The 71,914-nt window shown below is 50.6% G+C and overlaps 1 protein-coding gene across 1 annotated transcript; it reads left to right on the top strand.

The window, feature by feature from the left end:
* Positions 1-41,337: 41,337 nt before the first annotated feature.
* On the top strand, positions 41,338-71,014 carry CASTOR2 (cytosolic arginine sensor for mTORC1 subunit 2). Its single transcript, XM_038759806.1, has 9 exons — positions 41,338-41,516; positions 56,519-56,589; positions 56,683-56,879; positions 60,675-60,810; positions 61,343-61,466; positions 63,188-63,298; positions 67,068-67,150; positions 67,399-67,493; positions 69,137-71,014. Exons 1-9 carry the CDS (start codon positions 41,404-41,406, stop codon positions 69,203-69,205), a joined length of 999 nt encoding a protein of 332 aa, XP_038615734.1. The 5' UTR covers positions 41,338-41,403; the 3' UTR covers positions 69,206-71,014.
* Positions 71,015-71,914: the final 900 nt, after the last annotated feature.

Here is a 71,914-nt window from a genome sequence, read left to right as displayed (position 1 = left end):
CTAATATGTGCATAGGACACAGAGCACTTGCTAGCAGAAATCCAGATATCAGGTTGAACTTGTCCTCCTCAAATTCTTCCTTACCTGCTTTAATTCTACCCTCTCCTCTGCCTGGCAATGTTATTTTTCCATCCTTACTGATTCCCATGGTCACTGCCCTTGCCCGTTGTTTCAGGCATTTAACTCCCTCTTCAAACTCCCTGCACACCTCCACCCCCATCTCTTGACCCTAGTGACCTGGCCATATACTTTACTGAGAAAATGGAAACGAGCAGGCATGATCTCCCCAGAATCTCCCCTGCCCCTCCTCAGTCATCTCTCCCTCCTCCTGCCCCTTCTTCAACTCTCCCATCTTTCCCAGCAGTATCTCAGGAAGAGATCCCCTGCCTCCTCTCAAAAAACACCTCCCCTACCTGCACCTCTGACCCCATTCCTCTGCACCTTATCAAAACCCTTGCCCCCTCCTTTATTCCCTCCCCTGACTACCATCTTCAACTGTTCACTCTCCAATGGCTTCTTACCCACAGTTTTCAAACATATCAATGTCTTTCCTATCCTAAAAAGACCTTCCCTTGACCCCACAGTTCCCTCCAGTTATTACCCCATCTTCCTCCCACCATTCCTCCCCAAACTCCTTGAGCAAGTGGTCTACACTCAATGCCTTCACTTCCTCTCCTCCAATTCTCTCCTTGACCCCCTCCAATCTGGCTTCTGGCCCCTTTGTTCCACTGAAACTGCCCTCCCAAAAGCCACCAGTGACCACCTTCTTGCCAAATCCAAAGGCCTCTACTCCATCCTAATCCTCCCCAACCTCTCAGCTGTCTCTGATACTGTCAACCACTCCCTTCTCCTGGAAATGTTATTCCAACTTGGCTTCACCAACACTGTCCTCTCCTGGTTCTCTTCCTATCTCTCTGGCCACTCCTTCTCTGTCTCTTTTGCAGGTTCCTCCTCTGCCTCGCACCTTCTGACAGTGGGGGAGGGGGAGTTGCCATCAAAGCTCAATTATGGGTCCCCTTCTATTCTCCATCTACACTCACTCCCTTGAAGAACTCATTCGATTTTGTGGCTTCAACTACCATCTCTATGCAGTTGATTCCCAAATCTACATCTCCAGCCCTGACCTCTCTCCTTCTCTGCAGTCTCATATTTCATTTATTCATTCGCTCAATCATATTTATTGAGCACTTACTGTGTGTAGAGCATTGTACAAAGGACTTGGGAGAGTACAATACAATAATAAGCAGACACATTCCCTGCCCACAACGAGCTCACAGTTTAAGCGGAGGGGGAGACAGACATCAATACAAATAAATAAAAGTACAGATATGCACGTAAAGGGTATAGGGCTGGGAGGGTGGAAGAGCAAAGGAATCAAGTCAGGGTGACACAGAAAGGAGTGGGAGATGAGGAAGGTGGGGCTTAGTCTGGGAAGGCCTCTTGGAGGAGATGTGCTTTCAATAAGGCTTTGTGTCGGGGGGGAGAGTAATTGTCTGTTGGATTAGAGGGAGGGTGGGCATACTGGGCCAGAGGCAGGACATGAGCCAGGTGTTGGCAGTGAGACAGGCAAGATTGAGGCCCAGTGAGAAGGTTAGCACTAGAGGAGTGTAGTGTACAGGCTGGGCTGTAGAAGGAGAGTAGTGAGGTGAGTTAGGTGAGGGCAAGGTGGTGAAGTGCTTTAAAGTCAATGATGAGGAGTTATTGTTTGATGCAAAGGTGGATGGGCAGCCACTGGAGTTTTTTGAGGAGCAGGGTGACATGTCCTGAAAGTTTTTGTACAAACATGATCCGGGCAGTAGAGTGTCATATGGACTGGAATGGGGAGAGACAGGAGGCTGGGAGGTCAGCAAGGAGGCTGATGCAGAAATCCAGGTGGGATAGGATGAGAGATTGTATTAATGTGGTAGCAGTTTGGATGGAGAGGAAAGGGCAGATTTTAGCGATGTTGTGAAGGTGGAACCATCAGGATTTAGTAATGGACTGAAAATGTGGGTTAAATGAGAGAGAGGAGTCAAGGGTAATGCCAAGGTTATGGGCTGGTGAGACAGGAAGGATAGTGGTGCCATCTACAGTGATGGGAAAGTCATGGGGAGGACAGGGTTTGGGAAAGAAGATAAAGAGCTCTGTTTCAGACATGTAAAGTTTGAGGTTACAGGAGGACATCCAAGTAGAGAAGTCTTGAAGGCAGAAGGAGATGCGAAACTGGAGAGAGGGAGAGGGATCAGGGCTTGGAGATGTGGATTTGGATATCATCTGCATAGAGGTGGTAGTTGAAGCCATGGGAGCGAGAGCAACCCGTGAAGGAGACTGAGAATGAGTGGCCAGAGAGATAAGAGGAGAACCAGGAGAGGACAGAGTCAGTGAGGCCAAGGTCGGATAACATTTCCAAGAGAAGGGAGTGGTCCACGGTGCTGAAGGCAGCTGAGAGGCTGAGGAGGATTAGGATGGAGTAGAGGCTGTTGGATTTGGCAAGAAGGAGATCACTGGTGACCTTTGAGAGGGCTGTTTCTGTGGAGGGAAGGGGACAGAAGCCAGATCGGAGAGGGTCAAGGAGAAAATTGGAGGAGAGGAATTTGAGACTGCGGCGTGTAGGCAACTCGCTCAAGGAGTCTGGAGAGGAATGGTAGCAGGGAGATGGGACGATAACTGGAGAGAGCTGTGGGGTCAAGGGAGGGTTTCTTAGGATAAGGGAGACATAGGCATGTTTGAAAGCAGGGGAAAGAAGACACTGGAGAGTGAACAGTTGAAGATGGCTGTTAGAGAAAGAAGAGGGTGAGAATTTTGATACCTCTACCCCCTGGATGCCCGGTTCTGAAGAGGTGATTGGGCTTGGTCCTGGGCTGGCGGAGCCCGAGCTGCCATTTATCTTAATTTGGAAGCTAATTGTCTTGTGCCGCTGGCTAATTGAACGTTCGGAGAAGTGATAGATGAGGCAGGTGAATCATTACCGTCATCAGTCAGCCGAGCTGGAAGGCGCGACCCTGAGCTCCCGGCCCACCCACCTGGGGTCAACACCACCCCCAGGCTGAAGAGGGGGTGTCTGAGGGTGGGGGTGGCCTCCCTCCCCCAAGTCCGTCTGAGGGGCCGGCCTGGCGGGTGCGGGGTGGGGGGAGACCCGTGACTGTGGGAGAGAGGAGGGCTAGCCGGGGCCCAGCTATGAGAAGCAGTGTGGCTCAGTGGAAAGAACCCAGGCTTGGGAGTCAGAGGTCATGGGTTCTAATTCCAGCTCTGCCACTTACCGGCTGTGTGACTCTGGGCAAGTCACTTAACTTCTCTGGGCCTCAGTTACCTCATCTGTAAAATGGGGATTAAGACTGTGAGCCCCATGTGGGACAACCTGATCACCTTGTATCCCCCCAGCACTTAGAACAGTGCTTTGCACATAGTAAGCGCTTAACAAATACCATCATTCTTCTTATTATAGTAGGCGCTGAATAAATACCACTGATTCACTGATTAGATCGCCCCTCTAGACCGTGAACTCATTGCGGGCTGGACTTGTGTCTACCAATTCCGTTCTCCTGGACTCTTCCGAGTGCTTAACAGACTGCTCTGCACCCAATAAGCACTCCAAAAATATGATAGATTGCCCACTGTTGGGTAGGGACTGTCTCTATATGTTGCCAACTTGTACTTCCCAAGTGCTTAGTACAGTGCTCTGCACACAGTAAGCGCTCAATAAATACGATTGATTGATTGATTGATTTGACAGGTGGGAACAGCTCCTTCACGCAGCCTTCTGTTGGCTATCGATTTGGCTTGGGCTGGCACAAATCTTTTCCCAGCAGCTGCTTGAAGGACCCCGGGGTCAGGGGCCCGAGTTCGCGGGTGACGCCGTTGGAAGGGTATTTCATTTTCAAGCGTGATTCCGTTTCCCCCGTCACCTTCACGTTACTTATGCAAATAATGGCCCTTTGGCTCCATTAGCAGTGATTCATTCTCCCATCCTGCTGCCAGAGTGAAGGGATGTGTGACTTTCGAGACTATCCAGTGCTTTTAATTGGATATGCAATGAAAAGGCCAAGTTTGGGGGAAATCGTTTGAACACGCAAATTAATTGATTAGCATAATTGTCTAATGCATCTGCCAGATTGAAGGAAAAGGACCCCTCCTAAATGCCCAACCCCTGCCCCCTTAGCAACCAATGACTTTAGAAACGGCTGTAAAACATTTTCCAACGATTCACATTCAACATGTGTTTGGATTGCTAGGGATGGGGAGGGGAGAGTCAGGCGTGTTGGACGGTTGGTGCTGGCTTGCTGGGGGAGAGTAGGGGATGGAGAGGGGAGAGTCAGGGGAGTGGGGTGGCCAGTGTTGGGTCACTGGGGGAGAGTCGGGGATGGAGAGGGAAGAGTCGGGGATGGAGAGGGGAGAGTCAGGGATGGAGAGGGGAGAGTCAGGGACAGAGAAGGAAGAAATGGGGCATTGGATGATCTGTGGTGGGTGAGTAGGGAAGAGTCAGGGACAGAGGTTACTCTCTACAGTGAAGGTCACCCGAGAGTGTTCAGTAGAGTGCTCTGGACAAAGTAGATATCAATATAGGACAAAGTAGATATCAATATAGTGCTCTGCCCAGAGTAGGTACCCAGTACAGAGATGTCCAGTACAGCACTCTGCATACAGCAGTCATACAATACAAGGCTCTCTACAGAGAGGGTGCCAGTAAAGTGCTCTGCATAGTAGAGAAGCAGTATGGCTCAGTGGGAAAGAGCACGGGCTTTGGAGTCAGAGGTCATGGGTTCAAATTCCAGCTCTGCCACTTGTCAGCTGTTGGGCAAGTCACTTAACTTCTCTGTGCCTCAGTTCCCTCATCTGAAAAATGGGGATGAAGATTGTGAGCCCCACGTGGGACAACCTGATCACCTTGTATCCCCCCAGCGCTTAGAACAGTGCTTTGCACATAGTAAGCGCTTAATAAATGCCACCATTATTATTATTATTATCTGTCAGAGTAGGGACCAGCACAGTGTTCTGCACAAGGTATTCCCTATTCAATCGTATTTATTGAGCGCTTACTGTGTGCAAAGCACCCTGAACAGTGCTCCGTATGCACCATGTGCCCAACACAGCTCTATGCATGTACTGCATAGTACAGTGATCTGTGCCCAATAGTCGCCCAGTGCAAAGCAAAGCCCAGAGGACTCTGGGTACCGACTGGTGATAATGGATAATAATAATAATAATAATGGCATTTGTTAAGCGCTTACTATGTGCAAGGCACTGTTCTAAGCGCTGGGGGGATACAAGGTGATCAAGTTGTCCCACGTGGGGCTCACAGTCTTAATCCCCATTTTCCAGATGAGGTAACTGAGGCCCAGAGAAGTTAAGTGACTTGCCCAAAGTCACACAGCTGACAGTTGGCGGAGCCGGGATTTGAACCCATGACCTCTGACTCCAAAGCCCGGGCTCTTTCCACTGAGCCACGCTGCTTCTCTAACGGATGACCAACGGAGGACATGTAAGTCAGCCCCTTTCATCCCAGACTCTCCACGGCTCCCCTCCCCCCAGAGCCAAGACTACCGGTCCATTCCCACTCGGAAACATTGATTCTCCGGCACGATCGATATTGCTATTTATATTGCGACTAATTTGTTCCCAGAAAAAAAAATAATTAGCACAACATGTCTGGATATTATTACCAGCCTCGCTAATTACGCAGAGTTTCTTTAACTGCCAGCGGGGTATCGCGTCAGTAACGAGGGCTAATTAATAAAGAAAGTCGGCTGACCTCAAAATGGGTTCTGTTTGTAGGGAGGCGCTCGCGGCTGTGTCTGGGCCCGGGGGAGGACGGGGGCCCAGTTCCAGGAGGAATTCTTTGGGAGAATTGGTCACGGGGCCCGCAGCAAGCCCGTGTACAAGAGTTCAGGGGCTGCTGGTTGAGAAGCTCTGAATTGGGAAACTTTTCACTGTACCAAGAGAGATCACCCTCCAGGCTCACCGCAGGATCAATCAATCAATCGTATTTATTGAGCGCTTACTGTGTGCAGAGCACTGGACTAAGCGCTTGGGAAGTCCAAGTTGGCAACATATAGGGACGGTCCCTAGCCAACAGTGGGCTCACAGTCTAAAAGGGGGAGACAGAGAACAAAACCAAACATACTAACAAAATAAAATAAATAGAATAGATATGTACAAGTAGAATAAATGTATAACAATAATAATAATTGTGGTATTTGTTATGCGCTTACTAAGTGCCAGGCACGGTACTAAGTGCTAGGGTGGATAAAATCACTCATCCTATCCCGCCTGGATTACTGCTTCAGCCTCCTTGCTGACCTTCCAGCCTCCTGCCTCTCCCCACTCCGGTCCATACTTCACTCTGTTGTCCAGATCATTTTTCTACAAAAACGCTCAGGATACGTTTCCCCCTTCCTCAAGAAACTCCAGTGGTTGCCCATCCACCTCTGCCTCAAACAAAAAATCCTCACCATTGGTTTTAAAACACTCAATCATCTTGCCCCCCCCCGAAACCCTCACCTCACCTTCATCGTCATCAATAGTATTTATTGAGCGCTTACTATGTGCAGAGCACTGTACTAAGCGCTTGGGAAGTACAAATTGGCAACATATAGAGACAGTCCCTACCCAACGGTGGGCTCACAGTCTAAAAGGGGGAGACAGAGAACAAAACCAAACATACTAACAAAATAAAATAAATAGAATAGATATGTACAAGTAAAATAAATAGAGTAATAAATATGTACAAACATATATACATATATACAGGTGCTGTGGGGAAGGGAAGGAGGTAAGATGGGGGGGATGGAGAGGGGGACGAGGGGGAGAGGAAGGAAGGGGCTCAGTCTGGGAAGGCCTCCTGGAGGAGGTGAGTTCTCAGCAGGGCCTTGCTACTTGCTACTCTCTTACTACAACTCAGCCCGCACCCTTCAGTCTTCTAATGCCAACCTTCTCGCTGTGCATCCATCTTGTCTCTCTCGCCACCGACCCTTCACTTACACCCTTCCTCTGGCCTGGAACGCCCTCCCTCCTCAAATCTGACAGACGATTATTCTCCTCTCCTCCAAAGCCTTATTAAGGGCACATCTCCTCCAAGAAACCTTCCCTAAGACTCCTCTTCCTCTTCTCCCACTCCCTCCTGCATAGTCCTACCCTGCTCCCACTGTTCATTCCCCCCGCCCAGCCCCACAGCACTTATAATAATAATAATAATGGCATTTGTTAAGCACTTACAATGTGCAGAGCACTGTTCTAAGCGCTGCAGGGGGGGAATACAAGGTGATCAAGTTGTCCCACATGGGGCTCACAGTCTTAATCCCCATTTTACAGATGAGGTAACTGAGGCTCAGAGAAGTGAAGTGACTTGCCCAAGATCACACAGCAGACATGTGGCGGAGGTGGGATTCGAACCCATGACCTCTGACTCCAAAGCCCGGGCTCTTTCCACTGAGCCACGCTGCTTCTCACTTATCTACATAAGTATACTGTAATTCATTTATTTACATTAATGTCTGTCTCTCCCTCTCTAGACTGTAAGCTCGTTGTCAGGGAATGTGTTCATTTATTGTTGTTCTTTACTGTCCCAAGTGCTTAGTCCAGTGGTCTGCACACAGTAAGCACACAAAAAATACAACTGAATGAATGAATGAACAAGCCAATTGGGTTGGACACCACATGGGGCTCACAGTCTCAACCCCCACTTTACAGATGAGGTCACTGAGGCCCTGATAATTATAATAATGGCATTTATTAAGCACTTACTATGTGCAAAGCACTGTTCTAAGTGCTGGGGAGGTTGCAAAGTGATCAGGTTGTCCAACAGGGGGCTCACAGTCTTAATCCCCATTTTACAGATGAGGTAACTGAGGCCCAGAGAAGTGAAGTGACTTGCCCAAGGTCACACAGCTGACAATTGGCAGAGCCGGGACTTGAACCCATGATCTCTGACTCCAAAGTCCATGCTCTTTCCACTGAGCCACGCTGCTTCTCAAGTCACTTCTCTGATAAGTGAAGTGACTTGTCCAAAGTCACACAGCAAACGAGTGGCAGAGCCAGGATTAGAATTCATTCATTCATTCATTCAGTCGTGTTTATTGAGCGCTTTCTGTGTGCAGAGCACTGTCTAAGCGCTTGGAAAGTACAACTGGGCAACAGACAGAGACATTCCCTACCCAACAATGGGCTCACAGTCTAGAAAGGGGGGAGAAATAATTATGCCATCTGTTAAGCGCTGTGTGCCAAGCACTGTTCTAAGCACTGGTGTAGATAGAAAGTAACCGGGTGGTCCCACGTGGGGATCACAGTCTTCATCCCCATTTGACAGATGAGGGAACTGAGGCACAGAGAAGTGAAGTGATTAGAACCCTTAGGTCCTTCGGACCTCCAGGTCTGTGCTCTACCCACCATGCCATGGTTGCAAGGGGAGCACCAGGGAGCACGGCCACGAGGACCAATGTGGCCCGACAGAAAGAGGCCGGGCCTTGGGAGTCAGATGACCTGGGTTCTAACCCCGGCTTCGCCACTTGTCTGCTGTGTGACCTGGGGAAGTCACTTCATTCTCTGAGCCTCAGTATCCTCATTTTTTAAAAAAATCGTATTTGTTAAGTGCTTACAATAAGCCACGCCCTGTTCTACGCCCTGAGGTAGATAGAACAGTGCTTGCCACATAGTAAGTGTTTAACAAATACCATAATAATAATAATAATACACAGTAATCTGGTTGGGCACAGTCCCTGCCCTACATGGGAATCACAGTCTTAATCCCCATTTAGCAGATGAGGGAACTGAGGCCCAGAAAAGTGTGCTTAACAAATACCATAATAATAATAATAATACACAGTAATCTGGTTGGGCACAGTCCCTGCCCTACAAGGAATCACAGTCTTAATCCCCATTTAGTAGATGAGGGAACTGAGGCCCAGAAAAGTGTGCTTAACAAATACCATAATAATAATAATAATAATAATAATAATAATACACAGTAATCTGGTTGGGCACAGTCCCTGCCCTACATGGGAATCACAGTCTTAATCCCCATTTAGCAGATGAGGGAACTGAGGCCCAGAAAAGTGTGCTTAACAAATACCATAATAATAATAATAATAATAATAATAATAATAATAATAATAATAATACACAGTAATCTGGTTGGGCACAGTCCCTGCCCTACATGGGAATCACAGTCTTAATCCCCATTTAGCAGATGAGGGAACTGAGGCCCAGAAAAGTGTGCTTAACAAATACCATAATAATAATAATACACAGTAATCTGGTTGGGCACAGTCCCTGCCCTACATGGGAATCACAGTCTTAATCCCCATTTAGTAGATGAGGGAACTGAGGCCCAGAAAAGTGTGCTTAACAAATACCATAATAATAATAATAATAGTACACAGTAATCTGGTTGGGCACAGTCCCTGCCCTACATGGGAATCACAGTCTTAATCCCCATTTAGCAGATGAGGGAACTGAGGCCCAGAAAAGTGAAGTGACTTGCTCAAGGTCACTCAGCAGATACATCAAACAAGTGGCATCTGCAGTACGGGGATTCAATACCTGTTCTCCCTCCTACTTAAACTGTGAGCCCCACTTGGGCCCGGGACTCTATTCGACCTGATTATCTTGTATCTTCCCCAGTGCTCAGTACAATGATTGGCACAAATCAAGTACTTAACAAACACCGCAGTGATTATTATCACATCCTATCCAGCAGGCCTAGAAGGCCCGGGGCCCCTAATGATCATCATAATAATTGTGGTATTTTTTAAGTGCTTGCTATGTGCCAGGCACTGTATTTAGCACTGCAGTAGCTACAAAATAAATGGGTTAGACACATTCCTTGTACTTAGCACTGCAGTAGCAAAAAAATAAATGGGTTAGACACATTCCTTGTCCCACATAAAGCACATAGTCTTAATCCCTGTTTTACAGACGAGGTAAGTGAGCCCCAGAGAAGTTAAGTGACTTGCCCAAAGTCATACAGCTGACAAGAGGCAGAGCTGGGATTAGAACCCACGACCTCTGACTCCCAAGTCTGTGCTCTTTCCACTGAGCCAAACAGCTTCTCATCGCTTCTCTTCGCTGCTTCCTAATAATAATAATATCATGGTGAGCATTGACTACACACCCCCTATACTCTTAGTCCTGCACAGAGACAGAGAGCCCCCACCCCTTTGAGCCCAGACACTCTTTCTGGGGTCATCTCAGTTATCCCCCAGCCTCTAGACCAGACTGTGCCTAAAGCATCCCTGGATGTTCAGGTCCTTAGGAGCCAGGGGTGGGTGAATAAGTGTGCATATGGGGATAGGTCTTATGGGGTCCATAAGTGCTGGGGGGCAGGGGCTGCACGCCTGTGAGTATGGGGTGGGCCATATAGGGCTATAGGGTCAGTGGATAGGGTTAAGGGTGTGCACGCTGAGGATGGTTGTTGGCCTCCTCCGTCTCTTTATCTCTGGAGACGGCCTGGATCTCTCCAAGCAGAAACAGATCCCAGCGCCGACAGGCCCAGCCCCATTACCTTGGGCTCCCTCCGACTGATGAATATAAATGATCTAAAAATGAAAAAGCTCTTAGGCTATTACAAATAGCTCCCGCCGAAAGTCCCTAGATCAATTATTTCCATGCATAGGAAAACCAAGTGGAAAGACCGCGAACGGTAGCAGAGGCCAGCGGAGAAGTCAATAGCTGGAGATAATGGTCAATTTCTCTGCTATAATTGTCTAATTAAGCCGTTCTGCCTTAGCCGGAATTACAGTTAACTAAGCGGCACCAGTAGATTTTAAACGAATGAGTCAAAATCTATTAGTTTGGAGGTTAGAGAAGGAATTAGTCACCCCAGATCGCGGCGGTCTGATATGGGGTCTCCATGTGGGCAGGGAGTGTGTCTGTTTTTCTATTGTACTCTCCCAAGCGATAAGTTCAGCGTTCTGCACACAGTAAGTGCTCGATGAATATGAATGACTGACCGACTGAGCAGGGAATGTGTCTGTTACATTGTTACATAGAACAGACTTCCAGGAGTTCTCGAGAAGGGTGACACGATGGAGCCAGCACCTGCCCTGCCTTGTACATATTTACTATTCTATTTATTTTGTTAATCAATCAGTCAATCAATCAATCACATTTATTGAGCACTTACTGTGTGCACAGCACTGTACTAAGCGCTTGGGAAGTACAAGTTAATGATGTGCATATAGCTTTAATTCTATTTGTTCTGATGATTTTGACACCTGTCTACATGTTTTGTTTTGTTGTCTGTCTCCCCCTCCTAGGCTGTGAGCCCGTTTTTTTTTAATGGCATTTATGAAGTGCTTACTATGTGCAAAGCACGGTTCTAAGTGCTGGGGAGGTTACAAGGTGATCAGGTTGTGCCACGGGGGGCTCACAGTCTTAATCCCCATTTTACAGATGAGGGAACTGAGGCCCAGAGAAGTGAAGTGACTTGCCCAAAGTCACACAGCTGACAATTGACAGAGCCAGGATTTGAACCCATGACCCCTGACTCCAAAGCCCGGGCTCTTTCCACTGAGCCATGCTGCTTCACTGAGCCACTAAGCACTTACTATATGCCAAGCCCTGGGCTAAATGCTGGGGTAGATACAAGATAATCAAGTCTTACCTGGGGCTCACAGTTTCAGTAGGAGGGAGCACAGATTCCTCATTTTACAGAGGAGGGATCTGAGGCACAGAGACGTTAAGTGGCTTACCCAAGGTCCCACAGCAGGAAGGAGGCAGAGCTGAGTTTGGAACCCATGGCTTCTGGTTCCCAAGCCCGTGCTCTCTCCACTACGCTTAACAAATACCACCACCATCATCATCACTAGGTAACACTGTCGAGGGACTGATTGCTAGGACAGGGCAGAGAGCAGTGTACTGAGCACCGGGGAGAGCTCAACTGCCCTCGGGAAGCTCCCGGCCGCGCGGGAAGACTGACGGACGCCAGTAGCATCCACTGGCTGAAGTAGACAGCGACCATCATCATCATCAATCGTATTTATTGAGCGCTTACTGTGTGCACAGCACTGTACTAAGCGCTTGGGAAGTACAAATTGGCAACATATACAGACAGTCCCTACCCAACAGTGAGCTCACAGTCTAAAAGGGGGAGACAAAACCAAACATACTACAAAATAAAATAGAATAGATATGTACAAGTTAAATAAATAAATAGAGTAATGAATATGTACAAACATATATACATATATACAGGTGCTGTGGGGAAGGGAAGGAGGTAAGGTGGGGGGATGGAGAGGGGGACGAGGGGGAGAGGAAGGAAGGGGACCATGTGACCTGTTTCCTCTCAGCCACAGGGTCAACACCATAGAGAAAGTGGAAAGAGCCCGGGCTTTGGAGTCGGAAGTCATGGGTTCAAATCCCGGCTCTGCCATTTCTCAGCTGTGTGACTTTGGGCAAGTCACTTCACTTCTCTGGGCCTCAGTTCCCTCATCTGTAATACGGGGATGAAGACTGTGAGCCCCCCGTGGGACAACCTGATCACCTTGTAACCTCCTCAGCGCTTAGAACAGTGCTTGGCACATAGTAAGTGCTTAACAAATACCAACATTATTATTATTATTATTATTTGAGGCCCTTGGCCCTGCATCCCCGCCGTCGTGGCCTCCGGAGGAGGAACGGCGGCCACCAGTCCCAAGGGGGATTGGTTTGGAGAGATCCAAGAGGCAGCTTCGGCTCACGGATCCTCATGTACATTTTAGACTGTGAGCCCACTGTTGGGTAGGGACTGTCTCTATATGTTGCCAATGTGTACTTCCCAAGCGCTTAGTACAGTGCTCTGCACATACTAAGCGCTCAATAAATACGATTGATGATGATGATGATGTACATGGATCGTCGTGCACCAGGATCGTCGCAGGGCAGATGCAGATGGCGGAGAAGTCATTTTCCTGACAGTCAAATAAGCCCCTCGGGGGGTGTCGCCTTCGATCACTTTGAACGACATTAAAAACAACTTCAGACGCGCTGCTAAATGCCATGTCTTCCCGAAGGTGAGTTGAGACCCCCGGGGTTGGGGGAGGAGTTCAGTCTGGTGAGCGTGTTGGGGTTTTAGACTGGCCTCCTCCATTACAGTGCAAGCTTCCCGTGGACAGGGAATGTCGTAGTGAATAGAGCATGGCCCTGGAAGTCAGAAGGCCATGAGTTCTAATCCCAGATCTCTCACTTGTCTGCTGTCTTTTAGACTGTGAGCCCACTGTTGGGTAGGGACTGTCTCTATATGTTGCCAACTTGTACTTCCCAAGCGCTTAGTACAGTGCTCTGCACAAAGTAGGCACTCACTAAATACGATTGATTGATTGATTGATTGCTGTGTGGTCTTGGGCAAGTCACTTAACTTCTTTGTGCCTCAGTTACCTCATCTGAAAAAATGGGGATTAAGACTGTGAGCCCCATGTGGGACAGGGACTGCATCCACCCCAATTTGCTTGTATCCACCGTATCGCTTAGTTCAGTGCCTGGCACATAGTAAACACTTAAACACTTGAGAAGCAGCGTGGCTCAGTGGAAAGAGCACGGGCTTGGGAGTCGGGGTCATGGGTTCTAATCCCGGCTCTGCCACATGTCTGCTGTGTGACCTTGGGCAAGTCACTTAACGTCTCTAAGCCTCAGTTACCTCATCCGTAAAATGGGGATTAAGACTGTGATCCCCACGTGGGACAAGCTGACAATAATAATAATAATGGCATTTGTTAAGCGCTTACTATGTGCAAAGCACTGTTCTAAGCGCTGGGGGAGGGGATACAAGGTGATCACATTGTCCCAGAGGGGGCTCACAGTCTTAATCCCCATTTTACAGATGAGGTAACTAGGGCTTAGAGAAGTTAAGTGACTTGCCCAGGGTCACACAACAGACATGTGGGGTAGCCGGGATTCGAACCCATGACCTCTGACTTCCAAGACGGTGTTCTTTCCACTAAGCCTCGCTGCTTCTCTGTTCCCTGCATACGGCCTGTCGAACGCTGCTGGATCAGTCACGGCGTGGTCCCCTCTCTCCTCTCCGGCCTCTCACCCACCACTGCCTCCTCCAATCTGCGGTTTCTCTGCTCTTCCCATCCTCAAAGCCCTCTGAAAAGTCCCCTCCTCCAGGTAGCCTTCCCCAAATAACCCCATTCCCCAACAAATACCATTATTATTATTTATTATCATTATTCCATGGGGCAGGCCAACTCGCCGTTCCTGACCCTAATACCACAGTGTCATCATTGGGCCAAACTGGGCGCGCTTGGCTTCCATCTTCTCCCGGAGTTTGCTAGCCTCTTTCTGGCCGACCCCATTGGAGGCCTGGAGGAACCAATCGATAGTATTTACTGGACACTTACTCTGTGCAGAATACTGTACTGAGCGCTTGGGAGAGTAGAGTTAGTGGACACAATCCCTATCCTCCAGGAGCTTGCAGTTTGCTCTGTGCAGAGAACGGTACTGAGCACTTGTATATATGTATATATGTTTGTACATATTTATTACTCCATTTATTTATTTTACTTGTACATATCTATTCTATTTATTTTATTTTGTTAGTATGTTTGGTTTTGTTCTCTGTCTCCCCCTTTTAGATTGTCAGTCCACTGTTGGGTAGGGACTGTCTCTATATGTTGCCAACTTGTACTTCCCAAGTGCTTAGTACAGTGCTCTGCACACAGTAAGTGCTCAATAAATACGATTGATTGATTGATTGAGAGTGCCGTGTCATCATCATCATCATCAATGGTACTTATTGAGAATACTGTACTGAGTGCTTGGGAGAGAACAACATAATGATGATGATGATGGCATTTGTTAAGCACTTACTATGTGCCAAGCACTGTTTTAAGCACTGGGGGAGATACAAGGTAATCAGGTTGTCCCACGTGGGGCTCTCAGTCTCAATCCTTATTTTACAGATGAGGTAACAGGCACAGAGAAGTTAAGTGACTTGCCCAAAGTCACAAAGCTGATAAGTGGCGGAGTCGGGATTAGAACCCACGACCTTTTGACTACCAAACCCATGCTCTTTCCACTAAGCCACACTGCTTCAATACAAGGGAGTTGACGGGCATGTTTCCTGCAATAGCGTTAGTAGATGCAATCCGTGCCCTCAAGGAACACGCGGTCTAGTAGGGGATGACAGATGAGAGCCTGAGCTCTCAGCGGGTAGGAATTGATGTGCACAGGGGGTGCAGAAGGGATGAAGGTTAGGGCAGGGAGATGCGAGGTAAGTCACGGAAGACTCCCTGGAGGAGATGCGATTTTAGGAGTCTGAAGATGGGGAGAGCGGTAGTCTGTCAGAGAGGAAAGGGAAAAGGATAATAATAATTTAAAAAAAATAACTTTGTAGTATTTGTTAAGCACTTACTATGTACCAGGGACTGTACTAAGTGCTGGGGTTGATACAAGCAAATCACAGACTGTGAGCCCGTTGTTGGGTGGGGATTGTCTCTATATGTTGCCAACTTGTACTTCCCAAACGCTTAGTACAATGCTTTGCACACAGTAAGCACTCAATAAATACGATTGAATGAATGAATGAATGAAGGCTGGACACAGTCCCCGTCCCACTTGGGGCTCAGAGTCTCAATCCCTGTTTTCCAGATGAGGTCACTGAAGCACAGAGAAATGAGGGAGTGAGGGAGTGAATGAATGAAAACGTTGTGGAGGTAGAAACGACAGGATTTGGTGACCGATTGCATTTGCCCTTTGAAGGAAAAAGAAGAGTTGAGGATAAGGACTCTAAACTGTAAGCTCATTGTGGGCAGGAAATGAAGTGAGTGAGTGAATGAATGAAAACGTTGTGGAGGTAGAAACGACAGGATTTGGTGACCGACTGCATTTGCGCTTTGAAGGAAAAAGAAGAGTTGAGGATAAGGACTCTAAGCTGTAAGCTCACTGTGGGCAGGAAATGAAGTGAGTGAGTGAATGAATGAAAACGTTGTGGAGGTAGAAACGACAGGATTTGGTGACCGACTGCATTTGCCCTTTGAAGGAAAAAGAAGAGTTGAGGATAAGGACTCTAAACTGTTAGCTCATTGTGGGCAGGAAATGGAGTGAGTGAGTGAGTGAATGAATGAAAACGTTGTGGAGGTAAAAACGACAGGATTTGGTGACCGACTGCATTTGCGCTTTGAAGGAAAAAGAAGAATTGAGGATAAGGACTCTAAACTGTAAGCTCATTGTGGGCAGGAAATGGAGTGAGTGAGTGAATGAATGAAAACGTTGTGGACGTAGAAACGACAGGATTTGGTGACCGACTGCATTTGCGCTTTGATGGAAAAAGAAGAGTTGAGGATAAGGACTCTAAACTGTAAGATCATTGTGGGCAGGAAATGGAGTGAGTGAGTGAGTGAATGAATGAAAACGTTGTGGAGGTAGAAACGACAGGATTTGGTAACCGACTGCATTAGCCCTTTGAAGGAAAAAGAAGAGTTGAGGATAAGGACTCTAAACTGTAAGCTCATTGTGGGCAGGAAATGAAGTGAGTGAGTGAGTGAATGAATGAAAACATTGTGGACGTAGAAGCGACAGGATTTGGTAACCGATTGCATTTGCCCTCTGAAGGAAAAAGAAGAGTTGAGGATAAGGACTCTAAACTGTAAGCTCATTGTGGGCAGGAAATGAAGTGAGTGAGTGAGTGAGTGAATGAATGAAAACGTTGTGGAGGTAGAAACGACAGGATTTGGTGACCGATTGCATTTGCGCTTTGAAGGAAAAAGACGAGTTGAGGATAAGGCCTCTAAACTGTAAGCTCATTGTGGGCAGGAAACGTGCCTACTAGCTCTGTTGGATTGTTATCTTGTACGGTCCCAAGCGCTTAATACAGTGCTCTGCACACAGCAGGCGCTCAATAAATAGCGTTGCTGGATAAGGCCAAGGCGGCGGAGACGGAGCGACCGGTGTCATCTGTGGAGCACGGGCGCCACCTGGTGACACGTTTGGGTATCTCGGCCGCCTCCTGACCAACTCGTTGAAGGAAGTAGCATTTATTCATTCTTTCAATCGTATTTACTGAGCGCAGAACACTGTAATAATAATAATAATGGCATTTGTTAAACGCTTACTATGTGCAAAGCACTGTTCTAAGCGCTGGGGAGGTTACAAGGTGATCAGGTTGTCCCAGGGGGGGCTCACAATCTTAATCCCCATTTGACAGATGAGGGAATTGAGGCACAGAGAAGTTGTATTCATTCACTCATTCATTCAATCGTATTTATTGAGCGCTTACTGTGTACAGAACACTGTAATAATAATCATAATAATGGCATTTATTAAACGCTTACTATGTGCAAAGCACTGTTCTAAGTGCTGGGGAGGTTACAAGGTGATCAGGTTGTCCCGGGGGGGCTCACAATCTTAATCCCCATTTTACAGGTGAGGGAACTGAGGCACAGAGAAGTTGTATTCATTCACTCATTCATTCAATTGTATTTATTGAGCACTCACTGTGTGCAGAGCACTGTACTAAGCGCTTGGGAAGTACAAGTTGGCAACATATAGGGACAGTCCCTACCCAACAGTGGGCTCACAGTCTAGAAGGGGGAGACAGAGAACAAAACAAAACATATTAACAAAATAAAATAATTAGAATAAATATGTACAAATAAAATAAATAAATCGAGTAATAAATACGTACAAACATATATACAGGTGCTGCGGGGAGGGGAAGGAGGTAAGGTGGGGGGGATGGGGAGGGGGATGAGGGGGAGAGGAAGGAGGGGGTTCAGTGTGGGAAGGCCTCCTGGAGGAGGTGAGCTCTCAGTAGGGCCCTGAAGGGAGGAAGAGAGCTAGCTTGGCAGATGTGCGGAGGGAGGGAATTCCAGGCCAGGGGGATGACATGGGCCGGGGGTCGATGGCAGGATAGGCGAGAACGAGGCCTGGTGAGGAGATTAGCGGCAGAGGAGCGGAGGGTGCGGGCTGGGCTGGAGAAGGAGAGAAGGGAGGTGAGGTAGGAGGGGGCGAGGGGATGGATGGACAGCCTTGAAGCCCAGGGTGAGGAGTTTTCGCCTGATGCGTAGGTTGATCGGTAGCCACTACTATGCGCTTGGAAGAGTCAAATACAACAATAAGCAGACGCATCCCCTCACCATAACGAGCTTAACAGTCTGGGAAAGTGGATGGGGTTTGGGGGAGAGAGACATTAATAGAAATATATGACAGATGCGTATACAAGTGCTTTAGGGCTGGGAGGGGAGAAGAACAAAGGGAGTATGGTAGGGCGACACAGAAGGGAGTGGGAGAAAAGGAAAGGAGGACTTAATTAGGGAAGGTCTCTTGGAGGAGATGTGCCTTCAATAAGGCTTTGAAGATGGGAAGAGTCATTTTCTGTCGGATTTGAGGAGGTAGGGCACACCAGGCCAGAGGCAGGATGTGGGCGAGGGGTTGTGGTGAGATGGATGAGATTGAGGCACAGTGAGAAGATTGGCATTAGAGGAGCGAAGTAAGTGGGCTGGGTTGTACTAGGAGAGTAGGAGGTGAGGCAAGAGAGAGCAAGGTGATTAACCGCTTTAAAGTCAATGGTGAGAATTTTCTGTTGGATGCGAAGGTGGATGGGAAACCACTGGAGTTTTTTGAGTTTTTTGAGAAACGGGGTGACGTGTCCAGAAAGTTTTTGTAGAAAAATGATCTGGGCATCAGAGTGAAGTATGGGCTGGAGCGGGGAGAGGCAGGAGGCTGGGAGGTCAACAAGGAGGCTGATACAGTAATCAAGGTGGGATAGGATGTGATTGTATTAACGTGGTAGCAGTACGGATGGAGAGGAAAGGGTGGATTTTAGCGGTGTTGTGAAAGTGGAACCGACAGGATTTGGTGAAACACTGAATATGTGGCTTGAATGAAAGAAGAAAGTCAAGGAGAACACCAAGGTTATGGGATTGTGAGGCACGAAGGATGGTGGTGCTGTCTACAGTGATGGGAAAGTCCAAGGGAGGACAGGGTTTGGTGGGGGGGGGGGGGGAGATAAGGAACTCTGTTTTGGACATGTTAAGCTTGAGGTGACTGGAGGACAACCAAGTAGAGATGTCCTGAAGGCAAGAGGAAATGTGAGACTGGAGAAAGGGAGAGAGATCAGGGCTGGAAATGTAAATGTACTGATCACCTACTTTTTTTAAAATGGTGTTTGTTAAGCACTTACTATTTTCCAAGCATTGTACTAAGCACTGGAGTAGATAAAAAATAATCAGGTTGGACACAGTCTTTGTCCCACTTGGGGCTCACAGTCTAAGTAGCTAGAAGCAGCATGGCCTAGTGGGATAGAGCACAGCCTTGGAGTCAGAAGGACCTGGGTTCTAACACTGGCTCTGCCACTTGTCTGCTTTGTGACCTTAGGCCTTAGGTAAGTCACTTAATTTCTCTGGGACTCAGTTACTTCATCTGTAACACGGCGATTAAGACTGGGATTAGACCCCACGGCCTCTGACTCCCAAGCCCGGGCTCTACGAGGGATAAATCAGTCCGTGACCAAAAAGAACCCAGATCCATCCATCCATCAATCAATCAATCAATTGCATTTATTGAGCACTTACTGTCCATCCGTCCATCCACTGCTCTGAGACAGGTGAGGGAAAACCTGGCCGGAAGGTGGGGTCAACCAGGGAGGGCCTACCGGAGGAGGGGGTGGTCAGTGCGGGGACCCTGAGTCCTAAACTGGGGATTGCACCGATTTTGGTCAGGTTAGGGCCCGGTTCCTTGACCCTTTCTCTGACCCAAAGAGAGCTGCTGCCACCCCAGCTGCCTCCTCGCCTGTCCTTCAATCATTTACACCCCCCTCCTCCTCCACCCCCATAAAGCTGAGAGACTCAGGAGCAAATATTTACTCAGCTCAGGATCAGCAGGGGCCCGGAGGCCCAGCTGGACCAGAGACAATGCAGGCCAGCTTTTTCTGCTGAGTGGCAGAGATTGACATTGATAATAATAATGGTGTTTAATTATTATAGTACTTAACAAATCTCTTAGTATATACGGAGCACTGTCCTAAGCTCTAGGATAGATACAAATTAATCAGGTTGGACACAGTCCCTGTCCCACAGGGGGCTGTGCAGTTTAAGTTGGCGGGAGTCGAACTGAATTCCCATTTTATAGATAACTAGAGCACAGAGAGGTGAAGTGACTTGTCCAAGGTCACATGGCAGAGCATGGATTAGAATTCAGGTCTTCTGAATCCCAGGCCCGTGCTCTTCCACCACGAAATACTGCTTCTCCGACGGCAAAGACAGAAGCTGTGGTAGAGAGGGACGGTTTCAGAGACAGAAGCCGTGACAGAGACAGGGAGAGACAGGGAATGATGGAGGCTGGGACAGAAAAGCCCGGGCTTGGGAGTCACGGGTCACGGGTTCTAATCCCAGCTCTGCCACTTGTCTGCTGTGGGACCTTAGGTCACTTCACTACGCCTCAGTTACCTCATCTGTAAAATGGGGATTGAGACTGTGAGCCCCATGGGGGATAGGGACTGGGTCCAACCTGATTGGGTTGGATCTACCCCAGGGCTTAGAACAGTGCTTGGCACATAATAATAATAATAATGGCATTTGTTAAGCACTTACTATGTGCAAAGCACTGTTCTAAGCGCTGGGGAGGTTACAAGGTGATCAGGTTGTCCCACGTGGGGCTCACGGCCTTCATTCCCATTTTACAGATGAGGTAACTGAGGCCCAGAGAAGTGAAGTGACTTGCCCAAAGTCACACAGCTGCCATGTGGCAGAGCCGGGATTAGAACCCACGACCGGGCTCTTTCATGGAGAAGCAGCGTGGCTTAGTGGTCATGTGTTCTAATCCCGTCCCCGCCACTTGTCAGCTGTGTGACTGTGGGCAAGTCACTTCATTTCTCTGTGCCTCAGTTACCTCCTCTGTAAAATGGGGGAATAAGACTGTGAGCCCCACGTGGGACAACCCGATTACCTTGCAGCGCTTAGAACAGTGCTTGGCACATAGCAAGCGCTTAACAAATACCACCATTATTATTATTATTTCCACTGAGCCCCGCTGCTTCAGCTTAAGTTACCCCATCCTAAAAAACCCTCCCTTGATGCCACATTTCCCTGCTACCATTCATTCCTCTCCAAACTCCTTGAGTTGTTTATATCTGGCGTCTTCACTTCCTCTCTTCCAATTCTCTCCTTGATCCCCTTCAGTCTGGCTTCCACCCCCTTCGCTCCAAGGAAACAGCTCTAAGGTAACCAACGACCTTCTTCTGGCCAAATGTGACGGTCTCTACTCCACACTAATCCTCCTCGACCTCACGGCTACCTTCAACTCCGTGGACCAGCCCCTTCTCCTTGAAACATTATCCAACTTCGGCCTCACTGACATTGTCCCCTTCTGGTTCTCCTCTTCTCCTTTTTGGCTGCTCATTCTCAGTTTCTCCTGCTGGCTCCTCCTCTGTCTCCCACCCTTTGACAGTGGGATTCCTCAAGGCTCAGTTCTGGAGCCTCTTCTATTTTCCATCTGCACTCACTCCCTTGGAGAACTCATTCGCTCCCATGGCTTCAACTCCCACCTCTATGCGGATGAGTCCCAAATCTCTTTTTCCATCCCTGCTGTCTCACATTTCCCCTTGCCTTCAAGACATCTCTACTTAGAGAAGCAGCGTGGCTCCGTGGAAAGAGCCCGGCCTTGGGAGCCAGAGGTCATGGGTTCTAACTCCGGCTCTGCCACTTGTCAGCTGTGTGACTTTGGGCAAGTCACTTAACTTCTCCGAGCCTCAGTTCTCTCATCTGTAAAATGGGGATTAAGACTGTGAGCCCCACGTGGGATAAGCTGATCACCTTGTCTCCCCTCCGCCCCAGCGTTTAGAACAGTGCTTTGCACATAGTAAGCACTTAACAAATGCCATTATTATTATTATTATTATTATTATTATGTCTTCCCGTCACCTCAAACTTAACATGTCCAAACCAGAACTCCTTATCTTCCCGCCCAAACCCCGTCCTCCCCATCTTTCCCACCACTGAAAAACAAATGGCTGTCCTTCCTATCTCATAGTCCCTTAACCTTGGCATTGACCAAGGTTTATTTATTTTACTATTTATTTATTTTACTTGTACATTTCTATTCTATTTATTTTATTTATCTATCTATTTATCTATTCTATTTATTTTATTTTGTTAGTATGTTTGGTTTTGTTCTCTGTCTCCCCCTTTTAGACTGTGAGCCCACTGTTGGGTAGGGACTGTCTCTATATGTTGCCAATTTGTACTTCCCAAGCACTTAGTACAGTGCTCTGCACACAGTAAGCGCTCAATAAATACGATTGATGATGATGATGATGATGTTGGGTAGGGACTGTCTCTATATGTTGCCAACTTGTACTTCCCAAGCTCTTAGTACAGTGCTCTGCACACAGTAAGCGCTCAATAAATACGATTGACTGATTGATTGACCTCGACTCCTCCTCTCATTCCCCCCACATATTCGATCTGTCACCAAATCCTGTCCCTTCAGTCTTCACAATATCATTAAAATCTGCCCTTCCCTCACCACCTAAACTGCAACCTCCGCTCCTCTTCCGCCGCTAACCTCCTCACTGTACCTCGTTCTCGCCTGTCCCGCCGTCGACCCACGTCCTCCCCCTGGCCTGGAATGCCCTCCCTCCGCACATCCGCCAAGCTAGCTCTCTTCCTCCCTTCAAAGCCCTACTGAGAGCTCACCTCCTCCAGGAGGCCTTCCCAGACTGAGCCCCCTTTTTCCTCTCCTCCTCCCCATCCCCCCCACCCTACCTCCTTCCCCTCCCCACAGCACTTGTATGTACTTGTACAGATTTATTACTCTATTTTGCTTGTACATATTTACTATTTTATTTTGTTAATGATATTGATATATCGTTAATTCTATTTATTCTGACGGTTTTGACACCTGTCTCCGTGTTTTGTTTTGTTGTCTGTCTCCCCCTTCTAGACTGTGAACCCATTGTTGGGTAGGGACCGTCTATGTTGCCGACTTGGACTTCCCAAGCGCTTAATCCAGTGCTCTGCACACAGTAAGCGCTCAATCAGTACGCTTGAATGAATGAATGAATGAATGAATGAATGAAGGACACTAACCCAAGCACTTATCCTATTCCTCTGGTCTGTAAACTGACAGGCAACGTGTCTACCAACTCTCCCAAGCACTTAGTACAGTGTTCTGCACACAGTAGCAGCGTGAGAAGCAGCAGCAGAGAAGCAGCGTAGCTCAGTGGAAAGAGCCCGGGGTTTGGAGTCAGGGGTTCAAATCCCGGCTCTGCCAATTGTCAGCTGTGTGACTTTGGGCAAGTCACTTCGCCTCTCTGTGCCTCAGTTCCCTCATCTGTAAAATGGGGATTAAGACTGTGAGCTCCCTGTGGGACAACCTGATCTCCTTGTAACCTCCCCAGCGCTTAGAACAGTGTTTTGCACATAGTAAGCGCTTAATAAATGTCATCATTATTATTATTATTACAGTAAGCTCTCAATAAGTATGCCTGATTGACAGAGCCCACCTTGATACTGCTTCTGCCTCCTCGCTGACCTCTCTGCCTCCTGTCTCTCCCCACTCCAGGCCAAGGTTCAGTCCGCTGCCCAGATCGTTTTTTCCAAAAAAAAAGTTCAGTCCATGTCTCATTCATTCATTCAATCGTATTTATTGTGCGCATATTGTGTGCAGAGCACTGTACTAAGCGCTTGGGAAGTCCAAGTTGGCAACATATAGAGACGGTCCCTACCCAACAGCGGGCTCACTCACCTCCTTCCCTTCCCCACAGCACCTGTATATATGTTTGTACGTATTTATTACTCTATTTATTTATTTTACTTGTACATATCTATTCTATTTATTTTATTTTCTTAATATGTTTTGTTTTGTTCTCTGTCTCCCCCTTCTAGACTGTGAGCCCACCGTTGGGTGGGGACTGTCTCTATGATGTTGCCAACTTGTACTTCCCAAGCGCTTAGTACAGTGCTCTGCGCACAGTAAGCGCTCAATACGATTGATTGATTGATTGATTGGAAGAACTCGAAGGCTAGAAGAAGTCTCGAGAACCTCCAGGGGTTGCCCATCCATCCACCCATCCACCTGCCCAGCCAACAGGAATTCCTTACCATCGGCTTCAAGGCCCTCAGGCGGCTCCCCTCACCGATCTCCTCCTGCAGAGCAGAACCCAAGCCAGCAGCGGGGGGGCTATCAGGCAGTCGGGGCTATTTACTGGGCCCCCGCTGTGTGCAGAGCACTGTCAAAGGGGCTGGCAGAGGTCACCCGAAGTAAAGGGTTGCCCCCTGCGCTAGGAACTGCCAGTGGGGGCGGAACGGTAGTATTTACTGAGCGCTTCCTGGGTTCAGAGGACTGTACTGAGCGCTTGGGGGGAGGGGGTAGAGGCGGCAGGGACACAAGCAAGGGGGCGGGGCCGAGGGCAGGGGCGGGGCCGAACGCCGCGATTGGTAGAAGGGAGAGGGGGCGGGGCCGAGCTCCACGAATCGCAGGGGAAGGGGGCGGAGCCGAACGCCGCGATTGGTAGAAGGGAGAGGGGGCGGGGCCGAGCTCCACGAATCGCAGGGGAAGGGGGCGGAGCCGAGCTCCGCGATTGGCAGAGTGGAGAGTGGGCGGGGCCTAGTAGAGAGGGGGCGGGGCCGAGCTCTACGATTGGCAGGGAGGAGAGGGGGCGGGGCCGAACGCCGCGACTGGCAGAGGGGAGAGGGGGTGGGGCCGAGCGAGGAGGGGGCGGGGCCGAACGCCGCGATTGGCAGAGGGGAGAGGGGGCGGGGCCGAGCCCCATGATTGGCAGAGGGGAGAGGGGGCGGGGCCGAGTGCCGCGATTGGCAGATGGGAGAGGGGGCGGGGCCGAGCTCCACGAATCGCAGCGGGAGGGGCGGGGCCGAGCTCCGCGATTGGCGGAGTGGAGAGGGGGCGGGGCCTAGAGGAGAGGGGCGGGGCCGAGCTCCACGATTGGCAGGGAGGAGAGGGGGCGGGGCCGAACGCCGCGATTGGCAGAGGGGAGAGGGGGCGGGGCCGAGCTCCACGAATCGCAGGGGAAGGGGCGGGGCCGAGCTCCGCGACTGGCAGAGGGGAGAGGGGGCGGGGGCCGAACGCCGCGATTGACAGGCGCGGAGGGGGCGGGACCGAGCCCCATGATTGGCAGAGTGGAGAGGGGGCGGGGCCGAGCCCCATGATTGGCAGAGGGGAGAGGGGGCGGGGCCGAGCTCCGCGAATCGCAGGGGAAGGGGGCGGAGCCGAACTCCGCGATGGGCAGAGGGGGCGGGGCCGAGCTCCACAATTGGCAGGGAGTCGAGGGGGCGGGGCCGAACTCCTCAATTGGCAGGCGCGGAGGGGGCGGGGCCGAGGTCCTCGATTGGCAGGGAGGAAAAGAGGAGGGGCCGAGGTCCTCGATTGGCAAGGGGAAAGGGGGCGGGGCCGAGCTCCGCGATCCGCGGAGAGGGGTAGGGGGCGGGGCCGAGCTCTTCGATTGGCAGGGGGCAGAGGGGGCGGGACCAAGCTCCTCGATTGACGGGGAAGGGGGCGGGGCCGAGCTCCGCGACTGGTAGGGGAGAGGGGGCGGGGCCGAGCTCCTCGATTGGCATGGGGAAAGGGGGCGGGGCCTAGCTCCACGATTGGCAGAGGGGAGAGGGGGTGAGGCCGAAATCCACGAGCCGCGGAGAGGGGGTAGGGGGCGGGGCCGAGTTCTTCGATTGGCAGGGGGCAGGGAGGCGGGGCCGAGCTCCACGAATCGCAGAGAGGGGGCGGGGCCGAGCTCCATGATTGGCAGGGGGCAGAGGGGGCGGGGCCGAGCTACTCGATTGACAGGGGAAATGGGGCGGGGCCGAGCTCCATGATTGGCAGAGGGCGGAGGGGGCGGGGCCGAGCTCCTCGATTGACAGGGGGAAAATGGGGCGGGGCCGAGCTCCGTGATCGGCAGAGGGAAGAGGGGGCGGGGCCGAGCTCCTCGATTGACAGGGGAAGGGGGCGGGGCCGAGCTATCAATTGGCAGAGGCGGAGGGGGCGGGGGCGACCCCCTCGATTGGCCGGGAGACAAGGGGGCGGGGCCGAGCTCCGCGAATCGCAGGGGAAGGGGGCGGAGCCGAACGCCTCGATTGGCAGGGGGCAGAGGGGGCGGGGCCGAGCTCCTAGATAGGGGCGGAGGGGGCGGGGCCGAGCTCCTCGATTGGCAGATGGGAGCGGGGGCGTGGCCGAGCTTCACGAATCGCAGGGCAGGGGGCGGAGCCGAGCTCCACGATTGGCAGAGGGAGGGGGCGTGGCCGAGCTCCACGAATCGCAGGGCATGGGGCGGAGCCGAGCGCCGCGATTGGCCGGGGCCGGAGGGGGCGGGGTGTAGGGGGCGGGGCCCTGGTCTCATTCATTCATTCATTCATTCATTCAAGCGTATTTATTGAGCGCTTATTGTCTGCAGAGCAATCAATCAATCAATCGTATTTATTGAGCGCTTACTATGTGCAGAGCACTGTACTAAGCGCTTGGGAAGTACAAATCGGCAACATATAGAGACAGTCCCTACCCAACAGTGGGCTCACAGTCTAGAAGGGGGAGACAGACAACAAAACAAAACATGTAGACAAGTGTCTGAGGGAATGATCAGCTTGTATCTCCCCCCAGAGCTCAGTACAGTGTCTGGCATATAATAATAATAATGTTGGTATTTGTTAAGCGCTTACTATGTGCAAAGCACTGTTCTAAGTGCTGGGGGGGGGGATACAAGGTGATCAGGTTGTCCCACGTGAGGCTCACAGTCTATCATTCATTCAAACGCATTTATTGAGCGCTTACTGTGTGCAGAGCACTGTACTAAGCGCTTGGGAAGTACAAATCGGCAACATAGAGAGACGGTCCCTACCCAACAACGGGCTCACAGTCTAGAAGGGGGAGACAGAGAACAAAACATATTAACAAAATAAAATAAATAGAATAGTAAACACGTACAATGTGTACTCACATATGTAATCCCCATTTTACAGACGAGGTAACTGAGGCACAGAGAAGAGACTTGCCCAATGTCTCACAGCCGGGATTAGAACCCATGACCTCTGACTACCAAGCCCCGTGCTCTTTCCACTGAGCCACAATTAAGTGCTTAATAAATACCATTATAAAAATTAAAATTTTTTTAAAAAAACCACACACCCTAACCCCCGCTGGACGGAGCGGGCTGTGTGAGTCAACGGCCTGGAGCCGGGGGAGCCAGATGGGCCCAAGAACCAGGACTAGGAGCCTCTTCTAGGCAGGAGCAGGAATAAAAATACTTCCATGGAATAAAAGTATTTATATAGAATCAATACCGGCCCCCTTCCAAGCCCCCTCCCCTCTCGCCAGCCCGTCCTGCTCCCGCGGCAGAATCTGGGCTGCCCAAGGTGGAAAGATGACGCCAGAGACACCAGATAATAATAATAATAATAATAATAATAATAATGTTGGTATTTAGTGCCAAGCACTGTTCTAAGCGGTGAGGTACATACAAGGTAATCAGGTTGTCCCACGTGGCGCTCACAGTCTTCAACCCCATTTGACAGACGAGATAACTGAGGCCCAGAGAAGTTAAGCGACTTGCCCAAGGTCACACAGCAGACAAGTGGCAGGGCAGGGATTATTAGAACCCACGACCTCTAACTCCCAAGCCCGGGCTCTTTCCACTAGAAACACCAGATCCCGCATGGAGATCCCCCTGTCCATCCCCCCCATCTTACCTCCTTCCCTTCCCCACAGCACCTGTATATATGTATATATGTTTGTACAGATTTATTACTCTATTTATTTATTTATTTATTTTACTTGTACATATCTATTCTATTTTATTTTGTTAGTATGTTTGGTTTTGTTCTCTGTCTCCCCCTTTTAGACTGTGAGCCCACTGTTGGGTAGGGACTGTCTCTATATGTTGCCAATTTGTACTTCCCAAGCGCTTAGTACAGTGCTCTGCACATAGTAAGCGCTCAATAAATACGATTGATGATGATGATGATGATGATGATCCCGCAGGATCTAGAGAGCCGGATCTTGGCCCAGCTCGGGAGAGGACCGAGCGTCATTCATTCGTTCCATCGTCTTTATTGAGAAGAAATAATTCTCATTATTTATACAGGGAAGCAGCGTGGCAGCGTGGCTTGGAAGTCAGAGGTCATGGGTTCTAATCCCGACTCTGCCACTTGTCTGCTGTATGACCTTGGGCAAGTCACTTCACTTCTCTGGGCCTCAGTTACCTCATCTGGAAAACAGGGATTAAGACTGTAAGCCCCACGCAGGCCAACCTTGTATCTACCCCAGTGCTTAGAATGGTGCTTGGCACATAATAATAGTAATAATAATAATAATAATAATGGCATTTATTAAGCGCTTACTATGCGCAAAGCACTGTTCTAAGCGCTGGGGAGGTTACAAGGAGAGCAGGTTGTCCCACGGTGGGCTCACAATCTTAATCCTCATTTTACAGATGAGGTAACTGAGCCACAGAGAAGTTAAGTGACTTACCCAAAGTCACACAGCTAAGTGGAGGAGGTAAGCGCTTAACAAATACCATTCATTCATTCATTCAATCAATCATATTTATTGAGCATTTACTATGTGAATTTATTAAGTGCTTACTGGGAGTCAGACGTTGTGGGTTCTAATCCCGACCCTGCCACTTGTCTGCTGTGTGACCTTGGGCAAGTCCCTTCACTTCTCTGTGCCTTAGTTACCTCATCTGCAAAATGGGGATTGAGACTGTGAGCCCCACAGGGGACAACCTTGTATCTACCCCAGCGCTTAGAACAGTGCTTGGCACATAGTAAGCGCTTAACATTCATTCAGTCGTATTTATTGACAGCTTACTGTGTGCAGGGCACTGGACTAAGCGCTTGGGAAGTACAAATCGGCAACATACAGAGACGGTCCCTACCCAACAACGGGCTCACAAGTCTTGAAGCTCACGCTCACAACGGGCTCACACAACACATGCTTGCGTTATCTTCTATTATTTTAGACTGTGAGCCCACTGTTGGGTAGGGACTGTCTCTATATGTTGCCAACTTGGACTTCCCAAGCGCTTAGTCCAGTGCTCTGCACACAGCAAGCGCTCAATAAATACGATTGATTGATTGATTGATTCTCCCAAGTGTTTAGTACAGTGTTTGCATGCGTGTGGGCCCCTAGGCCCTGCCCCCAACTCTAACTCGGTCCGTGCTGGACACCTACTCCCTCTCGCACCCGTGCCTCCCTCCCCGTCCTGAGAGTGGTCACCCAAATGGCTGGGCAGCCCTTGCTTGCACTAATCCCCCTCAGCTGAAGCTCAGAGGAGGGTAATCCCTTCCAAGTCAGAGATTGTACAGGCGATGGACGGCCTTCCTGCCGAGGCCTGGGGAGGGGACGCTGCTTGGGCAGCGGGGGAGTTCAGGGCCCAGCGGGGCAGGCCAGGCCTCCCGTTTCCGGACTGGACTGGACAGACCGGACCACTCCACCCCCTTTGGCCCCGCCGAGGGAATTTTCTGGCTTTTAGGTGACCTCGCGGAAACTCAGGGGGAAGCATCCTAGTGTCAGTTATCCAGGTGTGTGGACTGTCCACCCCAGCTTCCTTCCTTCCTTCTCCCTGGGGCTCAGCTGGTGACCGTTCCTCAGGGGCTCCTCCACGGTCCGGGGCCAAGGGCCCTCTGCCCATCATCATCATCAATCGTATTTATTGAGTGCTTACTATGTGCAGAGCACTGTACTAAGCGCTTGGGACGTACAAATTGGCAACATACAGAGACAGTCCCTACCCAACAGTGGGCTCACAGTCTAAAAGACCATCCGCCAAGCTAGCTCTCTTCCTCCCTTCAAGGCCCTACTGAGAGCTCACCTCCTCCAGGAGGCCTTCCCACACTCAGCCCCTTCCTTCCTCTCCCCCTCGTCCCCCTCTCCATCCCCCCATCTTACCTCCTTCCCTTCCCCACAGCACCTGTATATATGTATATATGTTTGTACATATTTATTTATTTTACTTGTACATATCTATTCTATTGATTTTATTTTGTTAGTATGTTTGGTTTTGTTCTCTGTCTCCCCCTTCTAGACTGTGAGCCCACTGTTGGGTAGGGGCTGTCTCTATGTGTTGCCAATTTGTACTTCCCAAGCGCTTAGTACAGTGCTCTGCACACAGTAAGCACTCAATAAATACGATTGATGATGACTGTCTCTATATGTTGCCAACTTGTACTTCCCAAGCGCTTAGTACAGTGCTCTGCACATAGTAAGCACTCAATAAATACGATTGATTGGACCACAGGGACCACTGCTTTGGCCTCTGTTTTTTCTCCCGGTCCTTTAAAGCAGTGCTCAATACAAAGGAGCCCAGTACAGTGCTCTGCACACAATAGGTACCCCGTACAGTGTTCTGCACACTGTAGGTACCCTGTATAGAGCTCTACACCCAGTAAGTGTCCAGTACAGCACTTTGCACACCTTAGGTACTCATTATAATGCTCTGCACTCAGTAGGTGCCCAGTACAATGTTCTGCACATTCATTCATTCATTCAATCATATTTATTGAGCACTTACTGTGTGCAGAGCATCTGCACACTGTAAGTGCCCTGAACATTATAATGCTGTGCACATACTATCCATTCAGTCGTTCATTTCAATTGTATTTACTAAGCGATTACTTTGTGCAGAGCACTATTCTAAGTGCTTGGGAAAGTACAATACAGCAATAAATAGTGACATACCTGCCCACAACGAGCTCACAGCCTACAGGGGGGAGTACTAGGTGCTCAGTACAGTGTTCTGCACAGAGCAGGTGCCTAGTACAGTGCTCTGTTCACAGTAGGTGTCCAGTACAGCACCCTGAACACAGTAGGCCCCCTGCACAATTCTCTACACACAATAAGCACCCAGAACAGTGTTCTCTATATAATAGGTGCCCAGTACAGCACTGCAGACACAGTAGGAGCCCCTCTGTGTCCGCTGCAGATGCCCAGCCCAGCAGTCTGGATGCAGAAGGGGCCCAGACTGGGAACCTGCTCAGAGCAGAAGCAGTATGGCCTAGTGGATAGAGCACGGGCTGAGAGTCAGAAGGACCCGAGTTCAAATTCCGACTCTATCATGTATCTGCTGTGTGACCTTGGGCAAGTCACCTCACTTTTTTTGCCTGAGTTACCTCATCTGCAAAATGGGGGTTAAGACCTTGTGCTCCATACGGGCCAGGGACTGTGTCATCATCATCATCATCATCAATCGTATTTATTGAGCGCTTACTATGTGCAGAGCACTGTACTAAGCGCTTGGGAAGTACAAATTGGCAACATATAGAGACAGTCCCTACCCAACAGTGGGCTCACAGTCTAAAAGGGGGAGACAGAGAACAAAACCAAACATACTAACAAAATAAAATAGAATAGATATGTACAAACAAAATAAATAAATAAATAAATAGAGTAATAAATCTGTACAAACACATATCCATATATACAGGTGCTGTGGGGAAGGGAAGGAGGTAAGATGGGGGGATGGAGAGGGGGACGAGGGGGAGAGGAAGGAAGGGGCTCAGTCTGGGAAGGCCTCCTGGAGGAGGTGAGCTCTCAGCAGGGCCTTGAAGGGAGGAAGAGAGCTAGCTTGGTGGATGGGCAGAGGGAGGGCATTCCAGGACTAGCTTGTATCTACCCCCAGTGTTTAGAACAGTGCTTGACACATAGCGCTTAACAAATACCTTCATTAATATTAGTAGTAGTAGTAGGAATAGATGCCCAGCACCGTGCTGTGGGCAAGCTGGTGCTCAATAATATCTCTGATTGATTAATTGATTGGGAAATGGAAGGAGCTCAGGGCAGGGTCCAGGGCAACAGTCCAGCTCTAACTGTGGGGTCCTGGAACAGAGTCATTCATTCATTCATTCATTCAATCGTATTTACTGAGCGCTTACTGTGTGCAGAGCACTGGACTAAGCGCTTGGGAAGTACAAGTCGGCAACATATAGAGACGGTCCCTACCCAACAACGGGCTCACAGTCTAGAAGGGGGAGACAGACAAAAAAGCAAAGCATGTAGACAGGTGTCAAAATCGTCAGAACAAATAGAATTAAAGCAGCGTGGCTCAGTGGAAAGAGCACGGACTTTGGAGTCAGAGGTCATGGGTTCGAATCCTCGCTCTGCCTCTTGTTAGCTGTGTGACTTTGGGCAGGTCACAACTTCTCTGGGCCTCCGGTACCTCATCTGTAAAATGGGGATGAAGACTGTGAGCCCCCTGTGGGACAACCTGATCACCTTGTATACCCCCAGCGCTTAGAACAGTGCCTTGCACATAGTAAGCGCTTAATAAATGCCATTAAAAAGAATTAAAGCTCTATGCACATCATTAACAAAATAAATAGAATAGTAAATATGTACAAGTAAAATAGAGTGATAAATCTGTACAAATATATATACAAGGGCTGTGGGGAGGGGAAGGAGGTAGGGCGGGGGGGATGGGGAGGAGGAGAGGGAAAAGGGGGCTCAGTCAGGGAAGGCCTCTTGGAGGAGGTGAGCCTTGGAGTCGGGGAGCGGGTGGCGGGTGGACGGAGAGGGTGAGGTTAGCCAGGGTTCCCCGCTTCCAGCTTCCCGCTCCCTCCCCTTGGGCGGAGTGGAATGTGGAATGAGTCTCCTTTCCCAAATCAATCAATCAATCAATCGTATTTATTGAGCGCTTACTATGTGCAGAGCACTGGACTAAGCGCTTGGGAAGTACAAACTGGCAACATAATCCCACAGAGCACAGCACCGCTCACCTTCAAAGCCCTCCTGAAACCTGAAATTTTTTCAGGCACCCTCTTCCTTTACAGCTGTGGGTCATCCTGTTCCGATTACACCCCTCCCTCCACTCACTGCCCAACCTGACTTGTTTGCCAACATCTGCCTCTAATAATAATAATAAATGGCATTTATTAAGCGCTTACTATGTGCAAAGCACTGTTCTAAGCGCTGGGGCGGATACAAGGTGATTAGGTTGCCCCACATGGGGCTCACAGCCTTCATCCCCATTTTCCAGATGAGGTAACTGAGGCCCAGAGAAGTGAAGTGACTTGCCCAAAGTCACACAGCTGACAAGTGGCGGAGCCGGGATTTGAACCCATGACCTCGGACTCCAAAGCCCGGGCTCTTTTCCACTGAGCCATGCTGCTTCTCCTCTAGCTCCCATTATGGGCTCCCACGTGCCTCCGCTCTCTTTTCTACCCCCTGGATCTCTGGTCCCCCTTCTCCTCAGCTCCCCCTCCCTTCTGCTTCACCTTGATTCACTCGTTTTGCTCTTTCTCCTCTTCCCCTCCCCAAAGCACTTATAATTCTATTTATATTGATGCCTGTTTCCTTGTTCTGATGTCTGTCTCCCCCCACCCCGCCACCCCCAAGACTGTAAACCCTTTGCGGGCAGGGAATGTCTTTAGTATTGTATTGTACTTTCCAAGCGCTTAGTACAGTGCTCTGCACGCAGTAAGCGCTCAATAAATACGATTGATGATGACGATGATGAATGAATGAAACCCCACCTCCTCCAGGAAGCCTGCCCCAATTAGCTCCCAGGCCCTCCAAGACGAACAAGCTCATGGTGGGCAGGAACGTGTCTGGCAACTCCGTTATATGGGACTCTCCCAAGCGCTTAGTACGGTGCTCCGCACGCAGTAAGCGCTCAATAAATACCGTTGATCGATAAGCCCATCGGCCACCTCGAGCACTTAATTATACCCATCCTGAGCACTTTTGTCTAGATGTGTTCGATCGGATTTCTCTCTTGGCAAATATTTGTCTGTAGCCCCCACCAGAGTGGAAGTTCATCATGGGCGAGGAAAGAGTCTCGGGTCCTGGCGTACTTTCTCAAGCGTTCAGCACAATGCTTGAGAAGCGGCGTGGCTCAGTGGAAAGAACCCGGGCTTTGGAGTCAGAGGTCATGGGTTCAAATCCCGGCTCCGCCAACTGTCAGCTGGGTGACTTTGGGCAAGTCACTTCACTTCTGAGCCCACTGTTGGGTAGGGACTGTCTCTATATGTTGCCAACTTGTACTTCCCAAGTGCTTAGTACAGTGCTCTGCACACAGTAAATACAATTGATGATGATGATGATGTGCCTCAGTTACCTCATCTGTAAAATGGGGATTAAGACTGTGAGCACCCCCTGGGACCACCTGATCACGTTGTAACCTCCTCAGTGCTTAGAACAGTGCTTTGCACATAGTAAGCGCTTAATAAAAGCCATCATTATTATTATTATTATTGGCAACCAGGAGACCTCGCTCTGCCCGGTCAGTGGAGGCTTGGGTCTTGGCCTCCCTTCCCAGCTCGCGGATACGTACTGAGCAACACCTCGGGAGCGCGAGGCTCCGTACTGAGCAGCGTGCGGAGAGTACAGCAGTGATAGCACATAAGTTAGTTCCCTGCCCTCAGGGGGTTGACCCTCTAACCAATCCATTGATGCTATGTACTGAGGGATGCCCTCCAAGTGCGCGGCTCTGTGTCGAGCACCCGGAAAGGTACGATACCGGTAAAACACACACAGTCGGTCCCTGTCAGCAAGAAGCTTCCATTCTAAGGGGGAGACGAGGCAGAAGAAGTGAATGAAGACACAGTAGCTAACAGAGAAGCAGTGTGGCCTAGTGGATAGAGCACGGGCCTGGGAGTTAGAAGGTCCTGGGTTTTAATCCTGGCTTCGCTACTTGCCTGCGACGTGACCTTGGGCAAGTCAGTTCACTTCTCTGGGCCTCAGTCACCTCATCTGTAAAATGGGGATTAAGACTGTGAGCCCATGAGGTAATAATAATAATAGTATTTGTTAAGTGCTTACTATGTGCCAAGCACTGTTCTAAGCGCTGGAGTATATACAAGGTAATCAGGTTGTCCCACGTAGGGCTCAAAGTCTTAATCCCCATTTTACAGATGAGGTCACTGAGGCCCAGAGAAGTGAACTGACTCACCCAAGGTCACACAGAAGACAAGTAGCAGAGCCAGGATTAGACCTTTGACTCCCAAGCCTGTGCTCTTTTCATTCATTCATTCAGTCGTATTTATGGAGCGCTTACTGTGTGCAGAGCGCTGGACTAAGCGCTTGGGAAGTACAAGTTGGCGACATTCATTCCTTCATTCATCAAATTAATTTGATCACACTGAATCATTTGAATGATGATTTGAATGAACTTTCATTCATTCATTCATTCAGTCTTATTTATTGAGCGCTTACTGTGTGCAGAGCACTGGACTAAGCGCTTGGGAAGTACAAGTTGGCAACATCTAGAGACAGTCCCTACCCAACAGCGGGCTCACAGTCTAGAAGGGGGAGACAGAGAACAAAACAAAACATATTAACAAAATAAAATAAATAGAATAAATATGTACACATAAAATAATAATAATAATAATAATGGCATTTATTAAGCACTTACTATGTGCAAAGTACTGTTCTAAGCACTGAGCACTGTTCTAAGCGCTGAATAATAAATGCGTACAAACATATATATATATGTTTATATATATATATAGTACAGTGCTCTGCACACAGTAAGCGCTCAATAAATACAATTGAATGAAGGAATGAATATTTATTTAGTTATTTTACTTGTACATATTTATTCTATTTATTTTATTTTGTTAATATGTTTTGTCGTCTGTCTCCCCCTTCTAGACTGTGAGTCCGCTTTTGGGTAGGGACCGTCTCTCTGTGTTGCCAACTTGTCCTTCCCAAGCACTTAGTCCAGTGCTCGCACACAGTAAGCGCTCAATAAATACGATTGAATGAATGAATGAATAGTTATTTATTTATTATTTTTCTGGTACCTATTTATTGTATTTTGTTAAGATGTTTTGTTTTGTCGTCTGTCTCCCCCTTCTAGAGTGTGAGCCCGCTGTTGGGTAGGGACCGTCTCTCTATGTTGCCAACTTGTCCTTCCCAAGCACTTAGTCCAGTGCTCGCACACAGTAAGCGCTCAATAAATACGATTGAATGAATGAATGAATAGTTATTTATTTATTATTTTTCTGGTACCTATTTATTCTATTTTGTTAAGATGTTTTGTTTTGTCGTCCGTCTCCCCCTTCTAGAGTGTGAGCCTGCTGTTGGGTAGGGACCGTCTCGCTATATATACACAAACATATGCTCTTGCCACTAGGCCATGCTGCTTCATGTGGTACATGGACAATGTCCAAACTGATCATCTTGTAGCTACCCTGGTGCTTAATACAGTGCCTGGCACGCAGTCAGTGCTTAATAAATACCATTAAAAAAAAGGAACTTCCATTCTAATGGGGGAGGCGAGGAGACAAAAGTGGATGAAAGCACAGTAGCTAAGAGAGAAGACCTAAATCGACACACGGCGAACCAATGAGCCGCTCAGCAAACCAGCCGCGGATCAGGAAGCGGGGTCACCCAGGTTGATGCTGGCCCGGACTCTGGCGGGGGATGGAGGAGGAAGGGATCTGGGTGACAAAGTCACCCATCACAGAGTCCGGGTCACCGGGCGTGCCCTGGTGGCAGCGTATCCCCCCTCAAGGAACCAATCGATCCTATTGATTGAGAGCTTCTTGTGTGCAGAGCACTGTACTGAGCGCTTGGGAAAGTCCAATACGACAGAGTTGGTAGACGCACCTTCCCTGCCACAACGAGTTTATCAATCAATCAATCAATCATATTTATTGAGCGCTTACTATGCGCAGAGCACTGTACTAAGCACTTGGGAAGTACAAATTGGCAACATAATCAATCAATCATATCTGCGGAACACACTGTACTCGGCACTTGGAAGAGGACAGAGCCCACTCTTTTAGACTGTGAGCCCACTGTTGGGTAGGGACTGTCTCCATATGTTGCCAACATCATCAATCGTATTTACTGAGCGCTTACTATGTGCAGAGCAATGTACTAAGCGCTTGGGAAGTACAAATTGGCAACATATAGAGACAGTCCCTACCCGACAGTGGGCTCACAGTCTAAAAGGGGGAGACAGAGAACAAAACCAAACATATTAACAAAATAAAATAAATAGAATAGATATATACAAATAAAATAAATAATTAAATAATTAGAGTAAAAAAAAAGAGTACTTCCCAAGCCCTTAGTCCAGCGCTCTACACACAGTAAGCACTCAATCAATATGACTGAATGAGTGAAGGAATGAATGTTGCCAAGTTGGACTTCCCAAGCACTTAGTACAGCTCTCTGCACACAGTAAGCGCTCAATCAATATGATTGAATGAAGGAAGGAATGAATGTCGCCAACTTGGACTTCCCAAGTGCTTAGTCCAGCGCTCTGCACACAGTAAGCGCTCAATCAATACAATTGAATGAATGGCTGAATGACTGTTGGGTAGGGACCGTCTCTCTAAGTTGCCAACTTGTCCTTCCCAAGCGCTCAGTCCAGCGCTCTGCACACAGTAAGCGCTCAATCAACACAACTGAATGAATGAAGGAATGAATGTCGCCAACTTGTCCTTCCCAAGCGCTTAGTCAATCAATCAATTGTATTTATTGAGCGCTTACTGTGTGCAGAGCACTGGACTAAGTGCTTGGGAAGTCCAAGTTGGCAACATCTAGAGACAGTCCCTACCCAACAGCGGGCTCACAGTCTAGAAGGGGGAGACAGAGAACAAAACCAAACATAGTCCAGCGCTCTGCACACAGTAAGTGCTCAATCAATACGATTGAATGAATGACTGAATGACTGTTGGGTAGGGACCGTCTCTCTAAGTTGCCAACTTGTCCTTCCCAAGCGCTCAGTCCAGTGCTCTGCACACGGTAAGTGCTCAATCAATACGATTGAATGAATGAATGAATGTTGGGTAGGGACTGTCTCTCTAAGTTGCCAACATGTCCTTCCCAAGCGCTCAGTCCAGCGCTCTGCACACAGTAAGCGCTCAATCAATACGATTGAATGAATGAATGAATGAATGTTGGGTAGGGACTGTCTCTATAAGTTGCCAACATGTACTTCCCAAGCACTTAGTCCAGCGCTCTGCACACAGTAAGCGCTCAATAAATATGACTGAATGAAGGAATGAATGTCGCCAAGTTGGACTTCCCAAGCGCTTAGTCCAGCGCTCTGCACACAGTAAGCGCTCAATCAATACGATTGAATGAATGAATGAATGAATGTTGGGTAGGGACTGTCTCTATAAGTGGCTAACATGTACTTCCCAAGCGCTTAGTCCAGCGCTCTGCACACAGTAAGCACCCAATCAATAGGACTGAATGAAGAAAGGAATGAATGTCGCCAAGTTGGACTTCCCAAGCGCTTAGTACAGCGCTCTGTGCACAGTAAGCGCTCATTCAATACCATTGAATGAATGAATGAATGAATGAAGTAAGCGCTTAGTACAGTGCTCTGCACACAGTAAGCGCTCAATAAATACGATTGATGATGATGAATGTTGGGTAGGGACTGTCTCTCTAAGTTGCCAACTTCATCATCATCATCATCAATCGTATTTATTGAGCGCTTATTATGTGCAGAGCACTGTAGTAAGTGCTTGGGAAGTACAAATTGGCAACATATAGAGACAGTCCCTACCCAACAGTGGGCTCACAGTCTAAAAGGGGAAGACAGAGAACAAAACCAAACATACTAAGAAAATGTGTTGTCCAACTTGTCCTTCCCAAGCGCTTAGTCCAGCGCTCTGCACACAGTAAGCGCTCAATCAATACGATTGAATGAATGACTGAATGAATGTTGGGTAGGGACCGTCTCTCTAAGTTGCCAACTTGTCCTTCCCAAGCGCTCAGTCCAGCGCTCTGCACACAGTAAGCGCTCAATCAGCATGACTGAATGAATGAAGGAATGAATGTCGCCAACTTGTCCTTCCCAAGCGCTTAGTCAATCAATCAATCATATTGATTTATTAATAAATCAATATATATTAATATAAATATAAATATAATATATAAATATAATATTTATTGATTGATAAATCAATATAGAGACAGTCCCTACCCAACAGTGGGCTCACAGTCTAGAAGGGGGAGGCAGAGGACAAAACCAAACATAGTTATCATCATCATCATCATCATCAATCGTATTTCTTGAGCGCCTACTGTGTGCAGAGCACTCTACTAAGCGCTTGGGAAGTCCAAATGGGCAACATATTAGAGACAGTCCCTACCCCACAGTGGGCTCACAGTCTAGAAGGGGGAGGCGGAGGACAAAACCAAACATAGGCACACAGTAAGCGCTCCATCAATGCGATTGAATGAAGGACTGAATGACTGTTGGGTGGGGACCGTCTCTCTAAGAGCCCCTTCTTTCCTCTCCCCCTCGTCCCCCTCTCCATCCCCCCATCTTACCTCCTTCCCTTCCCCACAGCACCTGTATCTATGTCTATATGGTTGTACATATTTATTCCTCTATTTATTTATTTATTTATTTTACTTGTACATTTCCAGCGCTCTGCACACAGTAAGCGCTCAATCAATACTATTGAATGAATGAATGAATGAATGTTGGGTAGGGACTGTCTCTCTAAGTTGCTAATATGTCCTTCCCAAGTGCCTTGTCCAGCGCTCTGCACACAGTAAGCGCTCAATAAATAGGACTGAATGAAGGAATGAATGTCGCCAAGTTGGACTTCCCAAGCGCTTAGTCCAGTGCTCTGTGCACAGTAAGCGCTCAATCAATACGATTGAATGAATGAATGAATGAATGTTGGGTAGGGACTGTCTCTCTAAGTTGCTAACATGTACTTCCCAAGCGCTTAGTCCAGCGCTCTGCACACAGTAAGCGTTCAATAAATATGACTGAATGAAGGAATGAATGTCGCCAAGTTGGACTTCCCAAGCGCTTAGTCCAGTGCTCTGCACACAGTAAGCGCTCAATCAATATGATTGAATGAATGAATGAATGAATGTTGGGTAGGGACTGTCTCTCTAAGTTGCTAACATGTACTTCCCAAGCGCTTAGTCCAGCGCTCTGCACACAGTAAGCGCTCAATAAATATGACTGAATGAAGGAATGAATGTCGCCAAGTTGTCCTTCCCAAGCGCTTAGTCAATCAATCAATCAATCAATCGTATTTATTGATTGATAATTCAATATTTATATAAATATAAATCTATAAATATAATATAAATATAATATTCATTGATTGATAAATCAATATAGAGACAGTCCCTACTCCACAGTGGGCTCACAGTCCAGAAGGGGGAGGCGGAGGACAAAACCAAACATAGTTATCATCATCATCATCATCAATCGTATTTCTTGAGCGCCTACTGTGTGCAGAGCACTCTACTAAGCGCTTGGGAAGTCCAAATGGGCAACATATTAGAGACAGTCCCTACCCCACAGTGGGCTCACAGTCTAGAAGGGGGAGGCGGAGGACAAAACCAAACATAGGCACACAGTAAGCGCTCCATCAATGCGACTGAATGAAGGACTGAATGGCTGTTGGGTGGGGACCGTCTCTCTAAGAGCCCCTTCTTTCCTCTCCCCCTCGTCCCCCTCTCCATCCCCCCATCTTACCTCCTTCCCTTCCCCACAGCACCTGTATCTATGTCTATATGGTTGTACATATTTATTCCTCTATTTATTTATTTATTTTACTTGTACATTTCTATCCTATCTATTTTATTTTGTTGGTCTGTTTGGTTCTGTTCTCTGTCTCCCCCTTTTAGACCCACTGCTGGGTAGGGACCGTCTCTGTGTGTTGCCAATTTGTACTTCCCAAGCGCTCAGTGCAGTGCTCTGCACATAGTCGGCGCTCAATCAATACGATTGATTGATTGATTGGTTGCCAACTTGTCCTTCCCAAACGCTCAATCAATACGGTTGAATGAATGGGCTTCAAGGCTGTCCATCCCCTGGCCCCCTCCTCCCTCACCTCCCTTCTCTCCTTCTCCATCGCAGCCCGCCCCCTCCGCTCCTCCGCCGCTAATCTCCTCACCGTCCCTCGCTCTCGCCTGTCCCGCCATCGACCCCCGGCCCACGTCATCCCCCGGGCCTGGAATGCCCTCCCTCTGCCCCTCTGCCAAGCTCGCTCTCTTCCTCCCTTCAAGGCCCTACTGAGAGCTCCCCTCCTCCAGGAGGCCTTCCCACACTCAGCCCCTTCCTTCCTCTCCCCCTCGTCCCCCTCTCCATCCCCCCGTCTTACCTCCTTCCCTTCCCCACAGCACCTGTATATATGGTTGTACATATTTATTACTCTATTTATTTATTTATTTTACTTGTACATTTCTATCCTACTTATTTTATTTTGTGGGTATGTTTGGTTCTGTTCTCTGTCTCCCCCTTTTAGACTGTGAGCCCACTGTTGGGCAGGGACTGTCTCTATGGGATGCCAATTTGTACTTCCCAAGCGCTTAGTACAGTGCTCTGCACATAGTAAGCGCTCAATAAATACGATTGATTGATTGATTGATTGATTGATTGAATGAATGAGCGCCTGTCAGGCCGCGCGGACTACAAGTCCCGGCGTGCCCCGCGCGCCCGCGCATGCGCGCGGGGTGGTGGTGGAGCTTTGAGTGGCAAGTTGTTTGTTCCAGGGGAGCCCCAGCCGCTGTGTGCCGTGCGGAGGGAGCCAGCCCCCCCCGGGTTGGCTGCCCTCCCCATGACCCCAGGGGCCCATGGAGCTGCACATCCTGGAGCACCGGCTCCGGGTGGCGAGCGTGGCCAAGGCCGGCATCCACCTCTTCACCCACGGGCTCCTCAAACTGGCCTTCCTCCCGGCCCGCACCCGGTAAGGACGCCCCCCCATCCCATCCCATCCCCTGGGGGCCTGGAGGGGAGGGGGGCTGCCGCCTCCGGTACCCCCCCGCAGCCCCCCGCAAGGACCGGCCGAATGAATGAAATCGGGGAGGGGGAGGGAGGGAGAGAAGGGCCAACCCCAAGCCCCGGCACCGGCCACAAAGGGGGGCGTGGGGGGCCCGGGGCTGATGGAGTGGGAAGGCCCAGAAGCCCGACCTCCCCCCCACCGAGTTGGGGGGCGGGTCCGGGCCGCGATGCCCACCCCGGGGACCGCTGGCAATCAATCAATCAGTCGTATTTATTGAGCGCTTACTATGTGCAGAGCCCTGTACTGAGCGCTTGGGAAGTACAGATTGGCAACACGTAGGGACAGTCCCTACCCGACAGTGGGCTCACAGTCTAAAAGGGGGAGACGGAGCACAAAACCAAACATCCTAACAAAATGAAATAAATAGAATAGATATGTACAAGTAAAATAAATAGAGTAATAAATATGTACAACCATATAGACATATATACGGGTGCAGTGGGGAAGGGAAGGAGGTAAGACGGGGGGATGGAGAGGGGGACGAGGGGGAGAGGAAGGAAGGGGCTCAGTCTGGGAAGGCACCGAGCAGGAGGGGGAGGGGGGCGTGCATCCCGCTCCTGGAGAGGAGGGGGTGGGGGGGCTGCCCTTGGGGGGGACCCATCCATCTATTCCATTTATTTTATTTGGTCAGTCTGGTTTGGTTCTCCGTCTCCCCCTTCTCGACTGTGAGCCCACTGTTGGGTAGGGACTGTCCCTAGATGTTGCCAGCGCCTAGCCCAGTGCTCTGCACACCGTAAGCGCTCAATAAATACGATTGATTGATTGGGGCCTCGAGAAGACCCCCCCACCTCTCATCTCATATATGTATATAGGGTTGTACATATTTATTACTCTATTTTACTTGTACATATCTATCCTATTTATTTTATTTTGTTGGTATGTTTGGTTTTGTTCTCTGTCTCCCCCTTCTAGACTGTGAGCCCACTGTTGGGTAGGGACTGTCTCTATGTGTTGCCAATTTGGACTTCCCAAGCGCTTAGTACAGTGCTCTGCGCATAGTAAGCGCTCAATAAATACGGTTGATGATGATGATGATCTTCCCCCATCGCCTTTCTCCGGGGAGCCCGGCCGGCTCAGACTGAGCCCCCTCCTCCCCCTCCCCGCAGCACCTGTATATATGTTTGTACAGATTTATTTCACTTGTACGTCTTTCCTACTCTGTTTATTTTGTTTTGTTCGTATGTGTTGTTTTGTTGCCCGTCTCCCCCCTTCTAGACTGTGAGCCCGCTGTTGGGTAGGGACCGTCTCTCTCTGTTGCCTACTTGGACTTGCCAAGCGCTCAGTCCAGTGCTCTGCGCACAGTAAGCGCTCAGTAAATACGATTGAATGGACGGATGAATGAATGACGGACTGTCAAGTTGTTGATGTGGGGGTGGATCTAGGTAAGGTCATTGTGAGCCGTGTGACTTTGGGCAAGTCACTTCACCTCTCCCCCTTTTAGACTGTGAGCCCACTGTTGGGTAGGGACTATATGTTGCCAACTTGGACTTCCCAAGCGCTTAGTACAGTGCTCTGCACACAGTAAGCGCTCAGTAAATACGATTGATTGATTGATTCACTTCTCTGTGCCTCAGTGACCTCATCTGTAGAATGGGGATGAAGACTGTGAGCCCTCCGTGGGACAACCTGAGCACCTTGTAACCTCCCCAGCGTTTAGAACAGTGCTTTGCACATAGTAAGCGCTTAATAAGTGCCATTATTATTATTATTATTATTATTATTATTATTATTATTAAGAGGACCAACCTCAAGCAGAGTGTGAGGGTGAGTGCGCCCGGGCCGGCAGCCTCCGTGTTTACCCAGCGGATTAAGGCTCACCCCGCTGCTCCTCTGCAGCGGCTGGACGCCGGTGGCCTGGGCGACAGGCATTCACTCATTCAGTCGCATTTATTGAGCGCCTACTGTCTGCGGAGCACTGGACTGAGCGCTTGGGAAGTACAGGTCGGCAACAGATAGACGCGGTCCCGGCCCAACAGCGGGCCCACAGTCTGGAAGGGGGAGACAGACAGCAAAACAAGAACAAGTGGACAGGTGTCAATACCATCAGAATAAATAGAATTAAAGGGTGGGGGGTCTGCCCCCGCTTTACCCTCCCTCCCATCCGAGTTATCACGGGGGGCTGCCCCCCCACCCCTCCTGCCAGTCCCTCCACCGCCCAGACTCCGTCTCCCCCTTTAAGACTGTGAGCCCACTGTTGGGTAGGGACTGTCTCTATATGTTGCCAATTTGTACTTCCCAAGCGCTTAGTCCAGTGCTCTGCACACAGTAAGTGCTCAATAAATACGATTGATGATGATGACCAGGTGGGGATGGGGTAAGGGATGACAGTCCCCCTTGTCACTAGCTCAAATCGCTCCCCTTCCTGCCCCCTGCCAGGACAGGGGTCCAGGGGCTTTGGAGCCCGGGGACCCCAACCCAGTAAGGCCCCGGACCACCCCAGGGAACTGGGGGTTCATTAGCAGATGAGCTTTTAGCTCCAGGCGTGAAAGAGAGATTCTCCCCCACCTCCTCGTCAGGCTGGCTACCCTGGGTATGAGGTCACCTCTTGGCTCCGGAGGCCGGAGAGGGCGAGAAGACAGACGGGGCCCTTTGATCCGGCTGGACGGGCACCCTGGAGACCCCTCCCCACCCCCTCTGCCCCCACCACGTCCACAGTAGTCTGGGCACGGGGGTCGGGGTGGTGGGGGTCCCAGCCCTCGTGGACGATGGAGCTGGCCCCCAGACCCTCAGCATCGCAGTGGCCACGCTCGGGTGGGGAAGGGGGCCGGAGCCCCCGCAGGGACAAAAGGACCCGGAAAATCGTTGCCTGGGCAAGTCTCAGGGCTCGGCCGCTGCCTGGCAGTGACCATCTCCCTCCCCGCAACCCTGGAGCCCGCTTTTTCTGGGCACCATCTGTGCCCGCTGTGCCCCTCCACCGAGGGTGGCCTGGGCTGTGGGGAGGGGTTCACTGCACCATCCAGGGAGGTTGAGTGGTCTGGTTGGGTTCTGTTCCCTTCTCTGTCCGGGCTGGGTGACCTTGGGCAAATGCCTTACCCTCTCTGGGCTTCAGTCCCATCCCCTGGAAGACAGGGGCAAGGAGCCCTACGTCTCCCTGCTGCGGGGCTGGGGTGAGGACGGAGAGAGATCTCTGAGTTCCTGGACGGGGGGACGGAAAAGAAGAGAAACTCATTTATCCAGAAGCTCCCCGGGGTTGATAGGACCTCCTCCTCCAGGAAGCCTGCTAGCATCAACCTCCGGGTGGGAATGGACACGGCCCCCCTTCCTAAGCAGATTCCCAGACTCCCCAGAAGCTCCCTGAGGGCCCGAGGAGGGTCTTCTTCAGGAGCTTGGGGAGGGTGATAAAATGTACACGCGGCCCAGGACCCCAACCCTGGGTCTCCCACCCTAAGCTCCGAGGGCGAGGAAAGGGCAGTTGGTCCCGTCCCTGTCCCCCACCTCCCGCCCCCGCAGAACCCACGGCTTTCCAGTTGGAGAACTGGAGGACCAGAGAGATTAAGCAACTTGCCCGAAGCCCCACAGCCTGAGCCGAGCTGGGGCTCCGGACACCTGCGTCTCGGAGCACAGGGGAGGCCAGCCGGACATCCCTCCCCCGGGAACGCGGCCAGCCGGACATCCCGCTGACCGGCTTGTGCTGGAGAGGACGCCAGCGTGTGATCTAGGGGGTGGGGCGGGGGTTCCCGGGCCCTGTCTCCGCTCCCCTGCTCGGGGCCTCCTCTTGGAAGCCCTCTGGGTTTCTGAAGGCCCAAGCACCCTCTCTGGGCTGCCGGGACTTGTGAGCAGGGCCTCCCTTGGGGTGGGCAGCGGGCGACAGCTGATAAGAGGTGGACTTTACCCCCTGAGCCGGAGCCGAGGGGCCTCACGTGGCCCCCGCCGGCCTCCCACCAGGTCCCTCGCCTGGTGCCCAGGGCTGGGAAGGTCAGTGGGGGTCCAGGAACTCACACGGCTGGACACACGCTGCCTGGCAACTGTGAGAGCCGGGGGGGTGGGTGGTTGAGGGTGGGGGTGGTGAGCTGCTGTCACAGTATCCTCTGCAGTGGCCATGGTGGCCCGGGGCCTGCAGTGTGGCCCTGGTAGTTTGCCCTGGACCACGGGGGGATGCTGGCCAGGGACTGTGAACCCACTGTTGGGTAGGGACTGTCTCTATATGTTGCCAATTTGTACTTCCCAAGCGCTTAGTACAGTGCTCTGCACACAGTAAGCGCTCAATAAATACAATTGATGATGATGATGATGACCCCCTGCTCCCATCAGCGCGGTTCCCCGCGGTTGGGGGGAAACTCTCTTCTCCATGGCGGCGGTTCTCAGACTCCTGCCCCTTTGGTTCCCTTAGACCCCCACTGTGCCCGCCTGTCTTCCCCAGGACACTCTAAAGTTGCCCCGAGACGGAGGCCACCGTTGGCCTTCGTTGCAATCAATCAATCAATCGTATTTATTGAGCACTTACTGTGTGCAGAGCACTGGACTAAGCGCTTGGGAAGTACAAGTTGGCGACACGAAACAAGGCATCAGTACCATCAAAATAGAAAAATCGCATTATTGCTACATCCACATCATTAATAAAATGACTAGAGTAATAAATATATACAAATATGCACCCGGGCTGTGGGGAGGGGAAAGGGGGTAGGGCAGAGGGAGGGAGTGGGAGCGCTTAGTCCAGTGCTCTGCACACAGTAAGCGCTCAACAAATATGAGGGAGTGAATGAATGGGGAGGGGAGGAGGAAGAGAGGCAAAGCGGGGGTCAGTCTGGGAAGGTCTCCTGGAGGAGGTGAGCTTTCAATAATAATAATAATAATTCATTCATTCATTCAATCGTATTTATTGAGCGCTTACTGTGTGCAGAACATTTCTAGACTGTGAGCCCACTGTTGGGCAGGGACCGTCTCTATAGGTTGCCAACTTGTATTTATTGAGCTCTTACTGTGTGCAGAGCACGGTACCAATAAATGAATGACAGCTATAGGAATAATCAATCAATCAGTCGTATTTATTGAGCGCTTGCTTTGTGCAGAGCACTGTACTAAGCGCTTAGGAAGTACAAGTTGGCAACATATAGAGACAGTCCCTACCCAACAGTGGGCTCACAGTCTAAAAGGGGCACTCTCTCAAACACCCAGCCTAGTGCTCTGCGCGGAGCAGGGGTCCACCGTGCCCTTCTGCACATAGCAGGTGCCCACCATGGCCCTCCGCACTCAGCAGGTGCTCGCACGGCATCCTGCGCCCAGCAGGCGCCCAGCACAGTGCCCCATATACAGCAGTCACCTAGCACGGGGCTCTGCAGCTAGCAGGTGCCCAGCACAGCCCTCTGCATACGGCAGGTGCCCAGCATGAGGTTCTGGACCCAGCAGGTGCCCAGCACAGCCTCTACACCCAGCAGGTGCCCAGCATGAGGCCCTGCACCCAGCAGGCGCCCAGCAGGTGCCCAGCACAGCCTCTGCACCCAGCAGGTGCCCAGCATGGGGCTCTGCGCTCAGAAGGCACCCAGCATGACCCTCTGTATACAGCAGGTGCCCAGCACGATGCCCCGCACCTAACAGGTGCCAAGCACAACCCTCTGCAGTCAGCGGGCACCCAGCAGGTGCCCAGCACGGGGGTCTGCACCCAGCAGGTACCCAGCACAGCACCCTGCACACAGCAGGCTCCCAGCATGGCCCTCTGCACACAGCAGGCGCCCAGCATAGCGCCCTGCACACAGCAGGCGTCCAGCACAGCCCTCTGCGTACAGCAGGTGCCCAGCACGATACCCTGAACGTAGCAGGTGCCCAGCCTGGCCTATTGTAAACAGAATAAAATTGGGGATGACTTCTTGGAAGAGGGGGCACTTTAGTCAGCCTTTGAAAATGGAGAGAGCTGTGGTCTCCTGTTCCTCCTTCCACTGTCCTGCGGGCAACCCTAAGGACGCGGTTAGTGGTCCTTCAGGGGGCCTCATCCTCGGGAATCCCGGCTCTGCCACTTGTCTGCTGTGTGACCTTGGCAAGTCACTCCACTTCTCTGGGCCTCAGTTATCTCATCTATAAAGTGGGGATCGAGACCCTCATGTGGGACGGGGACTGCGTCTTACCCGATTAGCTTGTATCCACCCCAGTGCTTAGCACAGTGCCTGACGTACAGTAAGCGCTTAACAAATGCCATGATTATTATTACCTCCCCTGCTCCCCTACTGCAATCCAGCCCACCCACCACAAACAGCGACACCAACACTCTACCTCCATCACGTCCACGTCCTGCCTCAGGCGTGGATCCCCTTCCCCTTTCATTCATTCATTCATTCAATCGTATTCATTGAGCGCTTACTGTGTGCAGAGCACTGTGCTAAGCGCTTGGGAAGTACAAGTCGGCAACATATAGAGACAGTCCCTGCCCAACAACGGGCTCGCAGTCTAAAAGGGGGGAGACAGACAACAAAACAAAACACGTAGACAGGTCCTTTCATCTCTGACGGACCACCACAATCCCCCGCCTTCAAAATCGTCCTAAAATCCCATCTCCTCCAAGAAGCCTTCCCTGACTGACCTCATTTCCCCTACTCCCTCTCCCTTCTGAGTCACCTATGCACTTGGATCTGTCCCCTTTAAGTACTTGCTAGTCACCTCAGCCTCAGAGCATTTATGTCCGTATCTGTCATTTATTTTAATGTTTTTAATGTCTCATCGGCAAAATGGGGATTGAAACGGTGAGCTCCCCGTGGGGCCGGGATTGGGTCCAACCTGATTTGCTTGTATCCCCCCCAGTGCTTAGTAGGGTGCCTGGCACATTGTAAGCACCTTAACAAATACCATTATAATAACAATAATGTCTGTGTCCCCCTCTAGACTTCAAGCTCCTCATCATCAATCGTATTTATTGAGCGCTTACTATGTGCAGAGCACTGTACTAAGCGCTTGGGAAGTGCAAATTGGCAACACATAGAGACAGTCCCTACCCAACAGTGGGCTCACAGTCCTCATGGGCAGGGATCATGCCTATCAACCCTGTTGTATCCTCTCCAGCGCCAGTTTGCTTGTATCTGCCCCAGTAATCAATCAATCAATCAATTGTATTTATTGAGCGCTTACTGTGTGCAGAGCACTGTACTAAGCGCTTGGGAAGTACAAGTTGGCAACATATGGAGACAGTCCCTACACAGCAGTGGGCCTGGCATGTAGTAAATGTTTAACAAATACCATAATTATTATTATTATTACAGTGCTCTGCACACAGTAAGCACTCAGTAAATACCATTGATTGGTAGACTGTAAGCTCGTTGTGGGCACGGAATGTGTCTATTATATTGTTATAGTGTACTCTCCCAAGCACTTAGTACAGTACACTGCACACAGTAAGCGTTCAATGAATCCCTTGAATAACTGACAGACTGAAAGTTCGTTGTGGTCAGGGAATTCATTCATTCATTCAATCGTATTTATTGAGCGCTTACTGTGTGCAGAGCACTGTGCTAAGCGCTTGGGAAGTCCAAGTTGGCAACATATAGAGACGGTCCCTACCCAACAGCGGGCTCACAGTCTAGGAACGTCTGTTATATTGTTCTACGGTCCTCACCCAAGTGCTTAGTGCAGTGCTCTGCACACAGTAAGCGCTCAGTAAATACGGTTGACTGACAGAGACGGAGCCCATCCCGGTGCCCACCAGGGTCCAGGCTGCAGGAGACACCACTGTCCTCACCACCAAGCCGGGGGCAGCGACCAGTCCGCTGTTGGGTAGGGACCGTCTCTCTATGTTGCCAACTTGTACTTCCCAAGCGCTCAGTACAGTGCTCTGCACACAGTAAGCGCTCAATAAATACGATTGATTGATTGATTGATTGACCAGCATCCGGGCCACAGGGTGCCCCTTCATCGCCACCCTGGCCCGGATTTCCTTCAGTGCCAGCGATCCCACCTCCCGCAGGCTCCGTAGGCCCGGAGGGGCAGGGTTGGAGGCAGGGACAAGGGAAAACGTCTACACTAACACCCAAGTCCCGCTACGTTTCCAGGGGTTCGGTGGCGTCCGGCTCCCTTTCCGCTGAGGGAGGCTCCCAAGGAACGGGAGTTTCCTCACCCGCAAAACAGGGACGATAATAATAATAATATCTGTTAAGCACGCACTCCGTGGCAAACACCGTACTAAGCACTGGAGTAGATGCAACATCACTTGGAGCTCGGAGTCTTAATCCCCATTTTACAGATGAGGCAACTGAGGCACAGAGAAGGTCAGTGACTTGCCTAAGGTCACACGGCAGACAGGTGGCGGCGCCAGGATGAGAACCCATTTATTCATTCATTCAGTCATATTTGTCGAGTGCTTACTGCGTGAAAAGCGCTGCAGTAAGTGCTTGGAAAGTACAGTTCGGCAATAAAGAGAGACAATCCCTGCCCACGCTGGGCTTACAGTCTAGGAGAGGGAAGACAGATAGCAAAACAAGTAAACAGACATCAGTATAAATAAATAAAATTATATATACGCACATCGAAGCAAGTAAACGGGCATCAATATAAATAAATGGAATTAGAGGTATATACATATATACATAAGTGGAGTGGGGGGAAGAGAAGAGGGAGGAGGAGCTGACCGTCTTCTAGACTGTGAGCCCATTGTTGGGTCGGGACCGTCTCTATATGTTGCCAACTTGTACTTCCCCAGCGCTTAGTACAGTGCTCTGCACACAGTAAGCGCTCAATCAATACGATTGAATGAATGAATGAACCAGGCCGAACGCAGTCAACCTCCCAACTGGGGCTCACCGTCTAAGAGGGAGGGAGAAACGATAGTACAGTGCTCTGCATATAGTAAGCGCTCAATAAATATGATAGATTGATATTCAAATCTCCATTTTACAGATGGGGAGACTGAGGCCCGGAGAAGCGAAGGTCACAGAGGATTAGAACCAGAGTCCTCCGACTCCCGGGCTCGGGCTCTTTCCATGAGACCAGGCGACTTTGCTGTTCAGTGCTCACCGTGCGCCAAGCACTGGACGCACAGTCCCTGGCCCACGCCAAGCTCACAGTCTAAGAGGGAGAAAGAACAAGTATTGAATCCCCATTTGGCAGATGAGGAAACTGACCAGAGAAGTTAAGTGACTTACCTGAGATCACACAGCAGGCCATGATGAAAACCCGGGTCTCCCGATTCCCAGGCCCGTAACCTGTCCACTGGGCCATGCTGCCTAGAGAAGCCGTGGAAAGAGCAGAAAGACCTGGGTTCTAATCCTGCCTCAGCCACATGCCTGCTCTGTGACGTTCTTCAAGTCACTTCCCTTCTCTGGGCCTCAGTTACCTCATCTGTAAAATGGGGATTCAGAGTGTGAGCCCCACGTGGGACAGGGACTGTGCCTGACCTGATTAACCTGAATGTACCCCAGTGCTTAGAACAGTGCTCGGAATCATCATCATCATCATCATCAATCGTATTTATTGAACGCTTACTATGTGCAGAGCACTGTACTAAGCGCTTGGGAAGTACAAATTGGCAACATATAGAGACAGTCCCTACCCAACAGTGGGCTCACAGTCTAAAAGGGGGAGAATAGGGGAAATATAGCAAGCAATATAGCAATATAGAAATATAGCAATTTTTATTTTAAAAATAAAAGGGGAATATAGCAAGCGCTTAACAAGTACCACAGTCATTATCGCTATTATTACCTGGTTACCGTCCTGGATTGTGAGTCTTACGTGGAACAGGGTCTGCGTCCTCCCTCATGATCTTGTGTAATAATGATGGCGTTTATTAAGCGCTTACTATGTGCAAAGCACTGCGCTAAGCACCGGGGAGGTTACAAGGTGATCAGGTTGTCCCACGGGGGGCTCACACGCTTCATCCCCATTCTCCAGGTGAGGTAACTGAGGCACAGAGAAGTGAAGTGACTTGCCCCAAGTCACACAGCTGACAAGTGGTGGAACCGGGATTAGAACCCACGACCTCTGACGTACAAGCCCGGGTTCTTTCCACTGAGCCACATTAGGACTTGGACCCTCATCTTCTCCCCACTCTCCAGCCCCCCTCCCCAAAAAGGGTTTCAAACAGTGGGCTGAGCACTGGGGGAGATAATAATAATAATAATAATAATAATAATAATGGCATTTATTAAGCACTTACTATGTGCAAAGCACTGTTCTAACAGTGTGGCTCAGTGGAAAGAGCCCGGGCTTTGGAGTCAGAGGTCATGGGTTCAAATCCGGCTCCTCCACTTGTCATCCGTGTGACTTTGGGCAAGTCACTTCACTTCTCTGTGCCTCAGTTCCCTCACCTGTCAAATGGGGATGAAGACTGCGAGCCCCCCGTGGGACAACCTCAGCACCTTGTAACCTCCCCAGTGCTTAGAACAGTGCTTTGCACATAGTAAGCACTTAATAAATGCCATCATTATTATTAGTAGTAGTAGTACTACTACTACTAGAGAAGCAGCGTGGCTCAGTGGAAAGAGCCCGGGCTTTGGAGTCAGTGGTCGCGGGTTCAAATCCCTGCTCTGCCAATTGTCAGCTGTGTGACCTTGGGCAAGTCACTTAACTTCTCTGGGCCTCAGTTCCCTCATCTGTAAAATGGGGGTTGACTGTGAGCCCCCCGCGGGACAACCTGATCACCTTGTAACCCCCCAGCACTTAGAACGGTGCTTTGCACATAGTAAGTGCTTAATAAATGCCATTATTATTATTATTATTATAGTACTTGTTAAGTGCTTACTATGTGCCAAGCACTGTTCTAAGCACTGGGGCAGATATAAGGTAGTCAGGTTGAACACAGTCCCAGTCCCACATTGGCCTCACACTCTTAAAATCCCCGTTTTACAGATGAGGTAACTGAGGCCCAGAGAAGTGAAGTGGCTTGCTCAAGGGTCACCCAGCAGACAGGCGGCAGGGCCGGGATTAGAACCCATAACTTGCCTCCCAGGTTTGTGCTCTATCCATCAAGCGCTTAGTACAGTGCCCTGCACACAGTAAGCGCTCAATAAATACGATTGATTGATTGATAATCCAATCTGGGGGAGAGGATCTGGGCACGGGCCTTTGGCCCACTGTAGGGTAGGGACCGTCTCTATATGTTGCCAACCTGCACTTCCCAAGCGCTTAGTACAGTGCTCTGCACACAGTAAGCGCTCAATAAATACGATTGATTGATTGATTGTGTACTCACCACCAAGGATTGCTGATCTCAGCATGGCTCAGTGGAAAGAGCCTGGGCTTCGGAGTCAGGTCGTGGGTTCAAATCCCGGCTCTGCCACTTGTCAGCTGTGCGACTCTGGGCAAGTCACTTCACTTCTCTGGGCCTCAGTTCCCTCATCTGTCAAATGGGGATGAAGACTGTGAGCCCCCCGTGGGACAACCTGATCACCTTGTAACTTCCCCAGCGCTTAGAACAGTGCTTGGCACATAGTAAGTGCTTAAAAAATGCCATCATCGTCCCGAAGATCGTTGACCCCTCAAATTGGGCTGTGGGGACACAAACACAGTGGAATATATTTCATGAATCAATCCCAGTTTTCCCTGGTCCTAGGCATCCATACAGTAGTACTAGTACAGTAGTAGTAGTAGTAGTAGTACAGTAGTAGTAGTAGTAGTAGTAGTAGTAGTAGTACAGTAGTAGTAGTAGTAGTACAGTAGTAGTAGTTCCAACTTGTACTTCCCAAGCGCTTAGTACAGTGCTCTGCACGCAGTAAGCGCTCAATAAATACAATTGATGATGATGATGATGATAGTACTGACAGTACCGGGCACCTGCTGGGAGCAGAGCACTCTTCTGGGCAGTGGATATGTGCAGAGCACTGTACTGAGCGCCTGGTGTGTTCAGAGCCCTTGGGAACATTCATCAATAGTCAAGACACGATCCCTGCCCTTGCAGTGCTTACAATCTGGAAAGAGCACAGGCCTGAGAGTCGGAATAATAATAATAATAATAATAATGGCATTTGTTAAGCGCTTACTATGGGCAAAGCACTGTTCTAAGTGCTGGGGAGGTTACATGGTGATCAGGTTGTCCCACGTGGGGCTCACAGTTTTCATCCCCATTTTACAGATGAGGGAACTGAGGCTCAGAGAAGTTAAGTGACTTGCCCAGGGTCACACAGCAGACATGTGGCGGAGCCGGGATTAGAACCCATGACCTCTGATCCCCAAGCCCGGGCTCTTTCCACTGAGCCACGCTGCTTCTCATGTGGCTGTGTGCAGAGCACTGTACTGAGCGCCTGGTGTGTTCAGAGCCCTTGGGAACATTCATCAATAGTCAAGACACGATCCCCGCCTTTCCAGTGCTTACAATCTGGAAAGAGCGCAGGCCTGAGAGTCGGAATAATAATAATAATAATAATGGCATTTGTTAAGCACTTACTGTGTGCAAAGCACTGTTCTAAGCGCTGGGGAGGTTACATGGTGATCAGGTTGTCCCACGTGGGGCTCCCAGTCATCATCCCCATTTTACAGATGAGGGAACTGAGGCTCCGAGAAGTTAGGTGACTTGCCCAAGGTCACACAGCAGACACGTTGGCGGAGGCGGGATGGTCATCGGTTCTAATCCCGGCTCTGCCACTTATCTGCTGTGTATGGGCAAGTCACTTCATCATCATCATCAATCGTATTTATTGAGCGCTTACTGTGTGCACTTCTCTGGGCCTCAGTTCCCTCATCTGGAAAATGGGGATCAAAGACTGCAAGCCCCATGTGGGACAGAAACCGCACCCAAGCCAATTTGCTTGTATCCACCCCAGCGCTTAGTCCAGCGCCTAGAACATAGTAAGTGCTTAACAAATACCACTATTATTAGTGGGATTTTAGGAGGCTTTGAGGCGGGGGAGAGTTGTGGTCTCTCCATATACAGGTCCCCACAGCACCTGCATATATGTTTGTACATATTTACTTGTACATATTTACTATTCTATTTATTTTATTTTGTTAATATGTTTTGTTCAGTCGTCTGTCTCCCCCCTTGTAGACTGTGAGCCCGCTGTTGGGTAGGGACCGTCTCTAGACGTACTTGGACTTCCCAAGCGCTTAGTACAGTGCTCTGCACACAGTAAGCGCTCAATAAATACGATTGAATGAATGCATGGACTTGTGAATCGGGGAGGTCCCCGCCACAAATAAAACTTGGTCAGCAGTGGGGTTTGGAGGCGGGAGGGGGAAGGAGGTCAGTAGTTAATTTTGGGTTCAAATTGGAGAAGCAGCATGATTTACCATAGTCCTGGGAGTCACGGGACCTGGGTTCTAGTCTTGGCTCGGCAACTTGTCGTCTGCGGGACCTTGGAAAAGTCACTTCACTTCTCTGGACTTCAGTTACGTCACCTGGAAAATGGGGATTAAATCCTCCTCCCTCCGACTCAGACTGTGAGCTTCATGTGGGTCAGGGACTGGGTCCAACCTGATTATCTTGGATAATCATCATCATCATCATCAATCGTATTTATTGAGCGCTTACTATGTGCAGAGCACTGTACTAAGCGCTTGGGACGGACAAATTGGCAACTATAGAGACGGTCCCTACCCAACAGTGGGCTCACAGTCTAAAAGGGGGAGACAGAGAACAAAATCAAACATACTAACAAAATAAAATAAATAGAATAGATATATACAAGTAAAATAAATAAATAGAGTAATAAATATGTACAAACATATATACATAAATACAGGTGCTGTGGGGAAGGGAATAATAATGATGGTATTTGTTAAGCGCTTACTATATGCAGAGCACTGCTTGGGAAGTCCAAGTTGTTAACGTATAGAGACGGTCCCTACCCAGTAGTGGGCTCACAGTCGAGAAGGGGGAGACGGACAACAAAACAACACATATTAACAAAATAAAATAAATAGAATAGGAAATATGTACAAGTAAAATAGAGTAATAAATCTGTACAAATAAATCTGATGAAGAGAATAATATAATAATAATATTTGTTAAGCACTTACTATGTGCAAAGCACTGTTCTAAGCGCTGGGGAGGTTACAAGGTGATCAGGTTGTCCCACCGGGGACTGACAGTTTTAATCCCCATTTTACTGATGAGGTAACTTAGCACATAGCATTTAGAAGGTACCCTAAAATAAAACTGCCCCTCTGCAATTCCTTCAGCGGAAGCAAGAGAGTAGAGTATGTATGGCCTCGGCAGTTCGCTAGTCAATAACTAAAAATAATAATAATAATAATGGCATTTATTAAGCGCTTAGTATGTGCAAAGCACTGTTCTAAGCGCTGGGGAGGTTACAAGGTGATCAGGTTGTCCCACCGGGGACTCACAGTTTTAATCCCCATTTTACAGATGAGGTAATTTAGCACATAGCATTTAGAAGGTACCCTAAAAGAAAACTGCCCCTCTGCGATGCCTTCAGCGGAAGCAAGAGAGTAGAGTACGTATGGCCTCGGCAGTTCGATAATCAGTAACTAATAATAATAATAATGGCATTTATTAAGCGCTTACTATGTGCAAAGCACTGTTCTAAGCGCTGGGGAGGTGATCAGGTTATAATAATAATAATAATAATGGCATTTGTTAAGCGCTTACTATGTGCAAAGCACTGTTCTACTGATACAAGGTGAAGAATTTGCATCTGGGGGGAGAACAGGGGAGGCACCTGGTTAGCAACGTGGCTCAGTGGAAAGAGCCTGGGCTTTGGAGTCAGAGGTCACGGGTTCAAATCCCAGCTCCGCCAATTACCTGCTGTGTGACCTTGGGCTTCTCTGGGCCTCAGTTCCTTCATCTGTAAAATGGGGGTTAAGACTGTGAGCCCCACGTGGGACAACAACCTGATCACCTTGTATCAGTAGAACAGTGCTTTGCACATAGTAAGCGCTTAACAAATGCCATCATTATTATTATTATTATTATTATTATTATTATTATTATTATTATAACCTGATCACCTTGTAACCTCCCCTGACTCCAAAGCCCGGGCTCTTTCCACTGAGCCACGTTGCTAACCAGGTGGCCTCCCCTGTTCTCCCCCCAGATGCAAATTCTTCAGCCTGACGGAAACCCCGGAGGATTACACCGTCATCGTGGATGAAGAGGGCTTTCTGGGTGAGGATGGGGGTGAGGCCGGGGCCGGGGGCCGGGGGCCGGGGGCGGGAGGGTGGCCAGCTGACCCCCCGTCCTCTCCCCCGGTACCGGCAGAGCTCCCGGCGTCGGAACACCTGAGCGTGGCGGAGGCCACCTGGCTGGCCCTCAACGTGGTGTCCGGCGGCGGCGGAGGCTTCTCCGGCTCCCAGCCCATCGGCGTGACCAAGATCGCCAAGTCGGTCATCGCCCCGCTGGCCGACCAGAACATCTCGGTCTTCATGCTGTCCACCTACCAGACGGACTTCATCCTGGTAGGACGAGGGGGCCGGGGGCTTGGGGAAGGGGCGATAATTTGGTTTGGCCTGCCTGAGGAGATTGGGAGCATCTCCCTTCTGCATAAAGCCCATCCTTCCCATCGTATGTACTCCACCTGTCTCCACCACACATCCTGGGCTTCAAGGCTGTCCATCCCCTCACCCCCTCCTACCTCACCTCCCTTCTGTCCTTCTCCAGCCGCTAATCTCCTCACCGTATCTCGTTCTCACCTGTCCCGCCATCGACCCCGGCCCACGTCATCCCCCAGGCCTGGAATGTCCTCCCTCTACCCATCTGCCAAGCTAGCTCTCTCTTCCTCCCTTCAAGGCCCTGCTGAGAGCTCACCTCCTCCAGGAGGCCTTCCCAGACTGAGCCCCTTCCTTCCTCTCCCCCTCGTCCCCCTCTTCATCCCCCCCATTTTACCTCCTTCCCTTCCCCACAGCACCTGGATATATGTTTGTACATATTTATTACTCTATTTATTCTACTTGTACATATCTATTCTATTTATTTTATTTTGTTAGTATGTTTGGTTTCGTTCTCTGTCTCCCCCTTTTAGACTGTGAGCCCACTGTTGGGTAGGGACTGTCTCTATATGTTGCCAACTTGGACTTCCCAAGCGCTTAGTACAGTGCTTTGCACATAGTAAGCGCTCAATAAATACGATTGATGATGATGATGATCTCCCTTCTGCCTAAAGCCCATCCTTCCCATCGTATGTACTCCACCTGTCTCCACCACACATCCTAATAGTAATGATAATAATAATGATTACGGTATTTGTTAAGCGCTATGTGCAAGGCACTGTACTAAGCGCTGGGGTGGATACCAGCAAATTGGGTTGGACACACTCCCTGTCCCTTCCCAGACTGAGCCCCATCCTTCCTCTCCCCGTCGTTCCCCTCTCCATCCCCCCCACCTTACCTCCTTCCCTTCCCCACAGCACCCGTATATATGTATATATGTTTGTACATATTTGTTACTCTATTTATTTATTTATCTTACTTGTACATATCTATTCTATTTATTTTATTTTGTTAGTATGTTTGGTTTTGTTGTCCGTCTCCCCTTTTTAGACTGTGAGCCCACTGTTGGGTAGGGACTGTCTCTATATGTTGCCAACATGGACTTTCCAAGCGCTTGGTACAGTGCTCTGCACACAGTAAGCGCTCAATAAATATGATTGATTGATTGATTGATTGTCCCACGTGGGGCTCACGGTCTCGACCCCCGTTTTCCAGATGAGGTCACTGAGGCCCAGAGAAGTGAAGCGACTTGCCCAAGGTCACCCAGCAGACAAGGGGCGGAGCTGGGATTAGAACCCGTGATCTGCCTCTCAGGCCTGGGCTCAATCAATCAATTGTATTTATTGAGCGCTTACTGTGTGCAGAGCACTGTACTAAGCGCTTGGGAAGTCCAAGTTGGCAACACACAGAGACAGTCCCTACCCAACAGTGGGCTCACAGTCTAAAAGGGGGAGACAGAGAACAAAACCAAACATACTAACAAAATAAAATAAATAGAATAGATATGTACAAGATAAATAAATAGAGTAATAAATATGTACAAACATATATAGGGCTCTTGTGGAAGCAGCACGGCTCAGTGGAAGGAGCCCGGGCTTTGGAGTCAGAGGCCGTGGGTTCAAATCCCGGCTCCGCCACTTGTCAGCCGTGTGACTTTGGGCAAGTCGCTTCACTCCTCTGGGCCTCAGTTCGCGCATCTGTAAAATGGGGGTGAAGACTGTGAGCCCCCCGGGGGGACAACCTGTTCACCTTGTAACCGTCCCAGCGCTTAGAACAGTGCTCTGCACATAGTAAGCGCTTTATAAATGCCATTATTATTATATTACTATTATCCACTAGGCCAGACTGCTTGTCCCCTACAGCGAGCGTGCCACCTCTCGTCCATGCCCCAACTAGTGCGCACACCCCGTCTGCAACCCCCAACGGCTCTCCCTCCGATCAACCCATCCGTCAGTGGTAGTTAAGGAACGCTTGCTCTTGAGAAGTCGTGTGGCCTAATGGATAGAGCACGGGCTTGGAAGTCAGAGGACCTGAGTTCTAGTCCCTGCTGTGCTGCTCGCTTGCTGTGTGACCTTGGCCAAATCACTTCACTTCTCAGGGCCTGAGGTTCCTCAGCTGTAAAACGGGGGATTAAAACCCCGTTCTCCCTCCAATTTAGACTGTGAGCCCCATGGGGGACAGGGACTGTGATCAAATTAATTTGATCACATTGAATCATTTGAATGAACTTTCATTCATTCATTCATTCAGTCGTATTTATTGAGCGCTTACTGTGTGCAGAGCACTGGACTAAGCGCTTGGGAAGTCCAAGTTGGCAACATATAGAGACGGTCCCTACCCAACAGTGGGCTCACAGTCTAGAAGGGGGAGACAGAGAACGAAACAAAACATATTAACAAAATAAAATAGACTAAATATGTACAAATAAAATAGAGTAATAAATACGTACAAACACATGTACATATATACAGGTGTTGTGGGGAGGGGAAGGAGGTAAGGCCGGGGGGATGGGGAGGGGGAGCACTGTATCTATCTCAGTGCTTAGAACAGAATTTGACATATAGTAAGCGCTTAACAAATGCCATAAAAATAAAATTAAAAAATACAATGTGCAGAGCACTGTACTAAGCGCTTGGGAAGTCCAAGTTGGCAACATATAGAGACGGTCCCTACCCAACAGTGGGCTCACAGTCTAGAAGGGGGAGACAGAGAACAAAATAGAACATATTGACAAGATAAAATAAATAGACTAAATATGTACAAATAAAATAGAGTAATAAATACATACAAACGTATATACATATATACAGGTGCTGTGGGGAGGGGAAGGAGGTAAGGCGGGGGGGATGGGGAGGGGGAGCACTGTATCTATCTCAGTGCTTAGAACAGAATTTGACATATAGTAAGCACTTAACAAATACCATAAAAATAAAATTAAAAGATACAATCATCAATCGTATTTATTGAGCGCTTACTGTGTGCAGAGCACTGTACTAAGCGCTTGGGAAGTACAAATTGGCAACATATAGAGACAGTCCCTACGCAACAGTGGATGTGCAGGGTACTGTACTAAGCGCTTGGGAGAGGACAACAGAGTTGGTAGACGCGTTCCCTGCCCACCCTGAGCTTATGTTCTCTCCCCCTTTTAGACTGTGAGCCCACTGTTGGGTAGGGACCGTCTCTATATGTTGCCAATTTGTACTTCCCAAGCGCTTAGTACAGTACTCTGCACATAGTGAGCGCTCAATAAATACGATTGATGATGATGATGATGATGATGATGTTCTAGAGGGGAGGCAGATGTGAATATAAATAAAACAGACACGAATCTAAATAACATTCTTTATGGCCCGGCTCTCTGCCTTTAGTAATCCCCCTGCGTAGCATCGTATTTCTCTAGCACCTACCCCACAGAGAGGCCAAGTGCTTAGTACAGTGCTCTGCACACAGTAAGCGCTCAATAAATACAATTGAAGAGAAGAAGAAGGCCGCCCCGTGTCCTTAGGACTGGCGGCTTGCCGGTAGCTTGTGCCCGGTCTTAATTTGTGCCACGCTTACAACCCGATGCCCCCGACGCCCCACTGGCGTTTGGCTCGCCACGTCCAGGCCCCACCGGTGACTCTGCCTCAGTTTCTCGGCGGCTCCACCTGTGTCCCCCCCACCACTGCTTCTCCCCATGTCCATCCCGCCGGGGGTAGTCTTCAGGATGGGTGCCAGGCGGTCCACGGGGGTGGGCTCCCACCCCACTCCCCCTGCCAACCTCAGGTCCGCGAGCGGGAGCTGCCCTTCGTGACACACACGCTGGCGTCCGAGTTCACCATCCTGCGAGTGGTCAATGGCGAGACGGTGGCGGCCGACCTCCTGGGCACCATCACCAACGGCTTCGCCAAGCCCAAGCTGGGTAAGTGCCCACCGGGCAGCCCCACTCCCTGGGGATGGGCTTTCCCTGTTTGGCCCCTGACCGCCCACCCATCGATCAATCAGTCCTATCTACGGAGCGCTTACGGTGTGCAGGGCACTGTACCAAGCGCTCGGGAGAGTCCAATACAGGAGTGTTGGAAGACACGTTTCCCGCCCACAGGGAGCTTACAGTCTAGAGCCCACTGTTGGGTCGGGACTGTCTCTATATGTTGCCAACTTGGACTTCCCAAGCGCTTAGTACAGTGCTCCGCACCCAGTAAGCGCTCAATAAATACGATTGATGATGACGATGACACACGTTGAAATCATTTCGAGGTAGGGGAAATGGTGGATGATGGCGGATAATGATGGTATTCGTTAAGCGCTTACTATGTGCAAAGCACTGGGGGGATGCTGGGGGGCCCAAGGCGGGGGCGGTATCCAGCGCCGGCCCCGGATCGAGCTGCCCGGGAGTCGGGGGGCCCCGGGGGGGGGCCCCCGTCTCTCAGACTCCATGGCTGTGCCCTTTTCAGTTCAGAGACCGGTCATCCACCCGCTGTCCAGCCCCAGCAATATGTTCTGCGTGACCAGCCTGGACCCCGACACCCTGCCCTCCGTGGCCACCCTGCTCATGGACGTCATGTTTTACTCCAATGGGTGCGTGGCCCGGCTCGGCCCGCGGCCCGGGGTGGGGGGGGGGTCTCCTTCTGTTTGGAGGGGGGCGGTGGGTATTTCTCAGGACTCCCCCAGATCCCAGCCTCCGTGGGGAAAGACTCGGGGGGGACTCGGTACACTGTACTGCGTGTGTGAATCAATCTGTGGTATTTATTGAGCACTTAACTGCAGTGCTTTGCACACGCTAAGCCCTCAATAAATATGATTAACTGTGTGCAGAGCACTGTTTTAATCATAATAAGGATGGCATTTATTGAGCACTTAACTGCAGTGCTTTGCACACAGTAAGCCCTCAATAAATAGGATTGATTAACTGTGTGCAGAGCCCTGTTTTAATCAGAATAAGGATGGCATTTATTGAGCACTTAACTGCAGTGCTTTGCACTCAATAAATATGATTAACTGTGTGCAGAGCACTGTTTTAATCATAACAAGGATGGCATTTATTGAGCACTTAACTGCCGTGCTTTGCACACGTAAGCCGTCAGTAAATAGGATTGCTTAACTGTGTGCAGAGCCCTGTTTTAATCATAATAAGGATGGCATTTATTGAGCACTTAACTGCAGTGCTTTGCACACAGTAAGCCCTCGATAAATAGGATTGATTAACTGTGTGCAGAGCACTGTTTTAATCATAATAAGGATGGCATTTATTGAGCGCTTAACTGCAGTGCTTTGCACACAGTAAGCCCTCAATAAATAGGATTAACTGTGTGCAGAGCACTGTTTTAATCACAATAAGGATGGCATTTATTGAGCACTTAACTGCAGCGCTTTGCACACAGTAAGCCCTCAGTAAATAGGATTGATTAACTGTGTGCAGAGCCCTGTTTTAATCATAATAAGGATGGCATTTATTGAGCACTTAACTGCAGTGCTTTGCACACAGTAAGCCCTCAGTAAATAGGATTGATTAACTGTGTGCAGAGCACTGTTTTAATCATAATAAGGATGGCATTTATTGAGCACTTAACTGCAGTGCTTTGCACACAGTAAGCCCTCAGTAAATATGATTGATTAACTGTGTGCAGAGCACTGTTTTAATCATAATACGGATGGCATTTATTGAGCGCTTAACTGCAGTGCTTTGCACACAGTAAGCCCTCAGTAAATATGATTAACTGTGTGCAGAGCCCTGTTTTAATCATAATAAGGATGGCATTTATTGAGCACTTAACTGTGGTGCTTTGCACACAGTAAGCCCTCAATAAATATGATTAACTGTGTGCAGAGCCCTGTTTTAATCATAATAAGGATGGCATTTATTGAGCACTTAACTGCGGTGCTTTGCACACAGTAAGCCCTCAATAAATATGATTAACTGTGTGCAGAGCACTGTTTTAATCATAATAAGGATGGCATTTATTGAGCACTTAACTGCGGTGCTTTGCACACAGTAAGCCCTCAATAAATAGGATTAACTGTGTGCAGAGCACTGTTTTAATCATAATAAGGATGGCATTTATTAAGCGCTTACTGTGTGCAAAGCACTGTTGAGAACTTGTCCCGCCAGTCCCCCCCATCAGTGCGGCAGGGACCGAGTCTCCTCCTCCTCCTCCCTGTGCCCTCACCCCGCGTCCCCAGCCCGCAACCTCCACCCTCCGTGGGCTCGGCCCACGCCCAGGGGAGGTCGGGGGCACCGTTGCCCAGGATGCCCCCCCTTGCCCGGCCTGACCCCCGCCCCCGCTCCCCCACGGCCGCAGAGTGAAGGACCCGGTGGGCGGCAACGAGGAGTGCGGCCACATCCGCTTCTTCTCCTTCTCCCTCATCGAGGGCTACATCTCCCTGGTCATGGACGTGCAGACCCAGCAGCGGTGAGTGCCACAACCACCCCCGGGCACGGCCCCCCGCCACTCCCCTGGGGCCGGGCATCTCGGCCCCCAGAAGGAAATGGGGCTCGGAGAGGTTCCTGCCTTGCCCTTCCTCCCGGCGTGGGAAGGGTCCCACCAATTGGGAATGACCGCCCATTCACGCCTCTCCTCATTCATTCAGTCGTATTTACTGAGCGCTTACTGTGTGCAGAGCACTGTACTAAGCGCTTGGGAAGTCCAAGTCGGCAACGTATAGAGACGGTCCCCACCCAACAGCGGGCTCCCAGTCTAGAAGGGGGACAGAGGTCAGGGGCTCAAATCCCGGCTCCGCCAATTTAATGATAATAATGGCATTTATTAAGCGCTTGCTATGTGCAAAGCGCCATTCTAAGCGCTGGAAAAAGTTGACTTGCCCAAGATCACACAGCAGACAGGTGGCGGAGCCAGGATTAGAACCCATGGCCTTCTGACTCCAGGCCGGTGCCCTATCCACTAGGTCAGCCGGGTGACTTTGGGTAACTTATCTGGGCCTCAGTTCCCTCGTCCGTAAAATGGGGATGAAGACTGTGAGCCCCCCGTGGGACAACCTGACCACCTTGCAACTTCCCCGGCGCTTTGCACCTAGTAAGCAACCGTTATTATCAATCAATCAACCGTATTTATTGAGCACTTACTGTGAGCAGAGCACTGTACTAAGCGCTTGGGAAGTCCAAGTTGGCAACATATAGAGACGGCCCCTACCCGACAGTGGGCTCACAGTCTAAAAGTATGATCCCACATAGAGCTCATCTGTCCTAAATCAGGTTAAATCGGGGGTGGAGGGGCAGCTTCTGGGAGCCATCCAAACTGGGGAGACGGGTCCCCCGATTCCCCCGCCATCCGGGGACGGTGCTCGAAGGGGGCGCGGGGGGCCGGGACCCCTCCCCAACCGGGAGCTTACTCCTCCTCCCAGAGGGGCGATGGGGGGTCAATATCACAGCCTGGGCCCACTGCGGGAGAAGCAGTGTGGCCTACTGGACACAACAAGGGCCTGAGCCCACTGCTGGGTAGGGACCGTCTCTCTATATGTTACCAACTTGTACTTCCCAAGCGCTTAGTCCAGTGCTCTGCACACAGTAAGCGCTCAATAAATACGACTGATGATGACCTGGGTCCTCCACTCCCAGCTCTGCCACTGGTTTCCTGCGACCTTGAGCAAGTCACTTCACTTCCCCGGGCCTCGGTTCCCTCATTTGTAAAATGGGGATTAAGACTGTGAGCCCCATGTGCGACAGGGACTGTTTCCTACCTCACTCGCTTGTAATAATAATGATGGTATTTATTAAGCGCTTACTGTGTGCAAAGCACTGTTCTAAGCGCTGGGGAGGTGACAAGGTGATCCGGTTGCCCCACGGGGGGCCCACAGGCCACGACGATGGGGATGCAGGGCCAAGGGCCTCAAATAATAATAATAATAATAATGTTGGTATTTGTTAAGCGCTTACTATGTGCAAAGCACTGTTCTAAGCACAGGGGAGGTGACAAGGTGATCAGGTTGTCCCATGGGGGGGCTCACAGTCTTAATCCCCATTTTACAGATGAGGGAACTGAGGCACAGAGAAGTGAAGTGACTTGCCCACAGTCACACAGCTGACAGTTGGCGGAGCCGGGATTTGAACCCATGACCTCTGACTCCAAAGCCTGGGCTCTTTTCCACTGATCCACGCTGCTTCTCTTGGGGTAGCTACCCCAGGGCATAGCACAGTGCCTGGCACATTGTAAGGGCCTAACAAATGCCAGGAAACAACAACAAAAGACCTGGGTACTTAACAAATACCATAAATACTGTGCACAGAGCAGTGGTGGTGGTGGTAGTAGTAGTAGCGGTGGTGGTATTTATTGAGTACCCACTTTGCCAAGGGCTGAAGAAGAACAGAATAAGGAGAGTGACAAGTTCCCTACCCAAAAGGAGATTCCACTAGAACGAGGGAGACAGACGTCAGTCAGTCAGTGGTATTTATTGAGCGCTCACCGTGTGCAAAGCACTGCGCTAAGCGCTTGGGAGAGTACAACATAACAATAAACGGACACATTCCCCTGCCCACAGCGAGTTTACAGTCTAGAGGGGACGTAAAGCTATGTACAAACATCCCCGCCCTCCCTGAGCTCTTTGGAGGCTGACACGAGCCCTGCTCTCCAGGAGCTTCTAGTCTAGGTATTTATTGAGCGCTTACCGTGTGCAAAGCACTGTGCTAAGTGCTTGGGAGAGTACAACATAACAATAAACGGACACATTCCCCTGCCCACAACGAGTTTACAGTCTAGAGGGGACGTAAAGCTATGTACAAACATCCCCGCCTTCCCTGAGCTCTTTGGAGGCTGACACGAGCCCTGCTCTCCAGGAGCTTCTAGTCTAGGTATTTATTGAGCGCTTACCGTGTGCAAAGCACTGTGCTAAGCGCTTGGGAGAGTACAACATACCAATAAACAGAGACATTCCCCTGCCCACAACGAGTTTACAGTCTAGAGGGGACGTGAAGCTATGTACAAACATCCCCGCCCTCCCTGAGCTCTTTGGAGGCTGACACGAGCCCTGCTCTCCAGGAGCTTCTAGTCTAGGTATTTATTGAGCGCTTACCGTGTGCAAAGCACTGCGCTAAGCGCTTGGGAGAGTACAACATAACAATAAACGGACACATTCCCCTGCCCACAGCGAGTTTACAGTCTAGAGGGGGCTGTAAAACTCTGTAAAACTTACAGTCTAGAGGGGACGTGAAGCTATGGACAAACATCCCCGCCCTCCCTGAGCTCTTTGGAGGCTGACACGAGCCCTGCTCTCCAGGAGCTTCTAGTCTAGCAGGGAAGATGGACACCGAAATCCATCAGAGGTAGAAGAAGAGACTTGAAAGGGGGATGTGTCTCTAGGGGGATGTTGAGCCAACCTGCTGGGAAGGGGGTGAAGAGCCTCATGCAGAGGTGAGAACTGGGGAAGGGGAGGAAGAACCGGGAAAGGCCAATTCAGGAAGGCTTCCCGGTGGAGAGGTGGTGACCTCAGGAGGCTTTGAAGATGGGAAGAGCCGCCACCGGCCACTGAATGCAGAGGGGAGGGAGTTTCAGGCTGGACGGGGCTCGCCCTGGAACTCGGCGTACCCGCTAACTCTAAAATGGGTTATTTAAAGAGCCGAAGCCTTCGAGGGGAACGCAGCGAGCTAGAAAGTGATTTAAGCCGCAGGTTAGTGCCGAGCGAGTTGTTTAAACAGCCGAGAACTAAAAACGGAGAAGTTTAGGCTGCAGGTGCATCAAGTGAGTTGTCTAGACAGCACGGAAGCATCAAGTGGGTCGCTTAGACGACAAAGAAGCACAGAGTGGGTTGCCTAGACTGCAAGGAAGCATCGAGTGAGTTGTTTGGACTGCAGAGGAGCATCGAGCTGATTAGACTGCCCAGATGAATAAAGTGAGTTGTTCGAACTGCAGAGAACTATAAAGGGAGTGGCGTAGGCTGCCCAGAAGCACAGAATGAGCCACTTGAGGCGGGCAGCCTGAGGGCAGCTGAGGTTTGGCGCCCACCCCCCGCATCACCCCGGCCATGGGCCGGCAAGCGAGGCCGGGGCTTTGGGTCATTTGGGGCCACGTTCCTCTCCCGTGGGCGACTGACTGGCCCGGCGGCCCCCGCTTTGAGAAGGGACCACAGGGTTGGCGGGGGTGGCCAGCGAGGTCTGCCAGGTCCGCCGGGCGAGGTCGGCCGGCCGGCCGGCAGGGCCTGACGCCCGGCCCCGTCCTCTGCGCCCTCGAGGTTCCCCAGCAACCTGCTGTTCACGAGCGCGTCGGGTGAGCTCTGGAAGATGGTCCGGATCGGCGGGCAGCCGCTTGGCTTCGGTGAGACCCGGGCGCTCCCGGAGGAGGGGGGCGGAGTGGGGGGAGGGCTCGGACTTCGGCCCCCACAGCGGCTCCGACCATCACCCGCAGCCAGAGCCCCTTCCCCCCACGGCGAGTCACGGGCACGGGCGCTGGGGGCCGTCTGTGGCGGTGGGCGGGCAGTGGACCCTTCTGGTTTGAGGCCTGATGCCCCCTCACCGCCGCCTCCTCAATCCACCGTCTCCCGGTGCCCCCCGCCGCTCCCCCAGATGAATGCGGCATCGTGGCCCAGATTTCTGAGCCCCTGGCAGCCGCGGACATCCCAGCATATTACATCAGCACCTTCAAGTTCGATCATGCACTGGTGAGACCCCACGGGACAGGGGCGGGCGGGGGGCAGGCTTCAAGGGAAGAGGGGGCGGGAGGACGAGGCCCGGGGTGTCCTTGATGTCCCTCTCGGCGGTGCGGATGGAGGGCTCTATGGGATGCCCTTCTCTGATGTGGACACAGTGGGGGATCAATACTACCTGGATGGAGTGGCAGGAGCTGCCCCAGGGGCCACCCAAGTCCCAGAGCCGAGCCGGCGGGTCAGAGTGGGCCACAAACCGAGCATGTGGGGTGCTGGCCGCAGTTCGGGGGAGTCACTTCCCTGTTCTCCCTCCCCGTATGGGATACAGGGACTGTATCCGACTTGACGATCTACCCCTGCCTTTAGAACAGTGCCTGGCACGGAGTGAGCGCTCACCAAATACCATTATGACCGTTTGTTAATTAATAATAATATTTCCACCCTGCCCCGGCCGGGCTTGAATTGGAGTCCCAGCCCCAGCAGCCTTACACAGAAGGTGGACGGGTTGGAGAGGGTCAGAGACAGATGACAGGAAGGGGCTCGGGGCGGGGGGACACGGCCCAGCTGGACTCTGGGTCCACAGAAGAGGAAACGGGTTACAATCCAGCAGGACAGATTTTTTATGGCAGGGGGGATCTTTAAATTCATTTAATGTGGGATTCATTCAGTGCTTTCTCTGCCCTCAGTACTGTGCTGAGCACTGGTGTGGACGCACGATGATCAGATGGGATCCGGTCCCTGACTGCACCCCCTCCCCCAAGGGCTCTCGGTCTGATGGAGGGAGGCCGGGGATCTAATCCCCATTTTAAAAATGAGAGAATTGAGGCCCAAAGCTGCTCGAGCTCACACGGTAGACCAGAGGCAGATCCGGGACTACACCCCAGGTCTCCCGACTCCCAGATAATTATAATAACTATTATTATTATTGTAGTACTTGTTAAGCGCTGACTGTGTGCCGAGCACCATTCTAAGAGCTGGGGTAGTTACAAGTGAATCAGGTTGGACACAGTCCCTGTCCCACGTGGGGCGGACTTAATCTTCATTTTACAGAGGAGGGAACCAAGGCCCAGAGAAGTGAAGTGACTTGCCCAAGATCACCGAGCAGACATGTGGCGGATTCAGGATTAGAACCCAGATCCTCCCGACTCGCAGGCCCGAGCTCTGTCCACTAAGCCACACTGCCTCACCCCCATTTTACAGATGGGGAAACGGAGGCCCAGAGAGGTCAGGCCCTTGTCCAAGGCCACACACAGCAGAACCAGGGTCTCTGGACCCCAGGCTTGGGGGTCTCACCACTGGACCACTCTGCCCTAACCTAAGGAAACATTTCCTGGAGATGCAAAGCCCAGGGTCAGGCGGTGGTGCAGGGGAGCAGGGAGACAAGGTGGGAGGAAAGGAAGGATCAGACTATGGAAGGTCAAAGCCCACATGCCCAGAAGCAGGGACTGGACAGGGTGAATGCCTCCACAGGCCCCAGGGAGCAGGTGAGGTTTGGAAGAGGGGCTCGGGAGAGGCAGGTGGAAGGCTGGAAATCAATCAATCAATCATATTTATTGAGCGCTTACTATGTGCAGAGCACTGTACTAAGCGCTTGGGAAGTACAAATTGGCAACACATAGAGACAGTCCAACCTCCTCTCCCCCGTTCTGCCCGCACAGGTTCCCGAAGAGAACATTAACAGCGTCATTAACGCCCTCCAAGTCAGTCAGGCCGAGCAGCAGCGTTAGACGGGCCTGAGCCCTCACCTTCTCCTCCTCCTCCTCTTCCTCCTCCTCCTCCTCCAGTGCTCCCCCTCCCCACCTCCCCTCTCTCGCAGCGGAGCAGGAGCGCGGCCAGAGCAGCTGAGGGGCAGGGGGCTTCTCCCGGCCCCGTGGCCAGCGACCCCGCCACTGGCCGGCTGACCCCGGCTGACCCGGTGCCGTGGCAGGGCCTGGGAGGGGGGACTCACGTTCAACACTACTCTCTGCGGAGACCCCACCCCAGAGCCCCTCCGGTCTCCCGGAGGGACCCTCCCCGAGAAAGCGGGGGGCTCGCCCTCAACACTACACCCTCCGCGGAGACCCTACCCCAGAGCCCCTCCGGTCGCCCGGGGGGACCCTCCCCAACCTCAGCCCACACTCCTCACTCTGGGGAGGGGCTGCATGACGGCCCCTTCCCACCCACCCCCAGTCCTAGGCCCTAGGACGGATGCCCACCGCCGAGGGGTTTCTAGGCCCCGCTGCCAGGTCGGGGCAAGGAGGGGGCGCCTGACGGACAGGGACTCGAAATCGGGCGGGGGTCTCCCCGGGGCCTCGTGCTGGGACGGCCGGACGGCCATTCCTTCCGAGCCCCTGGACACTCCTTGCAACTCCCACGGGACCGGCCGGAACCTCGACGCCCCCGGCTGTTCCTGCCCAGATGGGTACGGGGCAGGCGGTGGCGGGGTCCTCCGTCCTTCGAACCTTCGTGAATTTGCACAAAATTCAGAGAGAACCAAAACTGTAAGTTGCTTCTTCGTTCCTTGAAGGGGCGGGGGGCCAGGTCTCCAAGGCCGCAGCACCGGGGGGGACTTGAGGCCCACACGCTCACACTCACCCCCTTGGCACGTGGAGGCCGGGGCAGCCTCCCGCCCCATCCCACCCGGATCTTTGGGCCCCCTACACGTGCCCGAGACCCCTCACCCCGAATCCCTCCGACCCAATTCCCTGCCCTTTCTTTGGGAAGAAGGAAAGAAGCAACGAATTCCTGGCGTTTCCCCAGACCCCTCCCCCTGTGCAGGTGCGAGAGAGCGCGTGTGCGTGCTTGAGCCCCTCGAAGGCTAAGGCTGTGGCGTCGCGCTGGCCGCAGCCTGGACCGCCTGACGTAGAAATACCTGTGTTTTATGTTTCTATAGATATATACTGTATAGAGCATATATACTTGAGCAATATATATGTTAATATATGCCACGTGCAGCCCACCCGAACCCGGCCCACTTGGGTCAGTGGGGGCACGCTGGCCGTATATTTTTAATTCAAGTATATAGGCAATACGACCACGTCGATCAGGTGTAAGAGGTTCTCAAACCAGCAGAATGGAGCCCCGGCCTCCCCCCCCCCCCGGGGGACCCTTCCCCCATTTGGGTCAGGGCCCTGCCCATCCTGGGGAGGGTCGTACCTCCAGGCGGCGAAGGACGGGGCGTCCCGCTTGACGACCTCCTGGCCGGGAGGGGGCGCTGCCTTGACGGATGGAAAGCAGGAGACGGGCCGGAAGGAAGGGAGGTCAGCGTGCGCACGTACGTGCGTGAGGGCGGGGCCGCCTTCACTGCCCATCCCCGCCTCTTTATCTGTATGGCCGGGCTGGGATTGGTCAGCGTGCGTGCGTAGGTGCGTACGTGCTGAGGCGTGCGTGAGGGCGGGGCCTGCCCACCCCCCGCCTCCTTATCTGTATGGCCGGGCTGCGATTGGTCAGCGTGCGTGCGTGCTTACGTACGTGCGTGCTGAAGCGTGCGTGCGTACGGGGCCGCCCTCACTGCCCATCCTTCCCCCCCCTCCCTTTTCATTCATTCATTTATTCAGTCAGTCAGTCGCACTTATTGAGCGCCTACTGTGTGCGGAGCACTGTAGTAAGCGCTCAATAAATGCGATTGAATGAATGAATGAATGAAAGAAGGAGACAATACAGTTCATTCATTCGTTCAATCGTATTTACTGAGCGCTTACTGTGTGCAGGGCACTGTACTAAGCGCTTGCGAAGTCCAGTTCGGCAACACAGTCCCTACCCACAACGGGCTCAAGGGCTAGAAGAAGGAGACAATACAATTCATTCATTCATTCATTCAAAAGTATTTATTGAGCGCTTACTGTGTGCAGAGCACTGTACTAAGCGCTTGGAAAGTTCAATTCGTTAACACAGTCCCTGCCCAACAACGGGCTCAAGGGCTAGAAGAAGGAGACAATACAATTCATTCATTCATTCATTTATTGAGCGCTTACTGTGTGCAGAGCACTGTACTAAGCGCTTGGGAAGTACAATTCGGCAACACAGTCCCTACCCAACAACGGGCTCAAGGTCTAGAAGGAGACAATACAGTTCATTCATTCATTCAATCGTATTTATTGGGCACCTACTGTGTGCAGAGCACTGTACTAAGCGCTTGGAAAGTACAATTAGGCAACACAGGCCCTACCCAACAACAGACTCAAGGTCTAGAAGAAGGAGACAATACAATTCACTCATTCATTCATTCGTATTTATTGAGCGCTTACTGTGTGCAGAGCACTGTACTAAGCACCTGGAAAGTACAATTCGGCAACACAGTCCCTACCCAACAACAGGCTCAAGGTCTAGAAGAAGGAGACAATACAATTCATTCATTCATTCAATCGTATTTATTGAGCGCTTACTTTGTGCAGAGCACTGTATTAAGCGCTTGGAAAGTACAGTTCGGCAACACAGTCCCTACCCAACAACGGGCT

The sequence above is a fragment of the Tachyglossus aculeatus genome, chromosome 17, assembly GCF_015852505.1.
Source record: "Tachyglossus aculeatus isolate mTacAcu1 chromosome 17, mTacAcu1.pri, whole genome shotgun sequence".
Lineage (NCBI taxonomy): Eukaryota > Metazoa > Chordata > Mammalia > Monotremata > Tachyglossidae > Tachyglossus > Tachyglossus aculeatus.
Note: the sequence above shows the minus strand (reverse complement) of the source record. Positions and strands in the feature narration are given on the sequence as shown.

Excerpts from the sequence above, each read along its gene's own strand:
- CASTOR2 (XM_038759806.1), top strand. The coding sequence starts at position 41,404 with ATGGAGCTGCACATCCTGGAGCACCGGCTCCGGGTGGCGAGCGTGGCC. Across the intron at positions 60,811-61,342 it reads CTTCGCCAAGCCCAAGCTGG|TTCAGAGACCGGTCATCCAC; the intron begins GTAAGTGCCCAC and ends TGCCCTTTTCAG. Across the intron at positions 67,151-67,398 it reads CGGGCAGCCGCTTGGCTTCG|ATGAATGCGGCATCGTGGCC; the intron begins GTGAGACCCGGG and ends CCGCTCCCCCAG.